Source organism: Panthera uncia (assembly GCF_023721935.1).
Source record: "Panthera uncia isolate 11264 chromosome B2 unlocalized genomic scaffold, Puncia_PCG_1.0 HiC_scaffold_24, whole genome shotgun sequence".
Classification (NCBI taxonomy): domain Eukaryota; kingdom Metazoa; phylum Chordata; class Mammalia; order Carnivora; family Felidae; genus Panthera; species Panthera uncia.
In genome coordinates this window covers 6,778,325-6,848,804 of record NW_026057580.1, presented here as the reverse complement: position 1 = coordinate 6,848,804, position 70,480 = coordinate 6,778,325, and the positions used below count along the sequence as shown (strand labels likewise).

General features: G+C 47.3%; 3 protein-coding genes, 1 long non-coding RNA gene and 1 pseudogene across 8 annotated transcripts in view; 3 read left to right on the top strand and 2 right to left on the bottom strand.

Moving 5' to 3' along the window:
- The window catches only part of LOC125938180 (60S ribosomal protein L30-like), a 7,356-nt pseudogene extending 2,295 nt beyond the window's left edge, over window positions 1-5,061 (top strand).
- The window catches only part of FKBP5 (FKBP prolyl isomerase 5), a 122,168-nt gene extending 113,915 nt beyond the window's left edge, over window positions 1-8,253 (bottom strand). Inside the window, exons 1-2 of one of the 3 annotated variants that reach the window (XM_049652756.1) lie at window positions 8,119-8,253; window positions 1,529-1,634 (exon numbers count right to left, since the gene is read on the bottom strand). The gene's annotated coding sequence lies outside the window, so the exon portion shown is untranslated. Of the gene's footprint in view, window positions 1-1,528; window positions 1,635-8,118 lie in introns of those variants that run through there. The other 2 variants (XM_049652758.1, XM_049652757.1) reach the window with 2 other exon arrangements.
- Window positions 5,379-8,407, top strand: LOC125938179 (basic salivary proline-rich protein 3-like). Its single transcript, XM_049653196.1, has 2 exons — window positions 5,379-5,383; window positions 7,324-8,407. The coding sequence occupies exons 1-2, from the start codon at window positions 5,379-5,381 to the stop codon at window positions 8,405-8,407; spliced, it is 1,089 nt and encodes a 362-aa protein (XP_049509153.1).
- Window positions 8,408-26,877: 18,470 nt separating this feature from the next.
- LOC125937874 (uncharacterized) lies at window positions 26,878-33,987 on the bottom strand. The gene is made up of 3 exons (XR_007462535.1): window positions 33,074-33,987; window positions 28,307-28,373; window positions 26,878-27,920 (listed from the first exon to the last, which is right to left on the bottom strand). It is a non-coding gene; the product is annotated as an uncharacterized LOC125937874 (long non-coding RNA).
- Window positions 33,988-40,583: 6,596 nt separating this feature from the next.
- Window positions 40,584-53,245, top strand: ARMC12 (armadillo repeat containing 12). 3 transcript variants are annotated; one of them, XM_049652760.1, is made up of 6 exons: window positions 40,599-42,251; window positions 42,859-43,004; window positions 43,221-43,355; window positions 50,182-50,355; window positions 50,498-50,569; window positions 52,876-53,245. In XM_049652760.1, the coding sequence occupies exons 1-6, from the start codon at window positions 42,008-42,010 to the stop codon at window positions 53,206-53,208; spliced, it is 1,104 nt and encodes a 367-aa protein (XP_049508717.1). In that variant the 5' UTR covers window positions 40,599-42,007; the 3' UTR covers window positions 53,209-53,245. The 3 variants fall into 3 exon arrangements, with proteins under 3 accessions (XP_049508719.1, XP_049508717.1, XP_049508718.1); XM_049652761.1 differs by having other exon boundaries at window positions 40,890-42,170; XM_049652762.1 differs by lacking the exon at window positions 50,182-50,355 and having other exon boundaries at window positions 40,584-42,251.
- Window positions 53,246-70,480: the final 17,235 nt, after the last annotated feature.

Below are 70,480 nucleotides of genomic sequence, written 5' to 3'. Positions count from 1 at the left end.
ATCTCATGGTTCATGGGATCTAGCCCCACACTGGGCTCTGTGCTGACAGCGCAAAACCTGCTTGGGATGGATTCTTTCCCCCCCCTCTCTCTCTCTCTCTGCCCCCGCCCCATGTGCACACACACTCTCCCCCTAAAAAAAATTAAAAAAAAAAAAAAAAAAAAGCACAAAAAAAATGTTGATAGTTAATACATCTGGAGAATAGGCAGAGGTTCATAATACTATTCTCCCCAGGTCTGTGTAGTTTAAAATTTCCATTATAAAAAAAATTTTTTTTTAATTAAAAAAAAAGCCTATCGACAGATATTTTTAAAATTCTATCTGCAGTTAAGGTTTGACAACTAAAACAAAAACAAAAACAAAAACGGCTTGACAACTTGAACCAAAATCCTAACAGATAAAACATTTCAAATAATGTTTTACTCATTCTTAATAGACCAATGAAATTTAGTGTGTATGAAAGGGAAAAAAGATCTTGTGTCATTTTAGAGAAACATGAATACGTTCATTAAATGCAAAACGTCCTTTTATCCCTGTTACTTGATGTTGGACATTTGTTATTTTGCTTTTCAATGAACTTGCAATTTTTGCTGAAGAAAATATATAGTCCATATAAACGTATGATTTTCGTTAGTAAAGGCAAAATAAACATTCATCCCCAGTATCAATGATTGCTTTGTTGAACCTGGTTAGTTGTCATATTATTTCAAATATTTTCCACTCTACTAAGTAATCAAATAAACAACTTTTTTATGTGGATACAAAAAAAAATTAAAAGAAGAACCAAGACCCATAAATTATACCTAACTCTAACCTGTAAAAAAACCCACACATTTAAAATTATATAAACTAATAAGTAGAAGGGTAAAGTTGAATGTTTTTAACAATTACCAAAGTTTTAGCTAGGATTTAAATAGATGTAGTTTAAACCAAATCACTCTAGAGACTCTGACAGCACCGCAACTAATGGAGAGCAACAAATTTACTGCTTAGATTTGCCACTCGCTGATAACCAAGAATAGTTTATACAGTTTGTAAGCACCTATCTTTCCTCCATATGATAAACAGCACCACCCAAAAAAAGACAAGCAGATTTGTTTGCCTCCTGTTCATTTGGTAAGTTCCAAGACAATAAAAACTATACATGTGTGTGCAAAATCTAGCACACTGTAGGTGTGCAACGCTTAACAGGAATGAATAATCACACCCTCACTTCCCAGAAAGCTATTGCTAGCTATCAGTCCCATACTCTAATAAGGCAGGCTTTCCTTCCTTGCTGATACTTCTGCTTTGAATCACGTTCAGAACCTTGTTTCTTCTAACAGAAATAAGTCACCATGAAACTTCAGAGAGAAGCAGTATAAATACACATATACAGAGACAAGAGATCGTCAGTGATTCTCTTCTTCTCCATCATCATTAAAGCACTCCTTAAGTCTGAATCGAGGTATTTCATTTTGCAGATAACAAGATCATTCTCCAACAAATTTTTGTAGCTCTTTTCCTCATTAAAGTAAAAATTACATACCGTAAAATGCCCAGATCTTAAGTAGTCAGCTCAGTAAGTTTGAACAAGCGTGTACACCAACAACTGGTGAATCTGGGCATTCCTTGGACTAGGTCTTGCAATTTTTCTGTAAGTTAAAAATTATATGAAAGTAAGTTACCCAAAAAGCGTACACTTGAATTTCCATTACCTAAGTCAAGCTACAGAATATTTCAATTTCCCTAGAAAGTTCCTTTTTGCCTCTTTCCAGTCAACCACACTCTTACCCAGAAACCACTGTCCTGATTTCTATCACCATACCTAAGTTTCGCCCGTTCTTGTATTTTTCAAAAATGGCATCATTTGGTACATACTTATGCCTGGCTTCTCTTGCTCTGAATAATATTTCTTGGATTCATCTATGTTGTGCGAATCATTAGTTCATTTCTACTGTAAAAAAAGCTGCTATGAACATTTTACATCAATCTTTTTGTGAATACGTACTTTCTTTCTCCTTGGTGAAATAAGATTTCATTTAGAAAGGGGTGGGGGGCTCACATATAAATAAGCCTGTAAAGTCATATAGTACAGATAGATGGACTCATTACATAGTATAATTATATATAGGAAATATGTATACAGTTGTATAAAATACAAAAAAATAAAACATAGGTATTTTACCTACGTGTGTGTATATAAATGAATAGATTCTGAGAAGTCCAACTGGGGCCAACAAAGATAGATTTCTTTAAATGTATAAAGTTCACAGTGAAAACACATCTAATGTGGGAAAGCTGTCCATTTCAGTTTTTCTTAAGTATTTTTTTTAATGTTTATTTATTTTTGAGACAATGCGAGAGACAGAGTGCAAGCGGCAAGCAGCGAAGGGGGCAGACAGAGGGAGACACATATTCCGAAGCAGGCTCCAGGCTCTGAGCTGTCAGCACAGAGCCCGACGCAGGGCTCGAGCTCATGAACCGTGAGATCATGACCTGAGCCGAAGTCGGATGCTTAACCGACTGAGCCACTCAGGCGCCCCTCTTAGTATTATGCTTTAACCTAAGAATAATTCAAAAGAGAAACAGATTTCTCTCCATATAAGCTACTGTTACCTCCACTACAGAATCATTTTCTATGCGAGGAGTAAAACCCAAAATATGTGTTAAAAGTACAAATTTTATTTTATCGTCTTGCTTTTTTAAAACAAAGTTAAGGGACGCTTGGTGGCTCAGTCAGTTAAGTGTCCGACTTCGGCTCAGGTCATGATCTCACGGTTTGTGAGTTCGAACCCCGCGTGGGGCTCTATGCTGTCAGCTCAGAGCCTGGAGCCTGCTTTGGATTCTGTGTCTCCTTCTCTCTCTGCCCCTCCCCACTTGTGCTCTGTCTCTCAAAAATAAATAAATGTAAAAAAAAAAATTTTTTTTAAGTTAAACAGGAAAATAATCCATTGGCTGATACTTAACATGGGTAAAGACCATCCCATCTCCATTGAGAATATATTCTGAAAAAGGCTCAATCCCTAGGATGTTTTCTCCATCCCAAGAAGTAATTTACCGCAGCATTAAGTCTATGAAAGACACATCCTGACTCTGAAATTCTGTGTAATTGCAGCTAAAAGTGGAGGAAGTTCTTTAGTTTCTAGTGATGGTAACATTAAGAAACATACACATAAATCTGATTTTTGAAGTCAATTTGAAACTCCCAACCCTGCTGTTGATAATCAGATTATCATTTTCAGGGGACTAAAAGTGTCTCCTCATTTAACATTACCCATAAATTGCCAAGATGGAGGCAGAATGCTACAAACTGTCCTAGAAATTTACCACTGCCTGTTTTATAAAGGGTTTGCAACTATCAATGGGAGAAAACAACCCACTTCTAATGTTTGCTCTTTGTTCACCTTTTATTCCTCCTCCCCCAAAATGAGCAACTTCAAAAACATACCATTCTAATGTACTACATTTTTAATCTTAAAAAATATTCTTAGCATTTAAATGGTCCCTGACTTTCACAGGTGTGTAATTATTTACTTAACCCATTATTCACTCTGAAAATACATCATTTTCCAATAATTGTACCATTTTCTAAAAAAACAAGGAAAACAGTCTTGATTAATTGTTACAAAAACCAACAGTGGCTCTAAACCACTACAACCCTCAACTGTCATCATCTTTTTCCTGATTGTTTTAGAGAATTACAATTTTATTCTTATTTTTAAAATATCTTTCTTCCAGACCAAGAGCAGAAAACAGGTACAGCAATTGTGTAGACCCCATACTCCCTCTGGTGGTCCTTCACTCTCATTAACTAGATGTTTTCTAAAAGACTAGAAGTAAATACTAAATTAAGCATAAAATGAACTTGCCCCATTTAAGGACATAGTCTTACATGTTTAAGTTTTAGCAGAATACAGGGTAATTCATAACAAATTGTGAGGTACAAATTATTTTGAGAGCTTGAATTTTAGTGTTTAAAATATTGCTAAATGTCCTTAGTAACCTGTTATACAAATTAGTTACAAGAGTGAGTTAGGCCCTACTATAATTATTTTAAGCTCTCTTTTGAGGGAAGAGTCATGTAACGGTATCTTATTTGCAAATTAAATCACACTTAAGTGGCTATTGTTTTAAAGTCAATAGTTATTTACATACCAACAACCACTCAGTGTATGTCTCCTCTGTATGTAAATTTAATTTTCTTTACACTTTGGGGATATATTATCAGAAGTCAAAAAAAAAAAAAAGCACTATAGAGCCTTTCTCACTAGCTCCTTGGCCAGGACTGGAGACTGCTCTTGGTTGGAGCCGTCCCACACCTAAGGCAGGAAGACGGTAGCTGCACAGAAGTCCTCACTGGAGTCAATTACCTCTAGGCTCCAACTTGATATGATAAGGGGACAGTACATGATGGGGTACAAGTAGATAAAATAATCAGACACGGCCAAACTGGTCATCCTAACCAACAACTGCCCAGCCTTGAGGAAATAAGCACTACACTATCTTGGCCAAAATTGGGGCCCAACACTCAGTGGCAAGAATACTGAATTGGGCCCAGCCTGTGAAAAATACTACAGAATATGCACAATGGTTATCACTGATCCAGGTGATTCTGGTAACACCAGGAGCATGCCAGAAAAGCCTGGTGAAAAGTAAACCATGCAAAATTTTTCTTTAAAGCTGGCCAGAGATAGGGGGGGGAAATGCACTGTAGAAAATTCAGACATGTACAATAATGAGAAAGCAAAATAATTACTAATCAACTATGTTAGAAAGTTCAGGAGCGCCAGGGTGCCTCAGTCAGTCACAAGCTGAACGTGGAGCCTGCCTGTGATATTCTCTCTGCCCCTCTCCCCTGCTCACACGTGCTCTCAATCTCTCTCTCTCTCCAAAAAGTAAAAGAAAAAAGACAAACTTTTGTTTAAAAAAAAAAAAGTTCAAAAAGTTTCAGAGTGCCTGACTGGCTCTATTGGTGGAACATGTAACTCTTGACCTCAGGGTTGTGGGTTCAAGCCCCACACTGAGTAGACAGCTTAAAAAAAAAAAAAAAAAAAAATCTTTAAAAAAAAGTTCAAATTGTTTCAGAATTATAAAATGTCTGTATTTAACTGTTCAGCATTGAGTAATCACAGAATTTGGTGTGCCAAAATATGGACAATATAGATTTTTCTGTAGGAACTCTGAAAAATTAATTAAAGGCCTATACAGAGATATTCTCAATGCTAGGTGTAACATGCGTACTGCGGTCAAATAAAGCCATATTCATGTCTAACACGGCCACTTGATTTATCCTCAAATTAGCTATTTTAGTATATGTCCTTGTTTTTTTGTGGCTTTCTTCATTCAAAAATATTTGCCAACCCCCAAACAACAAAAAGAACCACACCTGAGGATAAATGACGTAAACACACTCAATATGTTTATTGTGTACATATAAGAACTCAACTTATGCTTAATTCTGAAACTGAAATGTGGTTGATAATTTTGATATGGTCTACCACAAGTTAAAGTGGACCAAAAAAACCAGTAAAATATCTAAAAACTGAATTTGAAAATGGGCTTTTAATAAAGTTCCTAAAATATGCTTTTGTGTAAATAAAACTATGAAATATAAGTTTAATTTACTATATGTGGTATAAACATCACCATATGATAAGGATTATAATAATTATACATAGAAAATTACACATACTAGTTAAAACTCATATATTCCTATACACTTTAAAGAACAATTATCTAAGTCATCCAAAACAAAGAGAACCTCAGACTTATAAGATTCCTTACAGCTATTTATGTAGAATAAAACCCACTCAACACGACGTGCCACTGTTGAACAAATCTACCCTAAGCATCAAAAAGACAATTCTGCTTTAATAGCAATAACTTTTTCTACAGCTACAGAATGAGGATGTTCTTTCTTCTCTAGACTGATTCGTTCTAAGCTAAGAAACCTTTAGGAAACTAACCCAAAATATGTGTTCTTTTCCAGCCCAAGAACAAACAGAAAATTGAGGATTTAATTAGTTGCCTAATCCAGTGTTTTAAAAGGTTTTCATGTTGAACTGGTTAAAATTATGTTTTTTTTTTCTTAAAAAAACCACCCAAAATTAAAGATTAAAAAAGTATGTATTTGTTTTGTTAAATGTTGTAAGGACAAAGACCTCATAACACTTAACCCTGTTGTTTTAGAGATATAAGACACTTCATAAAGACCATCTTTGATTTTGTTTTAAAATCCCAGTCACAACTAGCCTATTGGTTCAAGAGTTCAACTTTAAATGATGTTACTAAATAGATAGGTACATAATAAAATAACCATTCAGTGAAACATTAATAAAGTAGCATAATTAAATCAAAACTATAACGTTGCTTTTAAAAAGTTGCACAAATATAAGTCATCCCCAATAGACACAAAACACACATTAGAAAAAAATTAAGTAAGCTAAATCAAGTTACTCACAAATACATTTAAATACATATAAACTACATTTAAAAAATATTTATATACTATTTTTAAATGTATTTTTTCTGTAGATGCCCTACATTGGTCAGGTCCATAATTGTGGATTAAGTAAGTGGAGGTCAGTTGGGAGAGAGACGCAGAAAATGCTAAGTACGACAAATAAAAATTTCCCAAAAAGAATAAAAATTCGTTCAAGTCTATCCTTGACCTTTGATTCATACACCAAGAGAAAAAGCTACTACAATTCTCTAAAGTAAAAACCCCTCTGGGGGTGGGGGGCAGAATTCCACAGACTATTAAAAACACTTAACCAAAATATGCCTTGACTTTTCCCTTGTCCACAATCTAACAAAATGGGAAGACAATGAAAATAAACACTCCTGTCTACTCCCATTTTTCCAAAGAAAGCTCCCATTCAACGCTAAGCCTTATTCCACTGGAAAACATACTCCTGAAAAGTAAATCCAAAACCACGAGCTCAAACTACTTCATGCAGAATTTACTGAATGGCGGCCAAACGTTGTACACGCTGTCCTGAACCACACTGAAGGGTATCTAGAGTTCTGCATTCTCCATCTACTAACTTTGTACCTTACTATGCTTTCGCCACCACTGCAGAAACCGAATTTTTAAAATAAGACCATGTTCCTCCAGGCTCGTCAATGGAAAGAATGCAATCAATCTGCACGTTGACCCCCCTCAAACGGTTGGTGTTTTTTGTTTTAAATCAATACTGGGTTGGACTCCTATACTACTGCCAGTACACCTTTTTAGACATCAGTGGAAGGAGTTCTAACGTTCCAGGAGTGAACCGAGTCAGGAGCCCTAAAACAAGTTGGAACTGGCTTTCACCTGGCACGAGAATAATCACCTGTTAGAAAGGCGCTGCACTGGCACCCTTCAAGAGCGGCTGAGAGCCGGGATGCTGTATCCCAGTCACTTGTCCCATGGTGGCAGGTGAAGGCGGCGAACACGCATCCACACCCACCGCCCCGGGAGCGCAAACCGAAAGCGAGGAGCGCAGCAGCGGGACACTCCGTTATCCTCACCCGCCACGGGCCCCGCCAGGTGTGCTTGGCTCCATCGCGCCCGCGGCGTCCCGGCGCACGGCTCACCCCGGCTCGACTTCGCCCGCCGGCCCGGGCCCCGGAAGGCGAAGTTTCTCTCCCGCCCGCGGCGGCGGCCGCTCACGCGCCGCCCGGCTCTCCGCGGGTCCCGCAGCCTGCTCCGGGCGGTCGCGGTCACAGGCGCCGGGCCTCGGGCGAGTCGGGGGAGACCGACGGGAGCCGGAGCCGGGACCTGTCACCTCGGGCAGGAAACAAAAGCCGGGTGAGGACGAGCGGGCGCGACCGGCCTCGACTCCGCGAGGGGGAGCGCGGCGGGGGCGGGGAGCGGCTCTCGCGGTCGCCGGACTCCGCGCCTCGCGGAGAGAGCACCGACCCCGCGGGCCGGCGGGGCGCGGAGGGGCCCCGCAGTTGGGCAAGGGGCATCCGGCGCGCTCGCCTCGAGGCTTCCCCCGCCCCGTTCGCCCCGAGCCTGCCTCTCTGGGGCAGGAGAACCGCGCGTGAGGGGGCGCCGAAGCGGCGCGGCGGCGATCTGACCGCGAAGGAGGGAATTCGGTTCCCGGGGCGCCGCGGCCGCCCGCCCCATCCCTGCGGCCATGGCGCCGGTACCTGTCGCCGTGGCTGCTCCTTGGCCCCTTCTCTCTCCGCCTCACCCTCGCACTGCTCGGCCCCCAGCCCACCCAGCAGGCCGTCCGCGCGCCGGACGCCGCCGCCCGAGACTGGCAGCGCCCGCGAACCGGCCCGAATCCCCGGGGCAGCGCCCGGCGCGGTCCCGCCCCCGCCGGCCGCAGGACCCGTCTTCGATAGGGCCCCGGGGCTGTCAGTCCGCCCCCAAAAGGCGCGCGGGCTGTCGCTCAGCCCGTCCGGATTGGTGGCCGCGCACCGTCTATGCAAATGAGACTCCGCCCCCGTCCATTTGCACCTCCGCCTTAGTGTAAACTCCGCCTCTCCACGCCAGCCCACGTGTCTGGCCCTTGGCCTTTGTGGGGGCCGGCGGGAAGGGGTGAAGGAAACTGACCCATGCCCCCTCACACCGTCTCTTACCTTCAGAGAAACTAATGCCTAAACAAGCTATTGACTTCACATGTGAATCGTATCTCTGAAGCTCTGCCTTCCTGCCTGTTTGCCAGGCCTGCCCAAAGGATGGAGAGGGGCAGGCCAGGATGTTTGTGTCAGGTAAGCAGACTAGGTTAGCCCTAGGAAGTAAAAAAAAAAAAAAAATGCCCCGTTGGGCCTCGGGAAAATCCCATCTTGAGAACCAGTTTAGCCCGTGGTACTTCCCCATGGACACTAAATGACTGTGAAGACTATGCTCTCCCGTGGTTTTCTGCCTTTCAAGCATGAGACACCAGGCCATTGAGACAGCAAAAGACCTTAAAAAATATTGGTGTTCTCTGATCCCCTTTTCCCACCGCACCACCGCCCCCACCCCCCCATCAGCAAAGGGTAGACCCGCTGAGCAAACTCAGCTTGAAGAGGCGCTAAGCTCCTCCAACCAGAAGGCTGGCTGCCGCTGAGTAGTTCCCATAGAGATTCAGATGAGGAGCTAGAACTGGCTGCTTTAGGGGGTTTAGGGGGTAACTAGGCTTTAGGGGGTAACTAACTCAAACCCCTTATTTTTGAGGAAACAGAAACCTAAAGTCTCATAGCTATGGGACTTAATAGTCACCTATGGAAATCTTATGTCTCATAACCAGATCAGAAGCCACATCTCTTAGCTCCAAATCTGCTCTCTGTGATATGTCATGTTGGTCATTTAGGTATTTTTGAAGACCCTCTTCAACAAATCACCATCCCTGCCTTCAGGACGTGGTGCCTGGGGAAAAAACAACTAGAACCAACACGGAAACCTCAAGAGCAAAGAAGACCATGACTTAATGCCTAGAAGCTTCCCTTTTTACCAGATGCCAGGGAGAATCACTGACACAATTTATTCATACATTAATTCAACAAGACATGGGTGATTGAATCCAAATCCAACCATTTATCCTTCAATGATTTGTCCTGAAAGTTTCTAACCCCAATTGATTAAGCATCTACTGTGCTTACTACTAGCAAGTATTAAGCACTGTGCTGTGTGCAGAGTCTGCATAGGTGAGGAGACATTGTCTCAGCCCTTGAAGGCTTTAGCCAAGGAGATAGTGACTTCCACATTACATGTCAGTACCACTTATGTTACAGTGGACAGCTCCAAGGAAGGAGCAGTTGGCTTTTCCTGGGAAAGGCAGGGAAGGCTTCATTGAGGAGGTGGCATTAGAGCTGAGTCCTAAAAGAGTTTTGAAAGATGGTGTTTGCCAGATGGAGGGATGTGGAAGAGGAAGGAAAGGGATTCCCAGTTTGCAGAGGATAGGATGAGCAAAAAAGCATGCAGACCTGGAAAAGCCTGGTAATTGAGGGAACAGCGAGGAGCAGTATGGGAAATCTGCAGGGCTATGTGGCCATGTCACATGTTCTGGGACCAGGCTCTTCCAGGAGGAAGACAGAAAGGCCCTGGAGGCTGCCAGGCTGTGTTGTAACACACCGCAACAAACAACAACAGGCCCTGTAGATACAGCTGCAGGCTTTTTTTTTCTAGGCCAGAGTCTGTGGGGAACAGTCAGTTCCACAGTTCTGATGGCAGCCTGGCTGGCCCCACCCACTCTCTCAGAAAACCACTCCGGTCACTGCACTTGCCCTCCTTGGCATTTGGAAACACGTGTGCTTGCAATTTCCCCAAACACTGCTGCCCTTCAGAGCTCAAAGATAACGTGGGCTATGGCTGCAGACACCTGGATGTGGAACAGACAGCCCTTTCCTAATGCACAGAGCGGTTCTTTGCAGGGCCTATTACCAAGGCTGGCTTCATGGGCGTGTGACCTGCGCTTGGTTTAATGCTCTGCTGTCGCTGTCTTGAAATTCTTAATAATTTTTCGACAGTTGCATTTTCATTTCATTTCATTTCACCTGCAAATTATGTAGCCGGTCTGACCTGTCACTGGTAGTGCCCCTGGGAATGTTTGTGATCCTACTCAAACCATATCTCATTTTTAAAGCCCTTGGCATTCATTAGGTTTGTTCACATGCACCGTATCACTCGATTCTCACAATGGCGATGTGGGGTAGGCTTGTATTCCTAGCCCCATTTATTGGCTGAGAAAACTGAAGTTTGGCAGTCTCCTCCAGGTAGCACAGCAGGGAGTGGCAAAGTTTGTATTTGAACTCATCCCACACAAGCCCTGTTCCATCTGCTATGGATCCACCTTTATGTTGGTTTCAGAACCCTTTCAAAGGTAGGTACATACGGGAAGGATGTGCTGGTGTGTTTTTGTTTTTGTTTTTAAGTAAGCTCTACACCCAACATGGGGCTTGAACTCACGACCCTGAGATCAAGAGTTGCATGCTCTACCAACTGAGCCAGCCAGGTGCCCTAAAGATACACTGTCATAAGAGTCAAACCACATGGTGGAGTGAATGTATGTCACTTCATGGCTGCTTATCACATCTGAATAATTTTTCATTAATTTTGAAAAAAAATTCAGCCATTGTATGTTCAATTACTGTTTCTGTACCTCTTTCTTTCTGGGCCCCCAGTTGAAATACCTATTAGACCTTCTCACTACATCCTTTCTTCTGTATCTTCTATCTTTTGTCCTTCAACGCTTTGTTGTAAAAGTTTCTTGTGACTTTTCTTCGGTTCACTAATTCTCTCTTCAGCTTTTTAAAAAATTCTTCTCTTGGGGTGCCTAACATGCGACTCTTGATTGATCTCAGGGTCATGAGATCAAGTCGCTTAGTGTCCATGGGCATGGAGCCTCTTTAAAAAAAAAAAATTCTCCTCTTAAACCCATCCATCAAGCTCTTAATTTGTTGTTTGCTTGTTTGGGTTTCTTTTTTCAGTTCCAGAATTTCTCTTTGGGTCTTTTCAGATCTGCTATGTCACTTCTTATGTCTCTTTGTGACTTGCTCTAATTTTCAAGCTTGGCTTTTCTCTCCTTAAACAAAGTAAGTGTAGCTGTTTTATGGCTTATGTCTGTTAATTTCAATCTAGAGTCCCTGTGGATCGGTTTCCATTGTTAGTTTTTACTACTGGTTCTTCCTCATGAGGTTTTATCTCATCATGTACCTGGTTATGTTTTGGACATTGTATTTGAAAAATCATTTAAGGCAACAGTGATAACATCTTCCTCCCAAAAGGATTTCCATTGGTTTCTGCAGGCATTTGGGGACACTGGCAAGCTAAGATCACCTTAACTCAATTTCATGGCTTCCGATTTTCTGAGCTTCCCAGATGACTTGGAACTGGATTACAGTATGTGGGAGGGTTTGTTTATTTATGGTTTGTTTGTTTATTTATTTATTTATTTATTTATTTATTTATTTATTTATTTATGGTTCCTCCTTACCCAATGTTGCAGCTCTTTGAGGTTCCAGTCAAAGCCTAGGAGTTGTTTCAGTTATATATGGTTTCATAGCAAACTGTCCTAAAATTTAGCAGTTTAAGACAGATGTCAGTGGACTTTTCCTTAAATGGCAAGATGGTAAATATTTTAGATTTGCAGGCCATATGGTCTCTGTTACAACTACTCAACTCTATCATTATAGTTCAAATCAGCCATAGACAATACATGAATGAATGGGATGGCTGTGTTCCACTAAAACTTTATTTACAAAGCCAGGCAGCCATTCTCAAGCTGATAAAGAATATCACCAAAAAAAACTCACAACTAACACCATGCTTAATGGTAAAAGACTTGATATCTTTTCCAAGAAAAAGACAAGGAACAGACATGAATGTCCACTCTTGCCACTTCTATTTAATATTTTACTAGAGGTTCTAGCCAGGGTGATTAGGCAAGACATAGAACTTAAAAGGCATCCAGATTGGAAAGAAAGTAGTAAAACTATCTCTAAACACAGATGACATGATCTTTGTGTATAGAAAATGCTAAGGAATCCACTTAAAAACTGTTAGAACCAATAAGCGAATTCAGGAGCACCTGGCTGGCTCAGTCAGTAGAGCATGTGACTCTTGATCTCAGGGTTGTGAGTTCAAGTCCCACGTTGGATGTAGAGCTTACTTAATAATAAGTAGGGGTGCCTGGGTGGCTCATTTGGTTAAGTGTCCGACTTTGGCTCAGGTCATGATCTCACGGTTCATGGGTTCGAGCCCCATGTCGGGCTCTGTGCTGACAGCTCAGAGCCTGGACCCTGCTTTGGATTCTGTGTCTCTCTCTCTGCTTCTCCCCCACTCATGCTCAGTCTCTCTCTCTCAAAAATAAACAAACATTAAAAAAATTTAAAAAAATAAGTAAATTCAGCAAGTTTGCAGGAAACAAGATCTATAATAAAAATCAATGATATGTCTATACACTTTCAATGAACAATGAAAAAATGAGATTAAGAAAAAAATTTCCTTTATAATAGCCTAATAAAGAACAAAATACTGGGGTGCCTACCTGGCACAGTCAATAGAGTGTGTGACTCTTGATCTTGGAGTTGTGAGTTCAAGCCCCACGTTGGGTGTGGAGATTACTTAAAAATAAAATCTCAAAAAATAATAATAAAATACTTAGGGATAAATGTAACAAAAGAAGTACCAAACTTATACTCTGAAAACTACAAAACATTGTTGAAAGAAATTAAAGAAGACCTATATAATCCTATGTTCATACATCAAAAGACTTAACATTGTTAAGTTGGCAATACTCCCCAAATTATCTACAAATTCAATGCAATCCCATCAGAGTCCCAGCTGACTTCTTTATAGAAATTGACAAGGTGATTCTAAAATTCATACAGATTGCAAGGGACCCAGAACAGCCAAAACAATATTTAAACAAACAAACAAATAAACAAAGGGACCCTGCCTGGCTTAGTTGGTGGAGCCTGAGACTCTTGATCTCAAGGTTGTAAGTTCAAGCCACACATTAGGTGTAGAGATTACTTAAAAATAAAATCTTTAGGGGCACCTGGGTGGCGCAGTCGGTTAAGCGTCCGACTTCAGCCAGGTCACAATCTCACGGTCCGTGAGTTCGAGCCCTGCGTCAGGCTCTGGGCTGACGGCTCGGAGCCTGGAGCCTGTTTCCGATTCTGTGTCTCCCTCTCTCTCTGCCCCTCCCCCGTTCATGCTCTGTCTCTCTCTGTCCCAAAAATAAATAAAAAACGTTGAAAAAAAATTTTTAAAAAATAAAATAAAATCTTTAGACGGGCGCCTGGGTGGCTCAGTTGGTTAAGCATCTGACTCTTGATTTGGCTCAGGTCATGATCTGATGATTCAAGAGTTCGAGCCCCCGTTGGGCTCCACGCTGATACTGCAGAGCCTGCATGGGATTCTGTCTCTCCCTCTCTCTCTGTCCCTCCCACACTCTCTCCTGCTCTCTCTCTCTCAAAATAAATAAATAAACTTAAAAAAATGTTCTAAGGTTGACTGTGTGATAGTTGCACACATCTATGAATATACTAAAGACCTCTGAGTTGCATACATAAAATGGATAAATTGTGTGGTAGGTGAATTAATTATAATTCAATAAAGCTGTTTAAAAAAAGAAGAAGAATAACAGGGAGCCATTTATGGGCCATACTTTGTTTATTCCTGACTTAAAACGATAACTATTCTATTTAGTTGCTCATGATTCTTCAATGTGGAGCAGGGACACTGGTATCTACTCTATGTGGCATCAGTCAGGGCAGCTTGACTAGGCCGGAATGATCTACTTCCAAGATGGTCTTACTCACCTAGAGGGCAAGTGGGACCTCAGTGGGATGTTGGCGAGGGTCCTACGTTCTTCTCCCACATGGTCTCTCCATGAGGCTAGGTTGGGTTTCTCACAATATCCTGTCTCAAGATAATCAGACTTTTACATGGTGGCTGGCTTCCTCCAAAGGGCAAATGTGGAAGTTGCCAGGCCTTCTAGAGGTTTAGATCTGGAACTGACAGTGTCATTTCCACCATGTTCCGTAGGTGAAAGCAGGTCACAGGCCAGTCCGGGTTCAAGGGGAGGGAACAGTTGTGGTGTGAGTACTCACACAATATCGTTCACCGGGGGCCTATACCAAAGTAACAATCTGTCCATTTTCCCTCTGTCCCCTAATGATTCACTTCCTTCCCAGTGCAAAATACACTCACCACCCCTTAAGACCCCCGAAAATCTCACCCCATTACTCTACCAGGATTGAGTTTGAACTCCCTAAGTTCAGGTCCAGGTATGAACGAGATTTCTCCAGTGATATTCCCCTGGATCTGACAACCTTTGAACTAAAGAGACAAGTTACCTGCTCCCCACAGGAAATGGTGACGCAGAGAAAGGACAATCTCAAAGTATATTCCTACTCGAAAAGGAGAAACTGGCAGACACACAGCAGCCACAAGTCCATCGCAATTCTGAAATCCAGGTACACATCACCAGTTCCTCAGTTAGCTCCCAGTTCTTAAGGTAGTTAGACTTATTACATGGCAACTGACTTCCCCTAGAGCCAAAATATGGAAGCTACCTTCTTAAGGCTTGAACCCGACCTGGCACAACATCAGTTCTGTCACATTCTATTGGGTAAAATGGGTCACAGAGCCAGCCCAGAGTCAAGGGGAGTACACACGGCATGAATACCCATAGCCATGGCTCACTGGAGATTATCAAAGTAATAATCTACCACAGGGGTGGTTTATCAGAGTCTCCAACCTCAGTAGGCCCTGCATTCCAGTTTTGTACCCCTAATCCTAATAAGCTTTCAAAAGCACAGCTCAACCTCTCTGATGACTCAGATTGGCAAATGCCCACGGACAAAAGCAGCCCCAAGTGCTGGACTCACTTCTCTGGTAGGGTTGCCAGATTTAACAAATAAAAATACAGGACATCCAGTTACATTTGAATTTCAAATAAACAATAAATTGCTTTTTAGTAGGAATATGTCACAAGTACATATTATACTTATGCTAAAAAATAATTTGTTGTTTATTTGAAATTCAAATGTAACTGGGACTTACACTAAAAAAAAAAATGTTGCTTATCTGAAATTCAAATATATAACTGGAAGTCCTGTATTTTATCTGGCAACTCTAATCTCTCTGGATTCCTATCTGTTCCTGTACCTTGGTTCAGTAATTCCTCACTATCTTGTTAGAGTTTTAATGCTTTTAACATTTAAAAATATTTGAAGATTGGGGCACCTGGGTGGCTCAGTCGGTTGAGCATCCGACTTTGGCTCTGGTCGTGATCTCACAGCTCGTGAGTTCAAGCCCTGCATCAGGCTCTCTGCTGACAGCTCAGAGCCTGGAGCCTGCTTTGGATTCTATGTCTCCCTCTCTGTCCCTCCTCTGCTCACGCCCTATCTCTTTCTCCCTCAAAAATAAATAGACATTAAAAAAAATTTTTTTTAATAAAAATAAAAATATTTTAAGATTTAAAAATCTGGCATATGTAGTTGTCTTTTACAGGAGGATTGGTCTATATTCTAAGTGGTTTTTCTATATTTGGAGGAATTCCCCTATTGTGATTTTTGTCCTCAACCTGGAAGTCAGAACTCAGATTCTTAGCCTCTGTGGAAACTATACATGTGACTTAGCTCTACCAATCACACACCCAAGGGAGACTTGAAGTGCAGAACATGAGGGTCGGTAAAGGGCTCCCACTTTTTGTTGGGCAGCTGGCTATAAAAAATTCAACTTTTTAAAAGTTTAATTATTTTTAAGAGAGAGAGAGATCAAGGGAGGGGCAGAGAGAGAGGGAGGGAGAGAGAGAGAATCCCAAGCAGACTCTCACTGTCAGCGCAGAACCTGACATGGGACTCAAACTCACAAACTGTGAGATCATGACCCGAGTCAGAAATCAAGAGTCAGATGTGTAACCGACTGAGCCACCCAGGCGCCCCCCAAAATTCAATTTTTAGAAATGAAGCAAATCTATGTTTGCTGTAATAGCGATTGTTAGTCATCCCCCAATATCTATTCTCTTCTCCTCTGATCTTGAGCAAGGTACCTGTCTACCTGGAATAAAGAATATGTTTCCCAAGGGTGCCTGGCTGGCTCAGCAGGCAGTAGAGCATGTGATTCTTGATCTCAGGGTCATGAGTTCAAGCCCCACATTGGGTATGGAGCCTACTTAAAGAAAAAAGAAAATGTTTCCCAGCCTCCCTTACAGCTGGGTGTGTCCCTGTGTTTTCTGGCCAATGAGAGTTGAGCAGAAATGTCACAGGAAGTGTTCTTAATGGGAGGAAGCGTGTCCCTTTCTTTCCTTTCTTTCTGCTGGCTAGATGCAGATGTAATGGCTGGAGCTCAGACACCCATTTTGGACCGTGAAGTAGAGCCCTATGCTGAAGATGGCATAGCAAAAGGCAGAAGGAATCTGGGTCCCTGATAATTGTGGAGTCCTAGTGTTGTCTGACTACTTACTTCTAGACTTTATTAGCGCCAGATGAATCAATATCTAATCTTACAAGTCACTGATAGTTCGAATTTTCTGTCACTCACAGCCGAACATAATTGTAACTGATACAACTATGGATGTGGAGTGATTTCTAAGATAAATTGTTAAAGGAAGAAAGCAACGTGCAGAGCAATGTATGCAGTATGGTGGTATTTTGGGGGGAAATGCAGATAGATATATATGTATGTTTGTATATGAGCAGCCTTTTCCAGAAGGATATACTGTGAATTTTTCCCATGTACAAATATTACTTATTCAAAAGCTAATTTGGGATGCCTGGGTGGCTCAGTCAGTTAAGCATCTGACTCTTGATTTCGACTCTGGTCATGAGCTCACAGTTCATGAGATCTGCGCTGACAGCCCAGAGCCCGCTTGAGATTCTCTCTTTCTCTCTCTCTCTCTCTCTCTCTCTCTCCCTCTGCCCTTCCCCTGTGCACATTCTCTTTATATCTCTCAAAATAAATAAATTAACATTTTTTTAAAAAGCTACATTTATTTTTTTTATTTAAATTTTTTTTTTTATTTCTTATTTTGGAAAGGGAGGGCATGCGGGCGCCTGGGTGGCTCAGTGGATTGAGCGCCTGACTTTAGCTCAGGTCACGATGTCACAGTCTATGAGTTCGAGCCCCGCATCAGGATCTGTGCTGACAGCTCAGAGCCTGGAGCCTGCTTCAGACATGTGTCTCTCCCTCTCTCTCTGCCTCTCCCCTGCTCATGCTCTGTCTCTCTCTCTCACTCTCAAAAATAAACAAACATTTAAAAAAATAATAAAAACAAAAATAAAAGAAAAGGACAGCATGCAAACAGGAGACGGACAGAGGGAGAGAGAGGATCTTAAGCAGCCTTCACGCTCAGCATGGAACCCAACTCAGGGCTTAATGCAGGGCTTGATCCCACCACCCTGAGATCATGACCTGAGTCAAAATCAGGAGTCTGACACTCAACCAACTAAGCCACCCAGACGCCCCAAAAGCTAACTTTAAAAAAATAAAAAATTTAAAACTAGTTAATAATTTAAAATATTTTATACTTTTAAACCATAGTAATTGGTGAAACTACGGTCAATTTTCCTCTTTTCTTCTTCTTTTTTTAAATGTCTATTTATTCATTTTGAGAGAGAGAGGATGAGAGAGAATCCCAGGCAGGCTCTGCATGGTCAGCACACAGCCTGACTTGGGGCTCGAACCCAGAACCGTGAGATCATGACCTGAGCTGAAATCAAGAGTCAAACACTCACCGTCTGAGCCACCCAAGCACCCCTCCTCTTTTTTCTACTTTTTTATATTTTTAGATTTCTATGCATACTTACATGCAAAATTGAATAGCCCAGACAATAAAAATAATTTACATTTTAAATAATTTGTGTTTTGGGGGAGCCTGGGTGGCTCAATCAGTTGAGCATCTGACTTGGGCTCAGGTCATGGGCTCAGGTCATGATCTCATGGCTTGTGAGTTTGAGCCCTCATTGGGCTCTGTGGTGACAGCTCACAGCTTGGAGCCTGGAGCCTGCTTCAGATACTGTGCTTCCTTCTCTCTCTGCCACTCCCCTGCTCATGCTCTCTCTCTCTCTCTCTCTCTCTCTCTCAAAAATAAATTAAAATTTTTAAATAATTAATTAATTAATAATTGTGTTTTGTTAATATGCATACCCTTTAATTCCCAGGACCTTAAAGACTAATATACTGAATGCACACTTTGGACTGCAAATCCGTTGAACAATGTATATTGAATACCTACTATCTATCAGGCACCATTCTAGGTAAATAAAACAGACAAGTTGCCTTTGTTTGTGGAGCTAAGGTCCTCACGGGGCAGACAACAAATAGACATACAAACAAGATTCTTTCAGATAGGGCTCACTGCTACAAAGTAAAAAACCGGGGTAAATGAGCCAAAAAATGTCGAGGACACCATCAGAGAGGGTGATGAAAGACCTTTGAGGAGGTGAAATTTGTGCCAAGACCTGAATGATGCGAAGGGGTCAGTTTCAAGAGGGGGAAATTTCAAGCGGACGAGAATTCCAGGAATGGGGACTAGAGCATGGAAGAAACAGAGGAATTGTTGGAGCAGCTGGGAGAAGTGTGAGGCCGGGAGGAATGGTTCCAGAAGAGCTTGGAGGGGTGAGCAGACACGTGCCTCAGTGAGAGACCATTCCTCGCCTAAGCCGAATTGTGAAAATGAAAAAGACCAACAATACAAGAGCCAGTGGAATGGAGAACAGCTGGAATTCTCACACTTCTCTGGTGGCAACATACACTTCCACTTTGGAGCACAGTTTGGCAGTTTCTTTTGAAGCTTAACACACACTTACCATATAACTCACCAATTTTCCTCCCAAGCGAAATAGAAACGTGTTCACAGAAGGAGTTGTAGAAGAATGTTCCCAGCAACTTTTTCTCAATAGCCCCAAACTACAATCAACCCTAATCTTCATCAACAAGAGAACGGGTAAACAAATTGTGGTGTAGCCATACAATGGAATACAATACAGCTATGAAAAGGAACAAATTACTTACTAATGGAAGCAAAAACATAGACGAATGTCAAAAACATGTTGTTGAGCAAAAGAAGCTAGAAAGAAAATAGTACAGACTGTGTGATTCCTTGTACATGAAATTCTAGGAAATACCAATCTAATCCAAAGCAACAGAAAGCCGATTAGGGGCTGTTTGGGCCCAGGTGGGGACAGATTGCAAAAAGGAACAAGGAAACTTTTAGGGAGACAGAAATGATCTTTACTGCGATAGAGGCAAACACATTTGTCAAAACTCATCAAATTATACACCTATATGGGCACATTGTATTGTACATAAATTATGCCTCAGTAAAGTTTATCTAAACCACACACACACAAGGTGTGTGTTCTTATGTATGACCCTGGTACATCTATCTGTCTGCTTCTCTCTGTATTTTCTAGGAAGTAGCTTGCAAGTAGTAATTTCTCACTTGCTCACTTGTTTTTTCCCCTGCCCCTAACCCCAACGAGAATTAAGCCTGACACCTCGAACTTCTAGCTTTTGAGGCCTACTTCGTCACCTCAACCCTCACCACAGAGATGTTGATCTGCATTTCACAGAGAACAGAGGTCCAGCGTGGTTAAGTCAGCACGAGTGCTTTTCTCTCAAGGCGTCCTTGGTGAATTGGGGCAACCCCTCAGAGCCCCCAAAGAGTTTCTTTCCTCTGCTGGCCGATGCCTAAAATTCATGGGTCCAAGTGTCATCTTTTTGGCATTAGGCCTTTAGGAGCCTGGGAAGGGAGGTGGCCCCACAGGTCCTACAGAGGCTGGGGACACAGAGGTGAGCGAAATCCAGGCCCTGCCATTGAAACACTCGCAGTCCTGGCTCAGTGGTCTTAGTACAGTGGGCCTAAGACAGCCTGGAACTTGTTGGAAACACGGACTCCTGAGTTCCGGGGAGATTCTTATTTGGGTGGGGCGTTGTTAACAAACTGCCAGGTAGTCAGTCCATTGCAGACCATCTTTGAAAAACGGGCTGGGACTGAAGAAATACTGAAACCATTTAGAATGAGCAATGGCCGAAATTGTCCCAAATGTGACGAATGCACCACAGCAGGATAAACACAAGAGAGATCTCACCACGCACAACTTGTGAAAAAACAAAAACACAGTGATAAAGAGAAACTCTGGTTCCAGGTTTAAGAGAAAGCTTTTGCAAGGTGGAAGGTGTTGGGAGAAAGTCCCAGACGTGGGTAAGAAGGGCAAGATAGGGCGGAAGGTGAACCTGATAGTTCAAAGAGAACTGTCTGGGCCCCTGAGGTTTGCTAAGGGGCAGCCAGTTGGACCTGGCCCTGGAAAAGGGCCCAGGCTCTGTTTTAGAAGCTAATCCCCTCTCCACCTGCCCCTTTGCTATGAGGAGCCAGATTTGTACCCCATCCCAGTCTGGTTTTTCGGACTGTCATGGTTTTCTGGTTTGGGGCTGTCATGGCACAGCTGGATGCTGTTCTGACCCTGTCGTGCAAACAGCCAAAGGTATTTCCCAAGCCTGGGTACATGCAGGGCTCTGAGCTGGCTGCCCCCCGAGGAGACACAGAGGCACCAATGCCTCCTCTCCAGGGACTTAGCTCTGATGTCTGGAACCTGGCTGACCCTCAAACTGAAATTGGCTGTGTGCCCTGTGAACTCCCAGAAAGCATTTACTCGGGTTTCTTTGCAGCTTTGCTTCCCTGTCCAGACCCCATGGGCACAAATCAGAATTAATCATATCCCAGGAAGCCGGTGTATCAGCAGAGTGGGCATGCGTGGGCAGGGGCAAAAAGAGGGGTGACTGACTCAGATATTTGGGGGGTTAGGAGGGTATTGCTCAGGTCAACAGGAACCACACCTGTGGGGAGAACCCTGGGACTAGAGAGAGGTGGCAGCAAAGGCCAAGTCTGGTGGCCTAAAAGAGGGATAACCCAGTGAAATTTGCATCACTATGAAGACTCTTGGCTATGGTGTCCATACCAGCTAATGTCCACCGGGCGCTTATTGGAAGCTGGACCACGTTCTAGATGCTTTAAGTGTCTTAACTAAGGGAATCTTCAAAAACAACCTAAGGAAATTGTAGCACAGAGAAGTTAAATGGTCTGCCAAGCCAGCAAGTGGCAGAGCTGTGGCTAATCCTCTAAGCTACACCACCTTTCAGAAGTGAGCATAGGGAGACAAGCTGTCGGCTGGCTGGGTGGCGAGCCTAGTGTGTTGAACTGTGGAATCAGCAAATTCTTCTGCCCTCGGGATTCTCATTCGAGCTTCCCCCCAGGTCGAAAGGCTTAATTTACATAGAGGATAGAAAATGAAAATTAAAAAATCAACCACTCGACCAAAAATGTGCAGTCAACCAGGGCAGAAATGAAGATGATGTCAGTGCCTGCTGCCCCACTATGTGGCCGTTACCCACCTGCCTGGGGGGTCTCCCCTTCCACCGCATCCTCTCTTGCCTCCCACTTTGCTGCTCCACTCTTCCTACCACGGAACATTCTCGGAACTTCCACGCCCTTCTCCCTTCTCTCCAATTACCAAAATCTTTCGAGACTCAGTCCAAATCTCACCTCTTCCAGAAAACCCTCCCAGACATCTCCGGTTGGAACAACTCCGTCCCTGGCCCGTGTGCTGAGATAGGATGTTCTTTCAGCATCAGCCATAATTCACTTTGCATTAGGTCACTTCTCAGGGGAATCTGTCTCCCTGGTGCCATAAGCACAGAGATTGCTCAGGAGGTAGCTGACACCTGCCTATGCCATGGGCAGCTGGTCATAGTAAGCAGGTCACTAGAGGGTCTTGGGGACCTCTTTCTCCATTGACTTGAAAAAACAGGCTTGGAGACCCATCTAAATTCCATGTCAAAGGCCAGAAGATAACATGAAAATATGATGCATAGGATTTTACTCTCAAAATCTATTTTGAAAAAATGCTCTACGTTCTAGAAAATAAAATAACTTTGGCAAAGCAGACATCTTACATGAATGAAGATTGAGCCCTACTGCTTCATGTAATTAAATCTGAATGAGTTCATTCATTCATTCATTCATTTGCTCATCAGGCATTAACCGAATCTGGTTGCTCAAAGCTATGTACGTTGGCAAATACTTGAGACAGTCAGCGAGGCAGTGTAGTGCAGGGGTTAACCGTGCAGACTCTTCAGCTGAACTGGCTGTGTGTAAATCCCACTACTGCTTATCAGGCATGTCACTTGAGGTAAATAAGTCACTTAAACTCTCTGCATATCAGTTTTCCCATCTGTAAAATGGAAATGATAATTATAGTACCTATCAAGTTAGTGAGGATTAAATGAACTAATGGATATTAATAATATAATTGTCTATTTATATATGTGTAAGATATAAAGCAGTCCGAATTGTGTCTGCTCTGTAGAAATGCTGGCTTTTAAATCATTCTTGTCAGCACTATTTTAAAATGTGTTCTAGCAGAGAACGGGGGACCCCCTCAATGTGGAAAGATAATGATGTCCTTCCTAGGTTAAGGAGGGGACAGGCATTCCAGGCAACAGGAACGGCATGTGCAAAGGCTCAGATGTGCACACCGGCACGGCCAGTCGGGGGAACCGGGAGGCTGGGGTCTAATGTGTAGTTGGGGGCAGGCTTAGAGATGCAAGCGCCCTGCACGGCCACCGCTGGTGGTGCCACGTGAGGCGTTTGGGCCTCCGTTCTGATGGCAATGGTGAGCCAGTGAAGGGCTCTCAGTTACAGATCAGCTGTGTGTTTGAGGCAGATGGTTCTGGTAGCCGAGTGAGGGAGGATATAAGCTTGGAGGTGGGGCCCCCCCGCCCCCCTCCAATTAGAAGCCCCGCGAGGGAGGCGGTACCAGATGCCTGCAGAAGCAGTGGCCGTGAGCCCTAAAAGGAGAGAGCTCGTGAGAAAGAGGGAACAAGAATACCCCGTGGGACAGGGGACTGACTGGATGGGGTAGGAGAGGACAGATCTGGGGTGGCCCCCAAGTGCCACTCTCCGGGTGTTCCGCCCGTGTGGAACGAGACACATGCACGCGCGACAGTTGCTGCGTCTTACTCATTTCTGTAGCCTCCTCTTTCCCTCCTCCCCCTCCCCAGCACCACGCCAGGCACATGTTGTGTGCTCAGTGATTGCAGCTGAATCAGGTTTAACGGAACCCCAGTCTGCTCCCTGCCCAGCCCCTAGATTGGGCCACCGTGTCACAAACACAATCGCTCAGCCCTACCATGCTCTGGATTACTGCTGCGCTGTGCCCTGGAGGCGTCCGAAAGAAGCCCCGCTTTCCCTTGAGGAGGCCAGTCTGCCCGGGACCCCGCTCTCAGCCCCAGAGCTGCCACATCCACCTGGGGACTGGGCCCTCTTCAAAGCCCTCCTACCTCTCCAAGGGAAGAAGACAAGGGCCTAAGGCCCCTGCAGCAATGGGACGAATGAATGGAATGCAATCAAGAACTGACAGTAAAAGCAAAGAGATCTACCAGCCCCACAAAACGACGCCCCCCTGGAGACATCTGTTCCCAGAAGTGGTGGAAACCTTACCCCCCTCCCCTGCCCCCATTCCTGTCAGCCACCCAAGCAAGGTGCTGCCCTGGAGTGAACCCACAGCTCTTGGGTCTTTCTCTGCTACCCGTAGGGTTATTCACTAGTAAGAGAAATGAAGGCAAAAGAGCCTGGTTTGCTATAAATCCAGAGGCAGCCGGGAGCCAGCAATGGAGCACTGTCCTCACCCCACACTCCCCCAGAGCATCCTCAGCAGACAGGTATGAGCGGGGCTCACCCGAGAGCTGAAGGTGCAGAGGAGTCCCACATCATGGGAGAGTGAGTGTGTGTATACGTGCACCCACGTGTGCATACACGGGAGAGTGTGGGCACCCCAGGCGCATGAGGGCACCACTGCATGCCATGCATTCCCTCATATTGCCCGTGTATACACCCATGTGTCCGCATGCGTACCCATGCATGTGTCTTCGTGTGCCCACGTGTGCGTGTGCAACGAATGTACTTGCGTGCACAGTGCCGCCCAGGGGAGGGGCAGGGGAGCAGAGGCAGCAGGGGGGTACATCTTTGCAAAGTTGATACATCTGTTTGTGGGGAGGTAGGTAGGAGTGGGTTTGGGTGTGGTTGTGGGAACGGGAGCCCTTTGTTTGTTGTGAGGGAGGATTTCTTCCCAGGTGTTTGTGAATGAGGACGGGACAGATGAGGTGGGGCAGCCGTTCTTCTGGCAGAGGCCGTGTCTGTCCTCGTCCTTCCTGGGGTCACCTCCCAGGGTGGCTACCTTTGCCCAAAGTGCCCCAGTTTGGAGCCCCGGCTTGGGCTGGGCTGCCCAGCAGGAAGGCACGATCTCACGGAGGCCCTGAGGAAGGATCAGATCAGTCTCGAAAGCTGAAAGGGGCATGTGGAAGTGGGGTGGGAGCAAGAATTCACCCCACACCTGCACTGGTGGTTGACAAAACAGATGTCTTCCCCACAGAGGCTGTCCTGGGACAGGAGGGTTGCAAAGTGAGGGAGGCTCTGTCTGTTCCGGGAGTGGAGACTTCGGGGCCACCCCTCGACAGATCCCAGATACTGGGACACCTGGGTGGCTCAGTCAGTTGAGCGTCTGACTCTTGGTTCCGGCTCGGGTCATGATCTCACGGTTGGGAGTCTGAGCCCCGTGTCAGGCTCTGCGCTGACAGCGCGGAACCTACTTGAGGTTCTCTCTCTCTCTCTTCTTCTCTCTCTGCCCCTCCCCCCCTGAAAAAAAAATAGATCCCAAATCCGGTGGGGGCAGCATGTGAATTAGGTCCCAGGTGACTGGGAGAATGTCAGAGGAAGGAAGGAGGAGGGAAAGAGGCATTCGTGTGGCAGAAAAACCTGAGCAAAGGCCCTGTGGTGAGGAAATGCAGGGTACACTCAAGAAAGTGAGAGCTGAGGGAAACGCGAAGCTCATCTCAAGTCCGCCTTCCTTCCGTACACGGGAGAAAACCGGGGGCCCAGAGAGGGCACGTCCCTCTAAGACCTAGAAGCAGGGACGAGGTCTCCTGACTTCTAGGTCAGTGCTCTTTCTGCTACTCCAGGACCAGAACGCCTGTGAGGGAAGAAAGCTGGGGAGTCAGGCTGTTGATTTTGCTTATCCTCAGTAGGGAGGACCGAGTCAAGGGTCCCTGTTCTTTGCTTCCCTCTGTCAGCAGCTCACTGTGTGATACTGCACCAGTCACTTTACCTCTCTGAGGTCATTTGAAGCGGGGAGAAGGCCTGGCTTCACCTGGCGATGCTACTCTTCACCCCCTGAGAGCTGATGACATTTGTCTCAGTCATCCTCCTGTCCCCAGCACCCAGCAAGAAGCTATAGCACGATGTAGGTGCTCAAATAAGTGTTTTGTTTTTAAATTTTTTTAATGTTTACTCTTTGAGAGAGGGAGAGAGAGCGGGAGAAGGGCAGAAAGAGAGGGAGACACAGAATCCGAAACAGGCTCCAGGCTCCAAGCTGTCAGCACGGAATCGGACGTAGGGCTCGAACTCACGAACTGTGAGATCATGACCTGAGCCGTAGCTCAACCGACTGAGATCCCCTCAAATACGTGTTTTTAAACAAAGGAAAGAAGAAATGATAAGCTCTGTGACTCTTATACCACCCTACTTTGAGAGCCTCAGCCTCTCCCCAGGCAGGACATAGGGTGAAGGAGGCCCCAAATCGTAGAGACCTTAGAAGGGAAGGCAGGAGAGATAAATAACCTAACTGCCCAGAGGCCCTGACTTCTCCGTGCCTTTGGGCGGATGCCCTTGAGAGCGCCCTTCCTCGCAGCCTTGGCCTCACAGAAAACTGCTGCCAGAGGAGGGGCAGGGACCTCACGCAGAACGTGGGGGTGGATGGACTCAGGAGGAGCCCTGGCAGGCCTCTCCCTCACTCCTGCTCTCCCCACTCACCGCCTCTCTGCTCCAAGAAGTGTCCCCAGACCTCTTGTTCCAATCCTGAGAGGTTGGGCTGGTTCTGGAACCTCCTGTTTCCCATGCCAGTGATTCCTTAGTTAATTCAGGATTAACCTCCTTTTTTGAGGCCCCCTTTTCACATTAAAGATTTTATTGCCCACTTCCCTCTCCTATGATAGCAGCTGTATTTCTTTGAACCTCGTAAAACGCGTATGCGTGCACACACGCACAAAACTAATCTATGGTGTACAAATCAGATCGAGGTTGCCCCCCCCCGGGGGGCAGAGATTGACTAGGAGGGGGCACACGGGAATTTAGGGGTACTGAAAATGGTCCAGATCTTGATCTGGGTGATGGTTGCACAGGTATATACACTTATCAAAAGTCATTAAGCTCTAAACTTAAGATTTGTGCTATTACTATATGTAGATTATACCTCAATGAAGTAATGCTAGTATCTAAAAGACACACATACTTGGGGTACCTAGCTGGCTCAGTCAGTAGGGCATGTGATTCTTGATCTTGGGGTTGTGAGTTCGAGCCCCAGGCTGGGCATGGAGCCTACATAAAAAAAAATTAAAAGACACACGCAGAGAAATATATAGAACAGACACGCTCAGTTTAATCGATTATAAAGCAAGCACCCGTGTAAACACCACACCCTGCACCCATAGGTGTCCCTATGTCGTTAGTCCACAGTGTTGGGTGTAACCAAGTGGCTCCCCTTGGACCCCAACACCCACAGATTGGGCATCTCGGCTGCAGACATCATGCACTTCCTGCTTCTCAGACTTAGGGGGACACAGACAAAGGTGGGGTGGAACCCATGGGCTTTGGAACCTAGAATTTCCCATCAGCACAACCCCAAGCTTGACTACAACTCCTGTTCTGGTGAGCTGAAGGAACAGAAAACACACCCATTTCCCCTTTCTGGGAGGGGGTTTCCGTACTGACCTCCCCCCCCCCCGCCAAGTCTTGGCTGGGGGGTGGGGGATGTCCCCAGTGAAAGTCAAGGAGAACTGTGCCTTCCCTGCATCCATGCTAAAAATAATTCCAGGCAGGGCTGCTGCCACTGAACAGCAGGAAGGACAGATTCATGTTTTGCTTTAAACCTAGAAGCAGCTCAGCAGTTGGGGGCGAGGGAGGGGTGGGAGAGGGAGGCTAGGGATCTGAGAACCCTGGCAGTACTCTCCCCACCCCCACCTCCCAGCTGCAGCTGGTCCTCTCAGGGGTGCCTGGGAGGGGGGTGTGAGTGCAAGAGAGAGAGAGAGAGAGAGAGAGAGAGTATGTGTGTGTGTGGTGACAGGGCCTCCCAGCAGAGCAGGAAGCCTGGGAAGGTTGGAGATGGGTGGGGAGGGGTCTCTGTCCTGCTAACTGGAGCGTGCAGCCTGGAAGGGCACGAGTCACGTACTCCACGGGGTCCCCACCTCCTCTGAGAGGAGCTCTGTCCCAGCAGCCCACACCACGCTCCTCTGCGGCCCCTGCCCGCCTGCAGTGTGGTGCCTGCCCCTCGGAGGCTCCTGGCACACACAGGGCTGAGGATTGTCACTTCACAGTCCCCTGCTCTGTCTGGCTTCTGCTCTGCCCAAAGAGATGGGGAGGTCCTCAAGGGCGGGTGCGGTCCAGTGGCGAGGAATTTCCCTGGAAACGGGAAGTACAAGATGTGTCAGTGTGGGATCCCAGCTCAAGGAGTAAGCGGCTGAGTACAGGGAAGAGGCCCCCCTGGCCGCCCTCTCCTGCTCTCTCTCCTCCCACTGCTCCCCTGCCTGGCTCATGCTTCAGAGGCCTCTTGCATGGCAGCAGGACCATTCTGTAGGTGACCTCAGTTTCCCAAGGTAACAGTACAAAACTATCACGAATTGAATGAATTGGACGTGTGCCATGTTCCAGGCACTATACTGACTCTGACATGGATTATCTCACTTAATCCTCTCAGCAAGCCTCAATTATCAGAATTATTACTCTGCCTGTTTACAGATGATGAAACTGAGGCTTATGGTGATGAAGTGCTTGTCCTAGGATCCCACCGGTAGTACGTGGCAGAGACGGGGCTCAAAGTCACGATTTGGGACGGAGAATGTCCATGATGGATATCTAGAGAACAACGAGACAAAATTTTGGAAATTGGATCTTCCCAAATGATTTAGGACACACGGTTGCTGTACTTGATACTTTGGTTTAAACAAAACAAAACAAAACAAAACAAAACAAAACAGTGGCTTTAGAACCAAAATTTGTACCACCAGTTATGATTTGGGCCAAGAAATGTAACCATTCTGAGCCTCAGTTTCCATCTCGACCAAATGGGTACAATAATCCTTGCATAGAATTGCTACAGAGTAATGAATTTGAACCCAACGTTTTTTTCTAAACCTGGAAAACACCATGCTCCTTACTGCCTCAGGGCCTTTGCCTGTGCTGTTTCCATTTTTTTTTTTTAAGTTTATTTATTTTTGAGAGAAAGAGAAAGACACAGAAGGGCAGAGAGAGAGAATCCCAAGCAGGCTCCGTGCTGTCAGCCTGGAGCCCCACACAGGGCTTGATCCCGCAAACCACAAGACCATGACCTGAGCCAAAATCAAGAATTGGACGCTTAACTGCCAGAGCCACACAAGCACCCCACAAGTGCTGTTTCCTATACCTGAACCCTCAGCCCGTAGATGTTCACACACACTGATTTGTTCTCATCATCTTAATCTCAGCTCAAACTTAACTTTCCTTAGAGCAGCCTTGCCTGACTACCCAGACTACCCCATTCCCCTCAATTGCATCGCTCTGTTTTGGGGATCTGAAATTATCCTTCTCATTTATTTGTTTTATGTGTTTATTTGTTTATGGCCTATCCTACCTCTCCAACTGCCAAGGAGGTAAGTTTCCTGAGAGCGAGGATCCCTGTAGGGTTCAAGGACCCATTCCCAACGTTCAAAGCAGCACCTGGCAAACATCAGAGCTTGCTAAACATTTATGAATGAATAATGATCGTGCTTTAAAAACAGCATTATTTTCCAGTGTCTGACTCTCCCACAGGCCTCACTAAGCCAAAGGGCAGTAAATGTGGGTTAATGAGGGCTCAAGAGAGGGCTTTGGGCCTGGCCCAGGCCCAGCCCCAAAGCTCCCAGGCTGCGGGGAGCCATGAGGCTGCTTGGGCTTCCGGCTGCTCCAGGATAAAGGTCAACCCTCTTGCTGGAACATGAGGTTCTGCACCATCTGGGCCTGCCTGTCTCTGGCCTCATCTCCCTGGGTTCCCTAACCTGTACTCCATGTCCAGGCCAGACCAAACAACTCAAAGTGCCCACCGGAGAACACAGGCTGCTTCATGCCAGTGTGCCTTTATAGACATTATTCCTTCCACCTGGAATGCCCTGTACCCTTACTTTGCCTGGCTAGCTCCTTTCAGACTCGCAGACTGGCTTCCCCAGAGGGGCCCTCCCTGACCCCTCTGGCCACCTCCAGTCCCCAACTTCCCAGGGCACTATAATGATCTATTTTTGTGCACCTTCCCGAGTAGGCCAGAGATCCCTCAAGGGCAATGACCAGCTTTTGTGCCACCAGGATAAACCACAGTGCCTGGTGCAAACAGTAAGAGATTAACAGATGCTCCAGCACAGTTTTTAGACTTTGGGCCCCCAGGAATTAACACAATTCCTGGAGCACACAGTAGGTGTTCATTAAGTACCCACTGAACACGTGAACCTCAGCAACCTGACACTGGCAGAGCTGGAGGCAAGGGGAAGAGCTCAAGTGGGGGTAGGAATGGAAGATGCTTCCTTGGAAACAAGTCGATGTCAGTTGGGACCCTAGGAAACTTCCCAGGAGAATGAACACATAAACAGCAAAAAGAAAAGCAAACACAGATGGATGGAGGCTTATAAACAGGGCTCTCAGTGAGCAAAGACAGAGAGAAGGATGAAAGAGGAAGAACTGGGCTCAGAGGGGACAAAATGTGCCCATGAGAGCCGCAGAAGACAGGAAGCCAGAGACCGGGACAGGCCGACTCACTACAGGATGTCTGGTGCCCTTGCTTCAGCCTCTGGGGGTAGATAAGGGTGGCGTGGACAATGTGGTCCCTTCCTACGGTGGTAGAGCTGGGTGAAAGGCCACATGTCACGAGATTTCGGGACGTCTTGGGAAACTCTTCCTCTCTTAGCTCGGAAGAGGCCCCGTGTTATGAAACGAAGCACCCGAGATCGCACCGTCACAAACCAAGTTTCTTGCCTCTGGGTGAACAACCCAGCTGCTCTTGCCTCACGTTTCCCATCAGGAAAGTGACTGCTCTTCTCTTCACGGTAGAGGAACGTTAAGATCACGCCGAGTTGGGACATGTAGGTGAAACGTACGTGGCCTGACACAAACCCCAGGGATTGACATGACGGTGGTGATTTCTCCCAAAGTGCTGCCATAAATGGGTCCTAACAGAGACCATGCCGCCATGTCGCTGGGTGCCACAGACAGACCTGAGTTCAGAGACTCAGGCTCTGGTTTTTGGATCCCATGCCAGATCAATACAACAAGGCAAAGTTTATTCCCAGGTGAGGGGGTGGTAAGTGGCAGCAGGCGTGCCAGTTGGCAGAGGGACAACGGAGGATGCCCTCAGCCAGCAAGCCTGACCATCCAACTCTGCCATTCAGCCTCCTCCAGGGCCCCTACACTTCCAGCCTGTCAAATGGGCCGAAAACAGTTATACCTCAAGGCACGCACGGACTCCCAGGAGGCAGAGTCTTTGGAATCACTTGAGAAAGAAGGGACTGAAACTGAGGCTTGAGCAATGGAGGACTTACAATTTAGGTGCATGGTCTAAGCAGCCTAGCAGACCATTTAGAAATGCTGGCATTGGCGGCACCTGGCTGGCTCAGTCGGTTGAGCGTCTGACTTTTGATTTCTGCTCAGGTCATGGTCCTGGGGGCGTGGGATGGAGCTCTCTGCTGGGCTCTGCACTGAGTGTGGAGCCTGCTTGAGATTCTCTCTCCTTCTGCCCCTCTCCCCCGTTCACTTGTGTGCGCTCTCTCTCTAGGAGGAGGAGCAGGAGGAAGAGGAGGAGAAGGAGAGGAAGAGGAAGAGGAAAGGGAAGAAGAAAGAAAAAGGAGGAGGGGGGAGGAGTAGGAGGCAAAGAAAAAGAAGGAGGAGGGGGAGGAGGAGGAGGAGGAGAAGGAGACGAAATGCTGGCATTGATGTCAGACAAATATGAATCCCAGCTCTGTCACTTCTCTGAACCTCAGTTTCCTATTATTGTGAATAATAATATCACAAATTCCTAGGGGAAGAAGGCCAGGTCAGTCTCTGAATGTTGAAGCCACTTTGAGGAGGTTAAACTGGTCATGACTCAGAAAATCACTAAGTCACCAAGTGTCAAATTCCATTTCACAGCTTCTATTAGGAATGTGTGATTCCTGGAGGGTGGGGAGGGTCCTTTTCCACCCCCCACCCCCACCCCAGGCCCACCTCTGCCGTGTTCTCTGCTACTGATGGGGGAGGATCACAGATTAACAGGTCTGCCAAGCTTTGGGGGAGGCAACTTAAATAGAGCCTTCAGCTCACTTGTCCAGCTGGGTTTAAGAATATTGCTGAAGTGCTCGGGAAAACAAGAGTGGCAAGGAACAGAGGATGGACCTCAAAGGCCCAGAGAACCTTCAGACCTAAATCGGAGTCCATGACCTTGGAGGCAGTTGCAGGGCTGGGTGATGGGAGAGAGAAAGAGGACTGGGGGTTTTACCCTTTTGGAGTCCAGCTTTTCTCCTCCAGGGTCCTCTCTGCACCCCCGCCCCCACCACAAGAGTTTGGAACCCAAGGACTGATTCTTGGTGGGGTCCAGACCCCACGTGGGAGGTGGGCAGATGAGAGCAGGGGTGACTGACTGACAGCAGGATGCCACAGCTGAAGAAGAAAGTATAAATATAAAGCGGCCAGTGTAGGACTGGACAGAGGCCATATGAAACACACGGTACATTCCGGCCCCAGCGTAACAAACTGTACCAGCCTTTTGGAGAGCTGGGAGCAGCGTGGAGGGGAGGGAAGGGAGCAGAGGTTCCTTCGAGGTTGGCCCTGCCTCCTCCTCCCCCACTTCTCCCACAGTTTGGGCACCGCAGGGAAAGTCCCGATGTTCCTTTTGCAACCACAGGAAACCTACTATCCCTGCTCACACTCTGTACCCAGTGTTCCTCTCAGCAGCTCCAGATGGGGAGGGAGCAGCGAGTGGGGGAGGGAGAGAGGGCTGGGGGTTTAGGCAGCCACAGCAGCCCAGATAACATGAGGGGAGGTGGTAAGCGTCGCGTGGCCGCCAGGACGCTAACTCACAGACTCCTCGGCTCATAAGCGCTGCAACAGAGGTACAAATGGCGGTGAGGTGTAGGGAAGGAAGTGCCTTGCCCAAGATCACACAGCCAGTTGTTCACCAGGGTGGGACCAGAGTGCATCCAGAGCTGGGCAGCTCTCTTGGGTGTAGCGTGCAGGCGTGGCAGGCCAGGGAACAGGCAGTGCCCGTGAACTGAGGGTGGGGAGCCCAGATCCAAGGCTGCCTCTATGCTCTGGTTAAGCTCTGGGCAGGTCTGGCTTGGGCACCATTCCCTCCACTCCTTCCAAACCTACCCCCCTCCCTCCACCTAAATATTAGAGATAATGCATGTAAAGTGGCTAGCATGAAGGCTGGTTTGTGGTGATGTCAACCAGAATGAGTCACCTCCACGCCTCCTCTCTCCTCCTCCACACACACAGCCCAAGGCCTAGAACCTCCTGGGATCTTTCTCCCATATCACCACCTCCTTCCTGAGTCCCTATAGCTCTTAACATTTGGTACTCACCACCTGCTGGCTTGGGTTATTATTTAACCTCACGAGCTGTGTGTTTGTCTCTTCAACTGGTCTGCAAACTGCCCAAGGGCAGGAAATCATTTCAATACACCCAACGTTTACTGAACATCAACTCCAGTGCCAAACTTGGCCTGTGGGGGATGAGCTCAAGTGATGGGGGGGGGGAGGGGGCTCAAAGAGGCAGACTTTGTTTCCGCCTCAAGGACTTTTTAATCTGGTTAGAAGAACAGGATTAGTAAACAGATCACTAGAATACGAGACAGGCCACACGCTGTGCCGTGAGAAAGGTACAGACTGAATGTGCCGGGCATTGGGAGGGGAGAGGAATCAGATTTGGCTGGCGCTGTTTCAAGCGGGCTTTCTGAGCTGGAGCTGAAGAGATGGGTAGCCTCGGAGCATGGGCACCGCTGGCAGCAGAAATGGCACAGCACACTGCGGAGGTTGGAAGGTGGGAGACGAAAAGGACTTTAGGAATTGTGTCTTCAACTTTCTACTGACATCGTTAGCACGACCCAACAGAGCCTTCCATATGGTATGCTCAGTATGTCAGCCCTTTGTCCCCTCCTTGGTTTGGAGACGGTGGAACCTTCAGGAACTGCACTCAATGACGTCTTTCTGTAGATGGATGGGTAAAGAGAAAACGTGGCTCTGAATAAATCCGGGTTTGGGGCTGGAACAAAGGGAGGGGTCACGTTCCAGTTCGGGGTCGTCTTCTCCACCCTGCCGTCTGCTCCCGGGCTCTTCGTACTGCCGGCGTCCTGCCAGGGGTTTCCCAAGCTCTCCCAAAGGGCTGGGCTTGGTTTGCCAGCCCTTGGGAATCCCTGGAGTCTCCAGGCTGGTGCGAAGAGCGGACGGGGAAGAGGGTCCGAGACACGAGGAGGAGGAGGCTCCTCGTGGCGGGGGTGGGGGGGATCGCTTGAATCGGCCCCCCTCCAGCGGGCTTCCGTTGTCACGTGACTGCATCCCAGGTCTTCCAAGTGTGGGGCTGGCGCGCTCCCAAGCTATCCTCCTCCAGACGGGACCGAGCGCTAGCGGGGCTTGGGCGGCAGCCTGGGCGGCTCCTTCTCCCTCGAGGAGCTATCGACACCTGCCCTCCCCCCCCCCCCAAGTGTGCCGCTCGGGCCCCACGCGCGCCCGGGCTTCCACAGCAGGGCTCAGGTGGGGGCTGGAGAGGTCTGGGTGCTGTACGTAAGGTTGGCGCCCGGGCTGGGCTGCGGGGCCCCGCGGGCCGGGTGCGCGTCGCCAGGGCTCCGCACCAGCCCCCCGGCCGCCCCTGGCCGGGCCCCAGCGCGCACTCGCAGGGCTGCGGCGGCGGGGAGGCTGCGCGCCGAGCGCAAGCCGCGAGCACAAACAGGGCGAGGAGGCTGGTGTGAGCGCCTGGGCCCGGTGCCAGCGCGCCGGGGCTGGAACACAATGTCCCGAGCGGGCGGGCGAGCGGGGAGCGAGAACAGCCTGACTCAGCAGCTGGGTAAGTGGGTGTGCTCGCTCACCAGATCAACCGCTCTTGCAGCCTGCGGTCAGCGACGACCCGACTCTCGGAGGCTCCCTCGAGCCCGGGGGAGGAGGAGGGGGGGGGGGTGCGGGCGTACCGCCGGCTCCCCGGCTCCCGCCCCTGCCTGCCCCTGCCTGCCGCGCGGGACCTCTACGTGGCCCCTGTGAGCATCCCTCTGCCTTCTCGCCCCTGCGTTCCAGCGTCGATCGGCCCCCCAGCCCGAGCTGAGCAGCCTCGGCCCATCTGGGAGGGGAGCTGTCCTCCTGCCCCCCTGGGCAGGTGTGGCCCGGCCTGCAGCTTCTGTGTACAAGGCCCGTTTTCCCCAAAGCCCACCACTCTGGGAGGCCCCTGGAGGTCTTGGTGTGGGGGATGTAACTCATAGCGGCAGATGGAGGTAGAAATTTGTTCTAGGGTGGCGGGGAGCACAGGAAGAGGATGCTGAGAGAAAATGGGATATAGGGCAAGAAGATCTCCTCCACCTCTGTCCTTGGCTGACCCAGAGTTTAGAGTCTCTTCCTGTCCCCTCCCCTCAAAACCACGAGGCCCCTGAAGATTTCCTCAGAGGGAGGGAGAAGCAGGTGGGGAGGTGCTTTGAAGCCTGAGACCCTGCTTTTCTGCCTTCCCCACCCTCCCACCCAAAGCCACAACAAAGACCCATGAATCCTGCCACCCAGCCACAAAGCTTCTCCTTCCTCTGCTGTGCCTGCTGTCCCCTGTGGTCTGGTAGGGCCTTGGTGAGGATGACAGCCCAGGGCAGGACTCTTCCTGGAGGTGGAGACCTGTCCCACGCCCCAGCCTCCTGGGGTGTCTGCAAGGTGCCCCAGGGGACACGCTGTGCCTGGCGTGTGCCAGGGCTGGCAGGGAGGGGCTCCGTCCTCTGCTGAGTTCCAGGAAAGGCCCTGGCAGTCAGCACAGGCCTGGGCTCCAGGGCCTTTGAGGGTGGGGCTGGGGGAGGGACCCCAGGCAGCTGAAGTGCCTCACCTGGGCCTCATGCCCCTGGGCCATCTGATGGCATCTCTGGCATCCTCTGAGGAAATGGATGCCAATGCAGGCCTGGGCCACGGACCCCCTTCCCACACATAGAGTCATATTTCCCACATGTGTGCTCGCCCAGCCAAAGCTCACAGAATCTCCCAGCCAGGAGGTACCTCAATGTTGTCAACTCCAATCTTCTCCCTGGTATATGAAATCAGTCCAGGATATCCCAGGCCAGTGATGGTTCTGGAGCTGTTTGCACACCTGTAGTGACAGGGACACTCTCAAAAGACAGCCCACTGCCCTTCTCCAAGTCCAGTCACCTACAGGACACTTGCCCTCACATGGCCTGGAAGTGACTGAACTCATCCTCCTATCCCTCACACCAGCTCTTCCCCGTTACCCACTGTGGGCTCTCCCATCCCCCGGACTCACCACCAAGGTGGGTTAATTTTTAACTATTTTCTCTCCTTCCCCATCCTGTATCTGATCCACTACCAAATTCTTCCCTTTGTTGCTTTTATTACAAGATGTATCGTTCCTTATTTTTCACATTCACCGCTTCCTCTCTATCCCCATGGATTCCCCCTTTGGCCCAAATTCCCACAGCCTCTGTCACACTGTCCTTTCTGACCTAGGATTTTCCTTTCTCCTACTGGAATAATCTTTCTAAAACGCTGTTTAGTGTGTATGTTTTCAGCTTCAGATTCCTCAAACGCTGGGCATACCAGCTGTTAGCCTGTGTGCTCCATAAGAAGGGGCCCAGATTAATTCATGGTGCGCCCAGACCACAGAGTCCAGCCCTGGGCCTGTTACATAGCAGAAGGGCAGCAAATGACCTATCCACTTGGTTGTGCTGACTTGGTGACCCCATTACCCTGGAGTCTGTTGGTTCCTCATGCTCGCTCAGGCCCTTTTGTTTTGAAAAGTCCCTATTTTTTATTTACCAAATCTTCAGAGAGGGGTGGGGAAGGGAGAAGCTGACATCCAAGTTAGCATCAGGGAGTTTGTGCGAGGTGCCAACTGCAAAGACCTTGAGTGCACAGTGAAATGAATGAGTGCAGCTGCCTGCTGGGATCCTCTGCTTTGGTAAGACACAGAAAATCACTGAGGAGGGTGGAAGGCAGAAAGGTGAGTGGGCGCAACCAGTGACTTTGGGTTTACAGACCGATCTTTTCACCATTGGAGATTGCAGCCTGCCTAACTCTGGGTCCCTGGTCTGATGCCCGTGGATTGTTCTCTTTCTTGGCAGCAGATCACACACACACGCGCACACATACACGCACGCACACACTTTCTCTCTCCCTCCTGGTGATCCTGACCCCCAACATTTCAACATCTACCTCCTGCAGGAAGGCTCTGATACTCTACAAGCCATTTCGATCATTTTGTCAACTTCCCTCTGAGCCCTGTGAGCTGCCTTCAATCTCTTCTCTATTTTATCGCTTACTTATGTCCCGTAATATTTTCAACCCCATTGGTTATAATCTCTTTCATGGCAGGGATAGTATCTTTCATTTATTTATTTAATATAATCTATTTGTTTAGAGAAGGGAGCATGAGATAGGACACTTTGACTTTGGAGGCCACATAAGCCTGGATCTGGATTCCAACACTTAGCTGTTTGGCCTTGGACAACTCTCTCAACCTCTGAACCAGTGTCTTCATCTGTAAAAGTCACTAGTGATAGTTACCTTGCAAAATGAGGGGCAAAGATTACAGAGAATACAAAGGGCCCAAAAAAGTGCCTGTTGCATAGAGATCAGACAATAGTTGGTCTTCATTCCCTGCACGCTGGGAGCCTTCCCTGAATTGGGGGACAAAGTTCCTTAACTAGCCTTCCCCCCCATACTGGAACACTTTTTAATCATTACACTGGTTCCACAGACGTGACCCGGGGCGCAAGGCCATCCTACCCTAACTAACAATAACGGGTGAGGGCAGGGTTCAGACCCTGAGCCACCATAGCCCAGCGCCTAAGCATGGCGCCCAGCAGAGCGCAAGCTCAATGAACGTTTGTTGAATGAACAGAACCGGTCCTCCCTTCGGTTTCTTGCAGCATCAGCGAGTGAGGAAGCAGATTGAAAAGCCCGCCCCCGCAGACTCCCCACCCCCACCTGGGTCCCAAAGCCTCCAGTAGCCTCCTTTCTCTAAGGTCTCTCCTTCTCCAGCCCGCTTCCCCCACCCCGGTTGCCTTGGAAACAGTGACGTGTGCATGCGGGGCGTGAGCCGTCTCCATCCTCTCCTGGAACCCCTGGCCCCTGCCTACTCAGACCCCGGCGGAGGATGAGATTGGGGGTCCTCGACCCTACCGCCCGCCTCCCGTCCCGGAGCTAGCCACGCCCACAGGGCCGCCCCCCGCGGGCGCGTAGCTCGCTCCAGTGCGGGCGCCCCACCCCAGCCCGCCCGGCGCCGGTGAACTGGCGGGGGTCTGGAGAATGCCGGCTTCGGCCTCTGGGATCCCTTCCCACTCCTTCACCCCTGGCGGGCCAATGGATCCCGGGAACGCGGGCCGGCCCGCCCCTTCCCGGGCAGCCCTGGAGCGCGCTCCGCGTCCTGGGGGGTAGGCGGGAAGGGTGGGAGCCCCCGGGGCGCCCGAGCGCCGCGGAGCGCGGGAGAGCAGGGGTTAAACAAGGTGCCGGCGCCGGGCGCGGCGGGAGTGGGGGAAGGGAGCGAAGGGAAAGTGAGAGCGGGGGCGGCGGGGGGGGGGGGGGGGGGGGGGAAAAAAAACACCCGGCGCCCGCCGCGGGGGGCGCGCGGGGGGGGGGGGGGGCCGGGGGGGGGGGGGGAGCTAAGCGAGGAGGCCCGGGGCGGGGAAAGGCTCGGCCTCCGCCCCCCACCCGGCCCTCCTCCTCTGGGGGCGCCAATCTCAGTGCTTTCGCCGCGTTTCTCCTTGTCCCCCGGCTTCCGCTGGAGTAACGAGCTACAGAGAGGCCCCCGAATCTGGTTCCTGGGCCTGGGTAAGAGCCAGCTGGGGAGGGGACGGTCTCGGAAAGCGTGGGGTCCACGGCAGGGCACGGGCCGCACCCCCTGCCTTTCGTCTCTCTACTTTCTGGCTTTCTGCCTGGAGGAGCTCGCACGTATGGATTGCCCCCTGCTCACCAAGGGTCGCGACATAAATTCTGTCATTCAGTTCTGACAGCAGCACTTCCTGGTAGTTGGTAGGTGTCAGTAAACCCATATTCCGGAGGAGGAAACACAGGCTCAGATTATGGGATTTGCCCAAATCCAAGCCCATCGGACTCCAGAGAACGTTCCAATATGCAGTAGGCTAATTTCCCCTTAGTTTCTCCTGTGCGTGCAAGCGCTGGTCCCCTCCAGTGTCCCCCGCCATAAAGACCTAGCACTGTGTCTTGCACAGTAGGCCGCCAATAGCGTAATGGGCTTTTTAAATTAACTAGGTTGAAACACTCATTACCAGAGCTTGGTAGTTGGGGTTTCGTAGGTGGGGAATGGGCTGGGGGAAAGAGTCCTCCTGGTTTAAGTATTTTGGGGGGCTTCAGAGAGGCTCCAGAGGTGTTCAAGGCAATTAAATGGGTCAGGGGAGTTGAGATTGATTAGCCTGGAGAAGAGGGGTGGGGCGGGTAGAGGTGAATGTCTTTTAGGTATCACTGAGACCCATCATCTGTGTGCTCACTGCCTTCCCACACCCAACGTTTTTGTCCAGGTGAAACCTGCTTATAACAGTAATTGTAGTTGACATTTGATGGGCCCTGGGCACTGTTTCAAGGATTTAATCCTCACAAACCATCCCAAGAGGCAGACATTATTATTACCATTTTCTAGGTGGGGAAAGTGGGGGACAAAGAGAGCGCAAAGCTAAGTCAGTGGCCAACCTGGTTTTGAACCCTGGTGGTCTGGCTCGAGCCCACACTCTCCTTCACTAAACTAAGTTGCACCTACCATGATGGGAACATCAGCTTTGAGAGTAGAAAGCCAGTGCAGATGGCAGAGAGGTGTGTGCTAGGTCAGCCCTCGTGTTTTGCCTTGGTCAGGATAGGAAAGAAACTTGGGGCTGGTTGTGCGTATATGGAATCTCAGACTTCTCTGTCTGGATTTGACAGAAAGCAAAATAAGAAAACAAAAGCCAAGTTCCTACAAAGTTGCATCTTGAACTTATGCACCCTGAGAACACTCAAAACACAACTACCATCTATTATCACTATCATTTCGTAAAAGCAAGCGCATTTTAATTCTCAAAATAAGAAAGACCTCCTCTGAATCAAAAGCAGTCATTCCCAAGAAAGGACGGTCATTGACTTTACACCAACAAATGGACGTTCCTCTGTAATTTTTTTTTCACGGTGCTGTGGACTAGTGAGAATGTCACTCTGGGCATGGCCTCTGCCTCTTGGTCCCTCTGTATCATTTGAGAGCAGAACCAAGAGAAGTGTGCTTTAGGTGTAGCAGGAAGGAGTTGGGTTAAAGCCAAAAGAGGATGCTTTTTTTTTTTTTTTTCTTTAAAGAACAGGTGAGCGCTGCATTTACATAGGAAGTGAGGGTTGCAGAGTGAAGCCCACGGACTAGAGAGGCCAGTAGCCCTGGTTTCTACCCCAGAGAAGGGCAGCAACCTTGTTCTGAAGGATCTACCCTCAAATCCACCAAGGTAGCCTTAGAACATAAAGCAGCCCCATTAGGCAGCCATTTCCTGCCTGGAGTCCATGGGGCATGACAGGTGGTTCCATGGCAGCAGGGAGGCCTCCAGGGGCCTCTATCACCCCTCATCACAGAGTCCATGTAGTCACCCACCTTGGGTGACTTGGGTAGAGTGCTTGGGTAGGAATGACCCTTGAGGAGGGCCGAGGACAGAAGAGAGGAAAGGAAGAGAATGACCACCTAGGAGTGTTGCCTGTAGCCCAGGGTGTGCGATGTGAAGGCTCTGAGAGGACGGGCCCGGCTGGCTGCAGCCTCCTTGGGGATGCTACTTTCCTATTTCCTCACATCCTTCAAGTCCAGGTGTAGCCCAGGACCTAGACCCTTCTAACAGGAGCTTAAACCCAGGCAGGTGAAGCCCTATTCTGGTACAATGGTGCTCAGTGCTGGCTCTGGGCCTGAGCCTGGCTTGGGGGTTTTCACTTCCCTGTTTTGTACTAGGAGGCAAGGCCAGAGGGGACAAGCAGGGAAAGGGGAGAAAGAGGGAAGGGTCTAGTCTCACCTGCCCTATCCTATTGGTGGAGACCAAGTCCTCCAAAGTCGAACTCTCATTTTCTGGGATGGTGGCATTTTCTCCACAGGAGGCCTCAAGCCTCATCTCACTGTGTAGGGGTGGGGCAGGGCACTGGGTTGTGGTTCTCCCAGATTTAGGCCCCCATCGTTTATTATTTTTAAGTTTCTTTGAGAGAGTATGTGCACATGAGCAGGGGAGGGGCAGTGAGAGAGAGAATCCCAAGCAGGCTCCACACTGTCAGCCCAGAGCCCGATGCAGGGCTCAAACCCACAGACTGCAAGATCATGGCCTGAGCTGAAATCAAGAGTCGGATGTTCAACCGACTGAGCCACCCAGCCACCCCTTAGACCCCCATCATTTAAAGGCACACACCTACCCAAGTTTTAATCCTGGAGTTATAGGATGCTAAATCTGGATCCTCTCAGGTTGCAAATGCACAAACTGAGACCCAGACATGGGCAATCTCTTCCTCCTCCAGGGTCACACCGGTTGGGCCTGGAGTGCCTATATAACCAGATTCTTGCTCACTCCGGGTTGGATTTTGACACTGTTGACAAAAGTCATGATTTTGACACTGTTTGACAGAAGTCATGATTGGAGCCCCTACTAAGTACAGGACTCTACCAGATGTTGCAGATGCCGAGAGAGCTGCCCTCAAGAACTTTTGGCCAGACAGGTAATTACTACCCACTACAGGGGGAACTACAGTTGCTGGAAGGTGAGTTTGCCTCAAGGCTGCAAAACTTTACAAAGTGCTCCCCTTGATGGAAGGGGGCCCTGCCTACAGAAACACCCAGATGCCCAGCAGTCAATCCATGGTGAAGAAATCAAAGATGAGAGGCCAGGGAGTGAGGGAACAGGGTTGCCAGTTGGGCACACCCGACACCCCTCCCAGAAACTTCCCAAGGAACAAGCCCAGAAATTGGGCCTCTGCTGCCCTCTAATGGAGGAAAGCAAGCCTCTAGAGCTGCCTACCGGGGCCCAGCCATCCTGGCTCTCCTAAAGAAAAGGGGACATGAAGGACCTTCCTGCCCCCAGAATTTTTATTCCCCTAGAGTCTCGAGCTTCATTTCCTACAGCCTCAGAAGCTGAAACTTCTCTCCTTCCAAGCGCCCCTGGCCATCTTGTTTCCCGATCACCACCCTCCATCCTGTTTCCCCAGTTTCCTTTGTTGCCCAGGTTCTGATTCTGGTACCCTGGTTCCCGGCCCTGCCAGAGTTCTGGTTCCAGAAGGCTCTTGCCAGGTGCCTTGGGCCTAGCTCCCACCTGGGAGCAAGGCAGCGCTGAAGACATGGGCATGAGTGTCCCCCAGTGCCTGGGGCAACTGCACATCCGCAAGGGTGTAGTGGGCTTGGCCACAGGTGCTGGGTTCATCTACTTGCTCTACAAGGCCATCAAGGCTGGCATAAAATGCCAACCACCCCTCTGCACCACCTCACCAATCTGCATCGCCCGTGAGTGTACGGGCCCTGGGGAGAGGGCTCTGCCCCAGGAGGCACCTGCTCCCGAGGCCTCCAGTGTGGGAGGGCCCAAAGGTGACTCCTCCAAGCTCCTCTCTCCTCCCTCTTTCTCTCCTCCACCTTCCTCAAACCCGCCCTAGAGATGCTAGCTCAGAGTCCCCAGGAAGTAGATGGCTCTCCAGGACTCCTCTGGCAGGTCTCCGAATTTGACACTCACTCTAGCCCCCAGGATGCCACTGCTCGGAAACTTGGCATCAGCAGTTCTTCCTAAGGGAACGGTTGGGGCACCTACATGCCCAGAACCTCCACCGGTCCATAGGACAACTTTGTGCCGAGTAGAAAAAGGCACCCTTCTGCCAGACTTTTTGATTGCCATCTGTTGGAATATCGTTGCCATATACTGATTATAACGAAATACCACATATGACTGCCATATGCCAGGAAATTGTTATAGTAAACACAAAACTATGACATTTAGGATACAAACGATACATCATTAGACGAAGTGCCCTGGGGCACAGCTCAGCTGTCTGTGGCGGTCCTGCATGTAGCAAGAAGGCCTCGCTTCAGAAAAAGCAAGACAGTTCTTGTCCCCAGCTCCCTCTCCCCTCCCCCCTTCCCAACCCCATTCTCTGACCACTCCCGAGTCCCCAGCCTCAACCTGGCTGGGGTGGCTGTCTAGGCCTGGCAATCGAGCGAGAGCGGCACGGGCGGGACTCAGGTGAACTCCGGAGGCTCCTCAACTCTCTGGAGTGCAAACAGGATGAGTACGCCAAGAGCATGATCCTGCACAGTATCACGCGCTGTGTGTACTTGCTGGAGGCCGAGGTGAGGGAAAGGAAGCAGGAAGTCCCTCCCAACCAGCCCGGCCCCTGGGGACTACGGCCGATCCCTGCCCCCTTGGCTGGACAGACTGTGTCCTGAGACCTGTCTCTCTGGCTGATGGCGGGAGGGGTCGTGCTGAGGGGCCTTGGTAACATGGGGGGCTGTGGGCCCGGGACACCCGCTTCTCCTGCCTCTTCTGTCTCTCTTGGCACACCCTAGGCCTCTGCTTGTACTACTGATGACATCGCATTGGTGGGCTCCATGCTGGATGACAAGGACAACAGTGTCAAAATCCAAGCTCTGAACACACTTAAAGCTTTCTCTGGCATCAGAAAATTCAGGCTTAAAGTCCAGGTGAGCAAAAGCAAGCGGTGGGGTGGACCACACAGGCTGTCCACAGACCGTGGGTTCTTTAATAGGCATGGGGTAAATAAATGGTCATGCTCCGGAAGTTTTGGGGTCTGATTTTCCTTGTAATCAAGTGAGAAAATGGTGGTCAGATTCCCGGCAGGATCATAAAAGCCTTTGAATATCAGGCTGAAACTGAACTAGGCTGCTAGGAGTATCTCTGAGCCCCAACTAGCAGAAAGCCCCAAGGTTCTTTCTGATACCATCCCATCCTACAACACCAATGGGGTGTCCTATGATGTAACTGCATTCTGACACCGTCTACCTGGAGTTAGTGCAGACCCCACAGATAAAGGATTCAGTCCCACGAGACTGCCTCCCATGTCACATGCCAGTCACAAGTGCCAGTACACTTAGCTATAAATTTGGACTTCCTCCTCTGGCTTGAGAATTCACTAGGAAGACTCACAGAACTCAGGAAAACACTGTACTTACATTTACCAGTTAATTATAAACTGAGGAGGAGCCAGATGGAGGAGACGCATAGAGCAAAGTATGGCGGGGGGAAGGGTGCAGTGTTTCCATGCCTTCTCTAGGTGAGCCACCCTCCTGGCACCTTGATGTGTCCACCAACCTGGAAGTTCTCCGAGCCCTGTTTAGGGGTATGTGTGGAGGTTTCAATATGTAGGTGTGATTGATTAATCATTGGCCATTTGTGATTGAACTCAATCACTAACCCCTCCCTTCTTCAACCCCCTTAATCATGGCTTGGCCTTTCTGGGCACCAGCATCCCCATCTGGAAGCTATCTACCATCCACAAGAGTCACCTGCTTGACATAAACTCCGGGGTAATGCAGAAGAACTTACTATGAAAAGCAAAACACCATTCTATCAGTCAAATGCAAGGATTTTAGGAGCTCTGTGCCTAGAACCAGGGACAAAGACCAGATCTATCATATCGCCCACCCTCTGCTGTGTTGGTCTGATGCTGGTGGCTGGGCCACTGATGCCTTCACTACTACCATATAGAGAAAATACAAGCTACCACATGTCCCCAGGCTTACCTGTTTTCACACCCATCCTTTCCTGCTTTCCTGCTGATGCCATGGGAAAATGGCTTTCTTCCTGTCTGTGGTCAATGTTAGTCTCAGTACTGGATCCCATCCCCTTCTTTGAGGACTTCTTTCCTTAATTAGACTCTTTGTCTGATATGCCCCCCCCAACTCCTTCCCATTAATTCAACATGCTCTAATCCTTCCAATCCTAAAAAAACACCGTCCCATAAAAAAGAACCTTTCTTCCTTGACCTCCAAATTTCTCTCTAGCAAGTGATCTCTCCTAATTAAAAATAAATATAGAAAACTTACAAATATTTTATATGTGTACGGTAGAAAGAACTATGAACAAAACACACATAACCAAAACCCAGGCTAAGAAATCTAACATGACCAACAGCTTAGATGCTCCAGTTGCTCCCCTCCCCCACAATCCCAACCGGAGGCAATTATTTCCTCCATTTTGTGCATCTGTTCCTTGATTTCTTTATAGTTTTACCATATATTCAGGTATCATTCTGGCAACGCGAGGTAGTTAATAATAGGCAAAATGTAGTTTGGGATGTTTTTAAGCTTCAACATATCCGGAAGTGTGCAGTTTGTATCCTGTGGTTTGCCTTCCCCCCAGCACTGGAAGATTCATCTTTATTGGTGTGGGTAGCTCTGTTTCCTTGTTTTCTACTGCTGTATAGTGCTCTAGTTCACGAACATCCTGCGATTGTATTTATCCATTTGCCCATGGGTAGGCACTTAAATTGTTTCTACATTGTGCCATGAGCATTCTTGTATACATCTCCCTTGAGGATATAGGAGACTTTCTCTAGGATATGTATGTATGCAGGCGTGGGATGGCTGGATGAAAGGGTATGCCCAACTTTTCAAAAAGGGTTGTATTAATTTACAGCCTGTACTGGCTCTGCATGAATATTCCAGTTGCATTATATTCTCCCCGCCAAAACTTGGTATTTTCACACTTTAAATTTTTTGCATCAAACTTTTTTGAGGAGGGGCACTTGGCTGGCTCAGTCAGTAGACCATGCTTGATCTTGAGGTCATGAGTTCAAGCCCCATATTGAGCATGGAGCCTACTTAAAAAGAAAGGAAGGAAGAAAAAATTGGGGGGGTTGGGGGGAAGGTCTCTAGGTCTCCACTTGCTGGCTGCCTCTGCTTTATCCCTCAACTCTCTCAGTTTCCCTAAGTCTGTAATTCTCAAACATATCAATTGCCTGCAGAGCTGTTTAACATTGAAGATTTCAGGACCCCACACCTAGAGATTCTAGCTGAGCCGGGGAGCTATGTTTTTCACAAGCCCCCCCAGAAGATTCTGATGCAGCTGGTCTGGGCAACACTTTCCCCATCGTATCCTGAGGACCTGATCCCTATTCTCTGAGTAAAAGCAGCCAATCAGTTTTCATCTGGATGCACTTTCCTGCATCTCCGTCCGTAGCCTGGGGACTCCCTTGACCTCCGGACCCATGGCCAGCTGCTCCACTGAGACATCCTAGTGGCCCTCTAACTCAGCATGTCCAAAATGGAGCTTGCCCCTGTTCCCTAAGTTAGACCACCCTTTCCAGAGGGATCTGGTCCCATCAACCCTCTGCTTGGTCTTCCTTAAAGCTCTTAGCATAAAGATCACAGTCCTTCACTTCCTTGCCCCAGCCCCAGCCATTCACATTGTATGTTTCATGCTCTTCTGCTCCCTGGCCCTTGCACCGGCTGTTCCCTCTGCCTGAAACACCACACCAGATGTGCTCTTATCTGTCCTTCAGCTCTTAGTGGACAACAAGGGGTTGGGGCAGGGAGAGGCAGGTAACAGTGGGAATGCTGTGACCCTCACTCCAGGATTCTTGCCTCCCTCTTACATGGCTCACAAAAGTACAGCTTGTGGGATTCTCAGTCCTTGGTAGTATCTCTCAGTCCAAGCATCTTACGTCTTGGAAGTCAAGATCCCTTTATTCATTCAACAAATGTATATGAAGTACTTTGTGTTTAAGCACTGGAGGCACAACAGTGAGCAGAACAGGAAAGATCTCGGTCCCAGTGGAAGCTTATATTCTAGCAGGGCAAGGCAGGCAATACACAAATTAGTGAAATCTATGGTATATTTCACGTAACAAGTGCTACGGAGAAAAATAAAGAAGGGTGGTAAGGAAGCTGGTATGGGAGCTTCCTATACAGTTTCAAAGGAGAAAATCTTTGGGACATAGAGCTTGATGAAGGGTTCATAGAACTAGAAATAACACCAAAAGCATGATCTATAAGAGAAAAAATCGATACATTGGACTTCATCAAAACTAAAAGCATTTGCTTTGTGAAGAACCCTGTTAAGAGGCTGAAAAGACAAGCTGCAGGCAGGGAGGAAACATTTGCAAAGCACATAGCTGGCAAAGGACTCCTATCTAGATCATATAAAGAGCTCTCAAAGCTCACTATTTAAAAAAAATCTAAGTAGAAAATGGGCAAAAGACGTGGCGATATTGCACTGAAGAAGATCTATGAATTGCAAAGAAGCACATGAAAAGATGCTTAAAATCAGTAGACCTGAGGGAAACGTACTTAACGCTGCGGCAACCTATCACGACACACCTATTAAGTATTCTAAACTCAAAATTTGTGACAGTACCAGAAGCTGGCGAAGGCGGAGAGAGACTGGATCTCTTGTGCGTTGCTGGTGGCAATGTGAAATGGTACAGCAGCCATTCTGGAAAATAGTTTGGCAGGTTTTTTTGTTTTTGTTTTTCTTTTAAAAACGAATTATATGTTTACCACACAACCCAGCAATTGCACTCTTAGGCATTTATCCTAGAGAAATGAAAACTTCTGTCTGCACAAAAACCTGTACACGATCTTATTTGTTGCCACTTTTCCTGTAATAGTCAAAAGCTAGAAACAAGCAAAATGTCTCTCAGTGGATAGATGGTTAGACAAACTGGTAATCCACGCCATGGAACGCTAATCGGGAACACAAGGGAGTGAAGTCTTGACACACACCACAACTTGGATCTCAAGGGCATCACACTGGGTGAGAAACCAATCTCAGAAGGCCCCAAAGTGTGATTCAATGTATGTAACATTCTCAAAGTGAAAAAATTGTAGAGATGGAAAACAGATTAGTAGTTGGGCCGTTTTGGGTGGGAAGGGGCAAATGTGACCGTAATGGAGTCCCAGGAGGAAGATCTTTGTGGTGATGGGACACCGCTGATGGCATAATCCCTTGAGAGCAGTGGTGGTTACGTGAATCTACACACGTGATAAAATGACACAGCGCCAGACTCACACTTTGTGCCAACACCGATTTCCTCGTTTTGGTATCGTGTATAGTTATGTAAGGTGTGACCATTGAGGGAAACGGGGTGACAAGCACACAGGACCTCTCTGGGCTCTTTTTGCAACTTGCTGAGAATGTATAGTTATTTGGAAATTAAAAGTTTAAAAATATGTATGTTGCACGTGCAGTGCTGTGGGGAATGGAATAAAGATGGGGGATAAGCAGGGCTGGGACGGGAGTGGTTGCAGTCTTAAAGAAGGGGGTGGTCAGGGAAGACCTCACGGAGAAGGCGGCATTAGCGTAAAGTCTTCAAGGAGGTAAGAGAGGGAGCTATGACTACCTGGAGGGAGAGCATTCTAAGTAGAGGAAACAGCCTGCACAAAAACAAGTTAAGTGTGTATCTGGCATGCTCAAGGAATGGCTAAGAGACCATTGTGATGGCAACCACGGGAGCCAAGGAGAATAGGTGATGAGGTCAAAGAAATAGCGGTGTGGGGGGGGGGGGGGGGGAGAGGGGCAGAGCATATGGGACCTTGCAAGCCACTATAAGGACTTCAGCTCTTACCCTGAACAAACTAGGGACTTGAGCCGAAGAGTGACGTGTCTAACGCGTCTGCTATTCTGAAAATAGAGGCAGGGGGCGAGGATGGAAGCAGGGAGACAGGAGGCTCTTGCAGAAATCCAAGTGAGAAATCATGGTGGCTTGGAACAGGGTGGTAGAGAGGAGACAGTGAGAAGCAGCTTAACTGTTGATAGATTTTAGAAGGTAGAGCCAACAGGATTTTTCTGAAGGATTGGAAAAAGTGGTGTGAAGAAAAACAAAGCACAGTAGTTAAAGAGGACCACTTTAAAGATTTTTGACCCGAGTAATTGGAAGGGGGATGTAACCAACAGCAGAGACAGGGAAGATGGTGGAAGAAACAGGTTTGGGGACTGCATACATGTTAACTTTGAAAGGTCTATTAAGCATTCTGGCAAGGGACGCCTGGCTGGCTAGGTTGGCAGAGCATGTGACTCTTGATCTCGGCATTGTGAGTTCGTGCCTCACGTTGGGTATAGAGATCACTTAAAAAATAAAATCTTTAAAAATGGGGGTGGTTCATGCCGGTCAGAGTGGCTAAAATGAACAAATCAGGAGACTAGATGCTGGAGAGGATGTGGGGAAATGGAAACCCTCTTGCACTGTTGGTGGGAATGCAGACTGGTGCAGCCGCTCTGGAAAACAGTGTGGAAGTTCCTCAAAAAATTAAAAATAGATCTACCCTATGACCCAGCAATAGCACTGCTACAAATTTACCCAAGGGATACAGGAGTGCTGATGCATAGGGGCACTTGTACCCTAATGTTTATAGCAGCACTTTCAACAATAGCCAAATTATGGAAAGAGCCTAAATGTCCACCAACTGACGAATGGATAAAGAAGATGTGGTTTATATATACAATGGAATACTACTTGGCAATGAGAAAGAATGAAATCTGGCCTTTTGTAGCAACGTGGATGGAACTGGAGGGTATTATGCTAAGTGAAATAAATCAGACAGAGAAAGACAGATACCATATGTTTTCACTCACATGTGGATCCTGAAAAACTTAACAGAAGACCGTGGGGGAGGGGAAGGGGGGAAAAGTTACAGAGAGGGAAGGAGGCAAACCATAAGAGACTACTGAGAACAAACTGAGGGTTGATGGGGGTGGGGGAGAGAGGAAAGTGGGTGATGGGCATTGAGGAGGGCACTTGTTGGGATGAGCACTGGGTGTTGTATGGAAACCAATTTGACAATAAATTATATGTATATATATATGTATATATATATACATATATATGTATGTATATATATGTATATATAAATAAAAGGGGGTGGTTGTGGTATGCCTGGGTGGCTCAGCTGGTTAAATGTCTAACTCTTGATTTTGGCTCAGGTCATGAGCCCAGGGTCAAGATATTCTCTCTCTCTCTCTCTCTCTCTCTCTCTCCCCCCCACCCTATCCCCCGATCCCCCAGCCGGTTAAGTGTCTAACTCTTGATTTTGGCTCATGATATCAGCCCCGCCCCCCACCCTTCTCTCCTGCTCCTGCTCTCTCTCTCAAAAATAATAAAATACTCTAAAAAGCATTCTGGGTTGAGGTAGAATTGGCACCTGAATATATGAATCTGGAGTTCAGGGAGAGGTCTGGGTTGGAGACAGAAAGCTGAAAGGCATCAGCATCAATTGTATTTAACACTGTGAGTCTGGATGATATCACTAAGGGAGAGATGAAGATAGAGAAGAAAAGGTTAGGCCTAAGAACCAGGAAAGACTTCTGTGGAGGAGAAGCCAAGGGGAGAAAGGAGGTAGGAGTGACCTAAGAGGTCAAATAACAAGAGTGTAAGTTAGAGGGAGAGAATTGTCTACTGGGTTTGGGTCAGGCATCATGGGTGGGGCAGGGAAGAGTGAAGGCAGAGTCTGGGACAGTGTTGGGGATCACCACATAAAAGCAGATCCTTCTCCCCCCACCCCCACCCTCCAGGAACACTCCATCAAGGTCCTGGAACTGATCTCCAGCATCTGGGATTCGGAGCTGCACATTGCAGGCCTCAGACTCCTCAACAACCTCCCACTGCCTGACTATGTGCATCCACAGCTGAGACGGGTGATGCCTGCCTTGATGGAGATCCTGCAGTCGGACTATATCCTGGCACAGGTGCCTGAGGACCGTGGCCCAGGCCCTGCCACTCCTGACCAGCCCTGCACCAGCACCTAGAGGGAGGAACAGAGATTTGTGCGTTCCCTGCTCGGGCCCAGAGCAATCTGCCTTCTCATGTCTTGCTCTTTCTTTTATTCAGGTGCAAGCCATTCGATTGCTGAGCTACCTGGCACAGAAGTATGATCTTCTCTATGATATTCTCAACTGCCAGGTGAGATAGGAACTGAAGAAGGGTTGATGGATACCAACTCAGATATTGGGGAAGGAAGAATCACGGATTCCCCAGGCAGACTTAGCCCTAACAAGATCGTCTTGTTTCTCTTCACGCCCTTGCACTAGATATATTGAAAAACATCCCCTCTTCCATTCTCCCAATAGAATAGAATTCATTTTGTTAGGAGGACGATTCTCCTTTGAAGGGCCTTCTGAACTCTGAGAGCCAGGAATCCAGGCGACAAAACAAAAGACAATGTAGGTATTTTCATATTAGAGAAGAGTTGCTTATAACAAAAACCATTATTAGGAATAGACAAGGTCACTACGTAATAATTAGGTCAGAAGGATAAAGTAACTCTTAACTTATATGAACCTAATAACATAACCTCAAAATTTATATGGCAAGGTGCGCCTGGGTGGCTCGGTCGGTTAAGCGTGCTACTTCAGCTTAGGTCATGATCTCATTGTTTGTGAGTTCCAGCCCCGCGTCCAGCTCTGTGCTGACAGCTCAGAGCCCGGAGCCTGCTTTGGGTTCTGTGTCTCCCTCTCTGTCTTCCCCTCCCCCACTTGCATTGTGTGTGTGTCTCTCTCTCTCTCAAAATAATAAACATTAAAGAAAATTTAAAAAAAATTATATGGCAAAAACTTGATAAAATTACAAGGAAAACATTTTTTTCTCTTTCTTCAGTTTTAGTGAGGTATAATGGACAGATAAAGTTGTAAGATATTTAAAGTGTACATAGTGGTGATTTGATATAATATAGATAATACATTGTGAAAGGATTCTCATTATCTAGTTGATTAGCAAACATATCTATCACTTCACATATTTACCTTTTGTGTGCGTGAGAACATTTAAGTTCTACTCTCAGCAAATTTTGATTATATAATACAGTGTTATTAACTCTAATCACCATGTTTTACATCAGATCCTCAGACCTTATTTATCGTATAGCCGAAAGTTTATATCCTTGTACCAATGTCTCCCTATTTCTTCTACACTGCCAGCCCCTGGCAACCATTTTTCTATTCTCTGTTTCTGAGTGTGACTTTTTTTTTTTTTTTTTTTAAGTTTCCACCAATAAGTGATACCATGCAGTATCTGTTTTTCTCTGTCTGGCTTATCTTACTTAGCATAATGTCCTCAAAGTTCATCCATGTTGTCACAAATGGTAGGATTTTCTTCCTTTCACGGCTGAATCATTCTAAGGAAAAAACTGACACATCTACTACCACAATGGAAGATTTGGGAGATTTTAATTATTTTTTCAGCAATTAATAGATAAAAACCGAAAACTAGTAATGGTATATTTGCTGTGAATAACTTAAATAAGCTTGAGCCACTAGACACACCTACAATTGTAAAGAACACTTCACAGTTAGTAAATGCACATTCATGTCAAACACACAACATATTTTAAAAAATTGGGGCACCTGGGTGGCTCAGTTGGTTAGGCGTCCAACTCTTGATTTTGGCTCAGGTCATGATCCCAGGGTCATGGGATCGAGCCCCATATTGGGCTTAGCGGTGGGCATGAGCCTGCTTAAGATTTTCTCTCTCTCTGGGGCGCCCTGGGTGGCTCAGTCGGTTGAGCGTCTGACTTCCACTCAGGGCGTGATCTCACAGTTTGTGAGTTTGAGCCCCGTGTGGGGCTCTGTGCTGATGGCTCAGAGCCTGGAGCCTGCTTCTGACTCTGTGTCTTCCTCTGTCTCTGCCCCTCCCCTGCTCATGCTCTGTCTCAAAAATAAATAAACGTTAAAAAAATTAAAAAAAAAAGATTTTCTCTGTCTCTCTCTCTCCCTCTACCCCTCTGCCTCTGTCTCTCTCAAAACAAAAATATTTTTTAAAAATGTGAGACAGAAAGAACATGAGCAGGGGATGGTCAGGGAGAGAGAGGGGAGGACAGAGAATCCAAAGTGGGCTTTGAGCTGACAGCAGCAAGCCTGATGCGGGGCTCGAACTCACCAACCACGAGATCAAGACCTGAGCCGAAGTCAGATGCTCAACCAACTGAGCCACCCAGGCACCCCAAAATAAAAATATTTATAAAAATTAACCACATGATAAGCTTTAATATTTGACTCAACAGATTTCCCAGCATCAATGTTATGATCATATCTCTCATGTTTCATGACCACATTGCCATTGTGTTAGAGAATGATAACGAAAGGAAAACTACAAAAATCCTATTCAGTTGAATCTGAAGCTTAGGTACTGGGGAGCTGAGGCAATCGGAAGATGGAAGAACTTTAGAACTTGTCTTGGATTTCTTTGCCATTGTCGCTCCACTCCCGTCACAGGTGCATGCCAACTTCCTGAACCTGTTTCAGTCCACACAGCCAGGGAGTCTGCTGTTTGAGGTCCTGGTGTTTGCCGAGCGGCTAAGTGAGGGCCGGAATTCACCCCACTACCGTGCCGTGAAGTGGCATTACAACGAACAGTCGCTGCACGAAGCCCTTTTTGGGGATGAGTCACGACTGGCAGACCGGCTGCTCGCTCTGGTCATCCACCCTGAGGAGGAGGTTCAGATCCAGGCCTGCAAGGTCATAGTCAGCCTGCAGTGCTCCCAGGATGTGGGAGTCCGGCCCTCCGTCTGCCAGCCCAGCCGTTCCTACTTTAATAGCGGGGAATAAAATTAAGGAGAGCCAATAAATGACTATGGGAGAAAAGCGTGAGGAGCAGTTTCTGTTTAGGGCCTTCCAGGGGCTGGGTGGGGATTTCAGCCGGCCTGATTGCTACATGGAGCATGGCAAAGCATGGGTGCATCTCCCAGAACACGTCCCCACTTCTCTGCTTAGGGGACAGATTCCCTTCTGCCCCTGCTGCTTTTAAAATTTGAATGTGGAGCCAGTGCTTTAAGGGAGTTTTAGGGAGAAGGCACGTCTCGGAGACAGAGGCCAAAGATAATCAGCAGGAGACAGTATTGCATGGGCTTACTCAGCACGGGCCAGGCTGTGCCACAGTAACAAACAGCCTCCAAATTTTAGTGGCTTAAAAATGACAAAGTTGTTTTTTTTTTTTTTTAAGTTTATTTATTTATTCATTGGCGCAGAATGAGAGGGAGAGAGAGAGAGGAAGAATCCTAAGCAGGCTCCACACTGGCAGCACAGAGCCCGGCGTGAGGCTTGAACTCATGAACTGTGAGATCATGACCTGAGCTGAAACCAAGAGTCGGAGGCTTAACCAACTGAGCCACCCAGGTGCCCCGACAAGGTTATTTCTTATTCCTACTCCATGCCTACAGCTGGGGCGATAGAGGGACAGGTGTCTCTTCCAAATCCTCTTCTCTCTGTGACCAAGGCTGAGGGTGGATCTTCACTGTGTATCTACAACTCCTAGAGAAGGAAAAGGGAAGGTGGCAGTGATCACTGGCTCTTGAAAGTTACACCAGAGGGGCGCCTGGGTGGCTCAGTCGGGTAAGTGACCGACTTCAGCTCAGGTCACGATCTCCCGGTTGGTGAGTTTGAGCCCTGCGTTGGGTTCTGTGCTGACAGCTCAGAGCCTGGAGCCTGCTTCGGATCCTGTGTCTCGCTCTCTCTCTGCCCCTCCCCCGGTCACACTCTGTCTTTCTGTCTCTCTCAAAAATAAATAAACATTAAAAAAAAAAAAAGCTACACCAGAAATGATGCTCGCACTTCACTAGCCATAGAGGGTGGGGGAGATCAGTCTTACTATGTGTCCAAGAACTGAAAATATTTGGTGGAAAAAGCATTAATGACAGAGACTGCAGGTGTATTAGAAGAGTGAGAGCTCTGGAATCAGACTCTCAGGTTCAAATACAGCTCTGTCACGTACTGATTGTGTGACTTTAGGCAAGCCATGTACCCCATGTGAGCCTCAGTCCCTTCACCTATAAAATGACATATATAATAATCTATATAATGAGAGAACTTATCTCCTGAGGCTGTTGAGAGGATTACGTGGGGGATGTGTGAGTTAGTGAATGTAAGACACAATGTTCTGCACGAGAAGGGTATTCACCAAAGATCGAAGATTGAGAGAGTGAAAGATTGACACTGGAAAGGTCCTAGAGAGCATTGAGTCCTATGTGTCTGCAGACCAGTCTCTTTGGGTTGCAGGCACCGGGGAGTCCCAGAACTCTCTAAGAAGCACCCTGAAATGCCACTAGAACTTAGCTTTAGAAACCAGAGTGATTATGTGAATAATATAAAACCATAACCGTGTAGTCTCCAGAAACAAGAAGACTGTCAAACCAAATATGATCACCTATTTTCAGAATTCCCAGATAGTGCATTTCCCATGTGTTCATTCATTGTGTTACCTGTGTTATTCTGGAAAACAAGCAGTAGTGGTTGTTAATGGTTTAAGAAAACATTACGGGGGGCACCTGGGTGGCTCAGTCGGTTGAGGGTCTGACTGTGGCTCAGGTCACGGTCTCATGGTTCATGAGTTTGATCCCCACATCAGATTCTGTGCTGACAGCTTAGAGCCTGGAGCCTGCTTCGGATTCTGTGTCTCCCTCGCTCTCTGTCCCTCCCCCACTCATGCTCTGTCACCCTTTCTCTCAAAAATAAATGGACATTAAAAAAAGAGAAAATGTTATGGGAGAAAACCCTAAAATTGGAGTCGTTCTATCTGCTACTACTTGATTTAGGAGGAAGAACATGTTGGCCCAGCTAAAGAACCCCAGTGTTCTTAGGGGCAGGACCACAGTCTAGTCTAAGGCCAACTCTGGCATTTTGCTGAAAGAAAAAACAAACCCAAAGAGGAAAAGTGATTTGCTCAAGGTTTCAAGACTGATCTGGGGCAGAAATAGGGTTAGAGCCTCCTAGACTCAAGCTTTTTGCTTTCATATTCCTTGGCCTGAGCCCCATGAGAGCGGACTCTGGATTCTAATCCAGAATCTGTGGCAGTTGAGGAAGATAGTGCTTTTGGCTTTTAGGGGTCTGTTTAGGACTGAATACTTGGGGAAATGTGTCCCCACTGAATTCCCGACCCAGGACCTCATCTCTTGGGTCAGTGGGGGTGGGAGGAGGGTTGTTGATGAGGATGGGCTGATCAGAGAGCCGGTTCCTACTTGGGGACCATCCTCATCACCATCTCCCAAAGTCTGACTTGTCACCTCTGAGTGGACATCACTACCAGATCTGAATCATCAGCCCTTGTCTCTCTCCTGAGTGCAGGCCTGAGGGCTGCTCCTTCCTGCTTCTTGGATACACTACAGTGACCCCAGTGGAACCTGTCAAAAGCCAACATCATCCTACCCACTCCTCAGCCAGCTCCCTCTGTTCCTATGTCACCAGCTAAGTACTGGGCACACCTTCAACCTCTGTCCACCACATCCAGCCAACCATTCAGAACATCCCACATCTACCCAGTTCTTCATTTTCCACTGCTGCTATCCTATTCCCTACATTGGGAATTCTGAGTTTTCTAATTCTGGTCTCCATTCTCTTTGACCCTACACACTCCAGGCTAATTTCAGAACCCCACACTGCATCATCCTCAAACACATTCACAGGTTCCCAACTGTCATGGTGAACTTTTTCTCAGCTCCAAAGCTAAGTCTCGTGATCTGACAAGTATAATTGTATTGACAACAAAAGTAGGTTGAGTTTTGCCCTCAAAGATATGGTCACCGGACCTCTTTTTTACATGATGGTGCCAAACGAATTAGCTTTGTATTCAAGGACCTTCATGATCTGGTCACCTGGCTTGCCACCAGCCTACCACGTCAAATCTCTTCACCAGCCAAACTGGAGTGAACTAGTCACTGCTGCCCTACTTCTACCGCATGGGGTCTTGCCTCTAGGCTGTTGATACAATGTTCCCCCTACCTACAATGCTCTTCTCTTTCCTTTCTACTGGGCTGTGTCCTCTAGAGTCATCAGAGTTGGGTGACACCCTACTGCAGCCTAGAGCTTTCTCCAACAAGCCTTTGCTGCTTCCTGCAGCCCTTCACGTCTGATCCTTATATCTGGCATTTGGCTAATTAAAGCTTTGTTAAAAACTTTGTTCTTCTTTTTGCAGTAGGTCATATATGACTCCTGATAAAAACCTTGAAGGAAGAGCCTGCTCTGCGTAGGTGCATGGTAACAATTGGCTGATGGTAATAACAGGGGAGTTGGCAATGGGCAATGAGATGGGGAGGGGTGTATTGGTTATTTGTTGCTGTGTAACAAACTATGACAAAACGCAATGTCTCAATCTGGGTCTGATCAAGAGAGAGAAACCCCACAGTAACTTGAACGGGGACATTTTAATATAATTATTACCCCAGGTGATTAGAGTAACAAAAGAATTGGTGAGTAAAGGGTACAGAATACATGAATAGTAGATATAGTAGATATAGGAGTAACCCCTACCCCCCATGGCTGAGGTCGAGGAAAGAGCACCCAAGGAAGAGGCACCCGCATCCCCCACTACGGCTGAATTCCAGACCTTGTTGAGTACATAGCCTATGGCTTGCCAGATGTCAGAAAAGTCACTGTACTGTCATGAGAGTGAAACTTGCCAGAGATCTGCCCTCTAGGATGCCAAGGAAAGTTCTTCACAGGGGGCTGCCAAACCGAAGGCCAGAAAACTGCCTGGGCAGGGTACAGGGGAAGCTGCTGCCCGCTGGGTGCTGCTGGCCTCTATGGACTGCAGAAGCCTGATGCTAGGGAGCTCATGCGTGATCTAGGAGCCTCGTGCTGGAGAAGCCACACGCACAGCGGGTACTGGGTGCTGGAGAATCTGCAAATGCTCCTGGAGGTGGAGGCGCTCTGCTTACATTACTGCCCACAGGGGTCAGTGTCAGGAGAAGCTCCTAGCTACTGGCGTTGCTGGTCACTCTAGCGACTGGGCAGGGGTGAAGCTGTTTGCACTGTAGGAGCTTGCCAGCTGAGCGCACTTGATCCAGAAAACAAAACCCTTTTCCTCCTGCTGGATCTCTCCAGATCCCTCCCCCTTAGCAATTTAAAACATCAGCAAGCATTTGTTATCTCTCATGGCGATTCTGAAGCATCTTAGCTGGGTGGTTCGGATCCAGTCAAGGTATGGTTGCAGTCAAACTTTTGGCCAGGGCTGCAATTATCTGAAGGCTTGACTGGGGCTGGAGGATCCACTTCCAAGATGGCTCATTTATTTGGCTGGCAAGTTGATGCTGGCTGTTGGCAGAAGACCTCAGTTTGTCCGTCTCCACAGAGATGCTTGAGAGTCCTAGTGGCATAGCAGCTGGCTTCTCCTAGAGTGGATCATCCAAGAGAAAGCAGGGCAAAAACTGCAGTACCCTTTCTGACCTAACTTGAAGTCATACATTATCAGTCCACCATATTCTATTCATTACAAGTCGTTCGCTGATCCAGCCCACATTTAAGGAAGGGAGAATTAGGCTCTGCCTTTTGAAGGGAGGAGTGGTAGAGAATTTGTGAACACTGAAGAACCACCGCAGAAGGCATTAATCAAAAAGGACTAATGGAACACCTACTGTGTGCTTAGCAGCGGGATGCATCTGTCTCCCCCTACAGAGGTTCTCTTCCAAGGAGAAGGGAAATTTCATAATTCATAGCTGCCACCTTATCCCTTCCCTCAGCTTTCCTTCCAGATGTTTAGCTTGTTTCCTTACCTGCAGACGTCTTTCACCTGCAGGCAATTACATTTCCAAGGAAACATCTCTTCCCATCTTTTCAGTTGATTCTGAGAAGGCTTCATAGAAGTGAGAGGCTTGCCTTGGATCTCCGGAGAGGAGAGGGCGGGGAGAGGAAAGAGGAAAGAGCTTTCCAGGGTGAGAAACGTGTGGCACCTGCTACAGCTTCTCTGCGGATGAGCAACAGCTTTCAAAATGAATGAGCAAGAAGCAAAGAAATAATAATAGGAAAATGTTTTTAAAAATGTGATTTCTTAAAATAGCTTATGTATTGTTGTCTGAGATGCAGTGGCCTAGATACATACAATAGAATGAGAAGAGGGAAGGAATGCGGAGAATTTTACCAAAAGGGAAACCAATCAGTTTCCCTCGGATGGGACTATGTAGGGGCTGGCTTGCTGGTAGATGATAGTTAGCGAGCCAGACTGCCAATTACTCCTGATTTCCTAAAGGAGGCAGAGATCAGGGAATTTCAGCTGTCTCCATGAGATGACTTCCAGCAAGATCCCAGCACAGTGTTCTCAAGCAAATGGAGCTGGAGTCCCTGGCTTTGTCCTAAGACTTAAAGCAGAACCTCTCCTTCTCTCTTAACTCACGTTGCCACCAGCCTGCTCCCTGAGCCCAAAGCAATAAGAACTCCAGAGTCACTGTTATGAGTAAAGAAACAAAAAAGAGAGAGGAGAGAGATTGATTTCTCTTTTGTGAAATAGGAATCCTTTTATCACCAGCAAATAAAGCTTTAAAGATTGTTTATTTATTGGGGCACCTGGGTGGCTCAGTCAGTTAAGCATCCGACTTCATTCAGTTCAGGTCATGATCTCACAGTTTGTGAGTTCGAGCCCCACGTCGAGCTCTGTGCTGACAGCTCAGAGCCTGGAGCCTGCTTTGGATTCTGTGTCTCCCTCTCTCTCTGCGCTGCACCCCCCCCCCCACCTTGTGCTCTGTCTTGTTCTTTCAAAAAAATAAACATTAAAATTTTTTTTAAATGTTTATTTTGAGAGAGAGAAAGAGTGGGGGAGGGACAGAGAGAGAGGGAGAGAGAATCCCAAGCAGGCTCCACACCCAGTGTGGAGCCCAACATGGGCCTCAATCCCCAAAACAGCAAGATCATGACCTGAGCTGAAATCAAGAGTTGGACACATAACCAACTGAGCCATCCAGGTGTCCCAGCAAATATAACTTTTATGCCAATAGTAATAGATGGCAAGTGTGGTTGACAGCCTTCTAAAATAACCCCAGGGGCACCTGGGTGGCTCAGTTGGTTGAGAGTCTGACTTCGGCTCAGGTCATGATCTCACAGTTCGTGAGTTCAAGCCCTGCGTCGGGCTCTGTGCTGACAGCTCAGACCCTAGAGCCTGCTTTGGATTCTGTGTCTCCCTCTCTCTCTGCTCCTCCCCTGCTCACACTCTGTCTCTCTCTCAAAAATAAATAAAGATTAATAAACTTTTCAAAAAAGATACTCAAAGGCATCTTTAAAAAAATAAAAATTAAAAATACATAAATAAATAAAATAACCCCAATGATCCCCACTCCTAAATATGCCCTTCTATAATCTGCCTCCCTTGAATGTAATCTGGACTTAGTGACTTGCTTCTAACCAAAAGAAGGTGGCAAAGGAAGAGACTGTTATTTTTAAAACTGTATTTTTGAGGGGCGCCTGGGTGGCTTGGTCGGTTAAGCATCCGACTTCGGCTCAGGTCATGATCTCACGGTCCGTGAGTTCGAGCCCCGCGTCGGGCTCTGTGCTGACAGCTCAGAGCCTGGAGCCTGTTTCAGATTCTGTGTCTCCCTCTCTCTCTGCCCCTCCCCTGTTCATGCTCTGTCTCTTTCTGTCTCAAAAATAAATAAACGTTAAAAAAATATTTAAAACTTTATTTTTGAGAGAGAGAAGTGGGCTCCACACTGGCAGCACAGAGCCCAGTGTGGGGCTTGATCTCAGGAACGATATGATCATGACCTGAGCAGAAATCAGCAGTCGGACACTTAACTGACTGAGCCACACAGGCACCCCAAGAGACTGTTACTCTTTAGATTAGTTTACAAAAGACTATGACTTCCATCTTGCTTCCATTCTCTCTTGCCTTTCACTTGCTTGTGCTCATGAAGCCAGCTGCCATGCTGTGAGTTGTCTTTATGGAGAGGACTACATGGCAAGGAACCCTGGCCAGACTCGGGCCAAAGTCTGTGAAGAACCGAGTCTGTCAGTCCAAGATCCTGCAAGGAGCCAAAACCTGTCAACCACCACTTGAGGAAGCTTGGAAGCAGATCCACCCCAGTCGAGCCTGAAGATGACCACAGCCCCAGCCAACACCTTGACTGGAGCCTTGTGAGGGACCCAGAACCAGAGGACCCAGCTACACTGTGATTGGATTCCTGACACACAGAGACTGTGAACTAAGAAATGATGTGTTAAGCCACTAAGCTTTGGGGTAATTTGTTATACAACAATAGGAAACAAATACAACAAATGACTGTTTCATGGGACCAGTCACTGGGTGGTTTCTCTTCTTTCAGAATTAAAATGAGAACAAAAATCCACAACAGTACACTCAGGTGTGGGACCTTATTAATGCCTGTGATCCCTGCCTACAAGAAACTATGGCCATCAGAATGTCCCGGAACATGATATGGTTTCCTTTGAGAGGAATAAGAAGTGAGTGGAGAGAGAGCTTTCCTCTTCCATGACACTGGCCTACCGAGTCATTTGGTAAATCCACAACCCAGCCTGGGAGGTCCCTCTTCCCCTCTACTGCCTTCCTCTCCTCTAAACCCCACTCTCCCAGGGTTTCACAGTCATTGCCACCTTAAAACACCTCTTTTCCATGAGTTGGGCCAGGAGTCCCATAGCCGAAACTAAGTGGAGGAAAGAGTTAAGTGAGTAGGTATTTTTCTCCTAAGTGTTTGGCACTTGCTACAGCTTATCGGCTGATGAGTAACACGTTTCAAAATGAATGAGCATGGAGCAAACAAATAATAATAGAAAAGCATGGAAATGTGATTTCTTAAAATAGTTTATGTATTGTTGTCTGAGAAGCAGCGACCTAGATACGTACAACAGAGTGAGAAGAGGGAAGGAAGGCAGAGAAAGAGAGCGGGGTTCATGAACTTGGATTACATCTTTTGCCATTTCCTGGTGTTCTGTAGAGAGCACCAGAAGGTCTAAGCCACCAGAGCAAGTGTGAGAACCTCAGCTACTTCCAAGGGAGTGAACTGATTCCTCAGATTTGAGCCCTGGGTGAAACCTTATAGGAAATTCCCTGAGGCTGGAAGTACCCCAGGTCACGTTATTGGCAGGTGGGGAAGAGGCACTGTGTAACGAATCCTATTTCCTAAGGCTGGAAATCATCCAGACTAGCTACAGAGCTCCAGTGATGTCTTCTGGGCACATGGCTGGCGAGCATTTGTTGTTTCCAAAGTGTGTACATGTGGGCCACTGTGTTTGGCCCAGCACTGTCAGTCTGAGCTGACAAAGAATGACAAAGGGAAATGAATCCTCACTGTAGGACCTCTGCATTCTCCTATCACCCTGTGTACTTATATTCCGGGGGATGCTGGAGTCAAATGTGAGTCCAGGGAGCAGAGAGGGTGTGGAATGGAGACTGCATGATTAAGGAGATTAGAGGCAGGACTCTTGGGCCTGAGCGGGAATGCACCTTATGGAATTAGTAGGCATACCTCTGGCACATACACATACAACATAGACTGCTAGACTGCAGCCATTCCTCATTGTTATCAGACCACATGGCTGCCTAGAACAGACACTGCATTTCCCAGCTTCCCTTGCAGCTAGGTGTGGCCATGTGACGACAACTGGTCATCGGAATGGAAGAGTCCTTAAAGGGAGGACTCAGGCCCTGTCTTCCCCCACCCTCCATTCCACTGTCTGAAATAGAAACAGCTTGGTAAGCAATCTTGGATCAGGTTGATGAAAACAATACCCGCAGAGGCCAGAGCATCGAAATTAAAGCAGCCTGGACCACTGAGGCTGTGGAGATGCCATATCAGCCCTGGACTATGTACGCCGGGAACATTACATGCAAGAGAAATAAACCTCTATCTGACATTAAGCCATTTATTCTGTGGTTTATTTTACCATGGCTAAACCTATTTGTATACCCTACAGCCCTGTCTTGGTAACGAGATGACACCACCAGTGATTTGTTTTACAGTTTATTTATGAGACAAACAGTTATTGAGCTCTGAGTGCTCTTACTGTATCCTCTTAAATAGGTGCTGGCAGGTGAGCACAGAGCTAGGTACCAGTGGGGAGAGTGAGTTTGGTCCATCAAAGGACACAGAAAGGGGAGGCGAGCTCATCTACCTGCCCATCTTTCCCAGGACCATCCCTTGCCTCAGTTTCCGCAAGAGGAAGATATCATCTTTTATCTGTGAAGCAACTGTTTTTAGGGATTGTTTTATGATTACCATGGAAGGCTAGAGGGGATGGGCAAGTTCAAGTTACGGTGAGCAAGGCTGATGATGGCAGAGAGCAGAGGGAAGGAACAGTCTCTCTTGATTGTTGCTCGAAGAAAGTAAAAAAGGAGCTTCCACTCACCTGCCAGAGAGTAGGCCAGGATGGGTGCATAAAAACAGTGCAGTTGGTAAAGGGGAAGGTTGTGGGGCATGACACTTCCCGCCCCCCCACCCAAATTCCCAGAAGAGAGGAAAAACCCTGGCCAATGAATTTATGATTTTAAAAAACCTAACACATTAAATATATATGAAAAAGAAGCAGAGAAATAAAAAGCATAGGTTGTCAGTCAAAGTGACGTGCAGCTGTAAAAATTGAAAAGTTTTCAGACAGGAAGTAGAAACCTACCTTCACACCATCCAGGTAACCGGGGTCACTTCCAGACATTTTGGCGGAGCGGGGCTGCTGTCGACTGGCTTGTGTAGCTTCTGTTCCACCTTGTCCTGGTGTGTCTTCCTATATAGCCAGGCTGGAAAGCGAAACATTAGACTATCACACCCAGGACCCCAGATGTGATTTTGGTACCACTGATCACACACGCTGCCTGAGAACTAACGTGAATGGGGTTAAATGGGGCAGAGGTATTTGTGTGGGAGACATTCTCTCTTTTGGCTAGGACAGATGTAGCAGACACAGGCAATGATCTTGATGGCAGCTTCCTGATCCTGAGGTCACAGCTAAGGTGTGTGTTCCTTGCGCCAACAGTTGTAGCAATGGCCTTCTGACTCTTAACCTTCCTGATGGTGGCTGAGTTAGTAGCTTCCCTGGCAGATCAGGTCTGCAGTGTTTGTTGGGTTGCATTCCTGGAGGCTCAGTCTGGATCTCACTCCTCCAGTCCTGAATTTCAATGATTTTGTAAGCCCTCAGTTATCTGTATTACATCCCTTCCTGTTTAGAATAGGTACGATTGTGTCTGTTATCTGCAGCTGAAGCCTGATGATGAAGTGCCTACCATAGAGCAGGTGTCACTAAATGTTTGTTGAGTGAATGAATCAATGGGCAAATGGAGATTGCTGAGATGTCCACAATGAGTTGGGCAGTCAGACCAGCTGGACTCAACAGAGTGGTAGAGTAATTGACGCGGACCACAAGTGGGTGGTGAAATCAATTTGGTGGATTCTTTTTTTTCTTTTAATTCTTTTTAAATTTTACATCAAAATTAGTTAGCATATAGTGCAACAATGATTTCAGGGGTAGATTCCTTAATGCCCCTTACCCATTTAGCCCATCCCCCCTCCCACTGGTTACCCCTCCAGTAACCCTCAGTTTGTTCTCCATATTTATGAGTCTCTTCTGTTTTGTTCCCCTCCTTATTTTTATATTATTTTTGTTTCCCTTCCCTTATGTCCATCTGTTTTGTCTCTTAAAGTCCTCATATGAGTGAAGTCATATGATTTGTGTCTTTCTCTGACTGACTAATTTCTCTTAGCATAATACCCTCCAGTTCCATCCACATAGTTGCAAGTGGCAAGATTTCATTCTTTTTGATTGCCGAGGAATGTTCCATTGTATATATATATATATATATATATATATATATATATATATACCACATCTTCTTTATCCATTCATCCATCGATGGACATTTGGGCTCTTTCCATACTTTGGCCATTGTTGATAGTGCTGCTTTAAACATGGGGGCGCATGTGTCCCTTGGAAACAGCACACCTGTATCCCTTGGATAAATGCCTAGTGGTGTAACTGCTGGGTCATAGGGTAGTTCTATTTTTAATTTTTTGAGGACCCTCCATACCGTTTTCCAGAGTGGCTGCACCAGCTTGCATTCCCACCAACAATGCAAAAGAGATCCTCTTTCTCCGCATCCTCGCCAACATCTGTTGTTGCCTGAGTTGTTAATGTTGGCCATTCTGAGAGGTGTAAGGTGGTATCTTATTGTGGTATTTCTATGTCCCTGATGATGAGTGATGCTGGGCATTTTTTCATGTGTCGGTTGGCCATCTGGATGTCTTCTTTGGAGAAGTGTCTATTCATGTCTTTTTCCCATTTCTTCACTGGATTATTTGTTTTTTGGGTGTTGAGTTTGATAAGTTCTTTGTAGATTTTGGATTTGGATACTAACTTTTTATCTGATATGTCGTTTGCAAATATCTTCTCCCATTCTGTTGGTTGCCTTTTAGTTTTGCTGATTGTTTCCTTCACTGTGCAGAAGCTTTTGATTTTGATGAGGTCCCAGTAGTTCATTTTTGCTTTTGTTTCCCTTGCTTCTGGAGACATGTTGAGTAAGAAGTTGCTGCGGCCAAGATCACAGAGGTTTTTGCCTGCTTTCTCCTGGAGGATTTTGGTGGCTTCCGTCTTACATTTAGGTATTTCGTCCATTTTGAGTTTATTTTTGTGTATGGTACAAGAAAGTGGTCCAGGTTCATTCTTCTGCATGTCGCTGTCCAGTTTTCCTGGCACCACTTGCTGAAGAGACTGTCTTTATTCCATTGGATATTCTTTCCTGCTTTGTCAAAGATTAGTTGCCATACATTTGTGGGTCCATTTCTGGGTTCTCTATTCTGTTCCATTGATCTGAGTGTCTGTTCTTGTGCCAGTACCATACTGTCTTGATGATTACAGCTTTGTGGTATAGCTTGAAGTCTGGGATTGTGATGCCTCCTGCTTTGGTTTTCTTTTTCAAGATTGCTTTGGCTATTCGGGGTCTTTTCTGGTTCCATACAAATTTTAGGATTATTTGCTCTAGCTCTGTGAAGAATGCTGGTGTTATTTTGATAGGGCTTGCATTGAATCTATAGATTGCTTTGGGTGGTATCGACATTTTAACAATATTTGTTCTTCCTATCCAGGAGCATGGAATCTTTTTCCATTTTTTTGTATCTTCTTCAATTTCTTTCATCAGCTTTCTATAGTTTTCAGCATATAGATTTTTCACCTCTTTTGTTAGATTTATTCCTAGGTATTTTATGGGTTTTGGTGCAATTGTGAATGGGATCGATTCCTTGATTTCTCTTTCTGTTGCTTCACTGTTGGTGAATAGGAATGCAACCAATTTCTGTGCATTGATTTTATATCCTGCAACTTTGCTGAATTCATGAATCAGTTCTAGCTGTTTTTGGTGGAATCTTTTGGGTTTTTCATATAGAGTATCATGTCATCTGCGAAGAGTGAAAGTTTGACTTCCTCCTGGCCGATTTGGATGCCTTTTATTTCTTTGCATTGTCTGATTGCTGAGGCTAAGACTTCCAATACTATGTCGAATAACAGTGGTGACAGTGGACATCCCTGTCTTGTTCCTGACCTTAGGGGGAAAGCTCTCAGTTTTTCCCCATTGAGGATGATATTAGCATTGGATTGTTCATATATGGCTTTTATGATTTTGAGGCACGATTCTTCTATCCCTAGTTTCTTGAGGGTTTTTATCAAGAAAGGATGCTCTATTTTGTGAAATGCTTCTCTGCATCTATTGAGAGGATCATATGGTTCTTGTCCTTTATTGGTGTGATGCATCATGTTAATTGTTTTGCAGATTCAATTTGGTGGATTCTAATCAACATTTTTAAAAGATGGAATAGAATAAACAATCTTAGAACAGATCATATATAGTAAATGTAAGTATTATTTGTGAAACTTCAGTCCCATACACATATACACACATTATACATGCGTATACACACACACACACACACACACACACACATTTGCAATGGTGATAATCCAACTATTCAACCACCAGCATGACACAGACATCAGCCAATTGGAATGGATGCTAAGAATATTTACTGGTTGTCTGAATACCAATATAAAGTGTATCTCTTTTAGTTGAAAAAAAAAAGTGATTGAAATTCATGGTCTGTGGATTGTAGCTTAAGGTTTTGGGGGGATGGGAGGCCATGGCACATGTTTCTGAGTATCCTTCCTTTGGCATTGCCCCTGGTTAAAGGATCATGTCTATGACTCATTCCTAGTCCCGGGGGGAACCTTTCCTGAATCTAGAGCAATCCTCATGTGTCACAACTTGGGGTGTTCTCCATACCTGTGTTTCTGCCTGCCAACATCCATCCCCATTCCCCAGGAACCAGCAATCTCCCATCTCCCCGTTGCCACCACCAGCACAGTTTTCCATTTAGGAGCCACCTCAACTGGGGTTACCTTCATGGCCTCCAAGTTTCCCAAAGCACTGACTGTCTTGACTGCATTCTGTTTTTTCCACAAGCAGACAGCTTGTCCTCACTGTGCTCTGCTAATTCTTACCTCCAAATCTTTGCTCACTCTGGACCCCCGCTTGGAAAGCCTTTATTCTCTGCTTGCCTGAGTCCTAGTCTCCCTTCAAGGCTTTGAAAAAGAGCACTACCCCCTTCTGCTGGTATCCAGGGCTGTCCTGGGTGTTCTATGTATGACCGTGGTGTCTCCACCCCTTCACCTCCAAATATTCCCCACTGCCTGTTTTCTCTAGGAAGCTTTGGTTGTGCTGTCTTCAGGTCTCAAACTCTTTCAGGCACCTGCTTGTTCATCGTTCTCCCCAGATCATCCTGAGAGCCCCCTCAGGGATGAATTGAGTAAGAGACAATTTCCACTACATCAGTTTTCTCCAGAATTTTATTTTGGATCTCATAGACTGATAAAACTTCCAAAAAACCTTGGGGACCGACAGAATTTGCATATATATATTCACAACATGTATTCAACTACTACGACATGGAAAACTGAAGAGGCATATGTCACTCTTGGCTGAGGCATTTAAGTGTCCGTATGCTTCCTCCATCTTTCTCTTCCACCTTGTATCATAAAAACACCAAAAAAAGGAGGAAGGACATGATTTCAGAACACAGACTCATTCTTTAAATTAAATATATTTATTTTTAACAAAAGCCCTACATTACTCTTATTTTCATCATTTTGCTGTAGACCAGTGAGAACATTGTCATGGAAACCACCAGAAAGATGCAGGAAAGAAGAAAGATACTGGAGGATGTCAGAGGAGGGAAATGAAGGGACAGGGAAAGGGGACAGGGGGAGATTATGGAGGTCCACCAGCAAGGTGTCCCCCTGCTCTGGACAGACTCCCATTCTCATCATACAAGACTGGGGTGGCCATGTTTGGGCCCTGGCCAATGGGCAGGGCTGTGGCCACACTCAAAGGTCAGGTGGCTCAGCAACCACTCCCACACCCCAGCTCTGAACCCTGGTGATCTGGCTCCCACCCCCCTTCATACTGCACGGGTGTCCTGGACATGTGCCTTTGACCAGCGCCAGCTGGATTTGGGAGACAAGCCATTGGTATAGAAGAAAGAGTGCAGGACTTGGAGTCTAGAGCCCAGGGTTTAGGCCTGGCTCTACTGAGTCACTTGTGGAAGTCCCTTCCTTCTCTGGTCCTCAGTTTCCTCACTTGAAAATGAAGGTTCTGGGACGCCTGGGTGGCTCAGTCAGTTAAGTGTCTGACTCTTGATTTGGGCTCAGGTCATGATCCCAGGGTCGTGAGATCAAGCCTTGTGTCAGGTTCTGCTCTGTTAGTGCAGAGCCTGCTTGGGATTCTCTCTCTCTGCCCTTCCCTTGCTCACGCACATGCACATGTACTCTTTCTCTCAAAATAAACTTAAAAAAAAAAAAGAAGAAGTTTCTGAATCAGTCTTAAATCATTTCTGAGGAAAACTGCGGCCCTATGTCTTAAAATTTTTTTTTTAAGCCATGCACATAGAATTCCAGGGGCTCCACCATCCTCTCAGGGCCTTCAATAAACTTCCCAGGGGCCCTTGGACCCCAGATCAAGAACCCCAAATTGCCAATCCTGATACACAGCTTCTGGCCTCTTGCCTCCAAAACTGCCCTTTCCTGGGCAGTTAACAGTATTTTTCCAATTATCTAGCATTCACAAGGGCACAACCAGATACCACAGGGAAGGAGGTAACTCTGTGCAAAGAATTATTAGTGCCCGGGGATCCCCTCTAGTTCACAGTGGAGCTGGGAGATGTGGCGAGCTTCATGGTAACTAGCTGACCAAAGCAGAAGAACAAGGGTCTGAAGAGAGTGAGAGACCATGACTGCTGGAGAGAGAGGACACCTTGATGACAGGAATCCCTTTATGGGAACAAAGACTTCTGGCCACCCAAGGCAGTACAGGACAATTGTAAGAGCTTGGGCTCAATAGCTAGAATGCCCTGGGTTTATATCTGGCTCCGTGACTTAATTGTGTTATTTGGGCACAGATTTGGGAATCTTTGGGTTCCTCATCTGTAAAATGGGGATAAGAGGTAGCAGAAATGACTGAATACACTAAATATTCCAGGATTCCCTTGAATTTCCCCCCCTCCCTTGAAGAAGGTTGAGGTCATGTGACTAGTTCTGGCCAATGGTCACTGAGTGGAAGAGGCATATGTCACTCTTGGCTGAGGCATTTAAGTGTCCATATACTTCCTCCATCTTTCTCTTCCACCTTCCAGAATGACCCCAGAAGCCAATCTTCCAGATGGTGTAGCTACAAGATGGAAGAAAGGTCTTCTGTCCCATATCAGACTTCACACGAGTGGTAAATAAAACATTATTGTGCCAAGCCACCAAAATTTCAGGAGTTCTCTGTTGTGACAGCTAGTGTTAATTACCCATGACAAATATAGGGCTAATTGAGACAGTGGATCCAAAACTTTGAGTGCCATGGAAGCTGTTATTCTTAGAGAAAAGAGTTAAGGCCGCTATATTAGTCAGCTCAGCTGCCGTAACAAAATATCCTAGACTGGGTAGCTTAAATGACAGAGATGTATTTCTCACAGTTCTGAAAACCAGAAGCCCCAAATCACAGTGTCAGCATAGTTGGGTTCTGGTGAGGGCTCTTTTCTTGGCTTGGAGATGGCTGCATTTTTTGCTGTGTCCTCATATGACAGAGACAAAGAGACAGCAAGCTCTCTGGTATCTTTTCTCCTTCTTCTCCTTCTCCTTCTCTGTCTAAAGTAATCTCTGTGCCAAACGTGGGTCTTGAACTCATGACCCTGAGATCAAGAGTAGCATGCTCTACCAAGTGAGCCAGCCAAGCACTGCTCTGGTGTCTCTTTTCATGAGGGCACTAATCTCCTCAGGAGGGACCCCTCATGACCTCATCTAAACCTAACCACCTCCCAAAGTCCCCATCTCTACATATATTATCCCACTGGGGGTCAGGGCTTCAACATATGAGTTTGGGAGGAGGCATAATTACATCTTTAGCATCCCCTACCAAGGCAGGGCTTCTCATACCACCGGCCCTTTTTAAAAAATGTTTAACGTTTGTTTATTTTTGAGAGACAGAGTATGAATGGGGGAGGGGCAGAGAGGGGGAAGACACAATCCAAAGCAGGCTCCAGTCTCTGAGCTGTCAGCACAGAGCCCAACTTGGGGCTTGAACTCGTGAACCTTGAGATCACGACCTGAGCTGAAGTCTGACGTTTAACTGACTGAGCCACCCAGGCGCCCCTCATATCTCTTCTTTTTTTTTTTAATGTTTATTTTTGACAGAGAGAGAGAGAGAGAGCGCAAGTGGCTTGGGGCAGACACGGAGAGGCAGACACAATCTGAAACAGGTTCCAGGCTCTGAGTTGTCAGCACAGAGCCTAACGTGGGGCTCCAACTCAGGAAGAGTGAGATCATGACCTGAAACGAAGTCAGACACTTAAATGACTGAGTCACCCAGGTGCCCCTCATATCGCTTCTTAAGAGCAAATTTTTAGGGGCACCTGGGTGGCTCAGTTAAACAACCAACTCTTGATTTCAGCTCAGGTTATGACCTCTCAGCTTGTTGCAGTTTGTGGGTTCAAGCCCCAGGTTGGGCTCCATGCAGGCATCTCAGAGCTTGCTTGGGATTCTCTCCCTGCCCCTCCCTCTCTCTCTGCCCCTTACCCCACCCCTCCCCCAATAAATA

What these genes read in the sequence shown, in the direction of transcription:
- ARMC12 (XM_049652760.1), top strand. Translation starts at nt 42,008, where the DNA reads ATGGGCATGAGTGTCCCCCAGTGCCTGGGGCAACTGCACATCCGCAAG. An exon ending in TGTACTTGCTGGAGGCCGAG is followed by an intron (nt 43,005 to 43,220) that starts GTGAGGGAAAGG and finishes GGCACACCCTAG; the next exon opens with GCCTCTGCTTGTACTACTGA. An exon ending in ATGATATTCTCAACTGCCAG is followed by an intron (nt 50,570 to 52,875) that starts GTGAGATAGGAA and finishes CTCCCGTCACAG; the next exon opens with GTGCATGCCAACTTCCTGAA.